The following is a 72089-nucleotide window of genomic DNA, read 5'->3' as shown; positions in this document are numbered from 1 at the left end:
GCAGTCTGAGCTGCTCCACCACCCTCGACCTGATTATATTGGCCGAGCTGCCTAGATCCACAAGCACACGTTTAATTTGAAATTTATTCAAAAGAAAAGAAATTACTAGTGCATCATTATGAGGCGGAGACAAGGTCTCAGTGTCCTCTTCACTGAATGTGAGAGCATCCTCTGGTATGTAACCTTGGGTTCACTTTTCCTTAGAGATGGATATTTTCGTTCGCTTGACAACGGGTCCCTGTGGGGCTTCGACCCCTCCAATGATCATGTGGGATGTGTTGTGGTTCTTCTGGTTCATTCTTCCTGTTCGCCTCTTTTTCCCAAAATTGTTTTTAGCTCGGTGGCTGAGGAACTCTCGAAGGTGCTCTTCGCTGATCAGAAGGGCTACCTTTTCTCGAAGCTATCTGCAATCCTTGATCCTATGATCGTGAGTGCCGTGATATTTGTATACCAAGTTAGGGTTCCTCTGTGAAGGATCTGACAGTATGGGTTTTGGCCACCTGTATCTTTGATTTTACTTATGGCCGATACGATGTCCGAGATATCGATATTGAAGTTGTACTCAAATAACTGCGGTGCCTCTACCGGCCCAGTGTGCCTATCGAACCCGGCTTTACTCATGAGTCTCCGGGAACATTGGCCTCGATCTGTCCTTAGATCACTCGAGGTGTATTATGCCTCGCGGAGTTTCTTCGATCTTCTACATACGGCTGGTGTCTTTTCTTGTTTGGTCTCGACTCCCTTTATGTAAACCTTTGTTCCTTTGTTAAGAGCCTGCTAGGATATACTGAGCCCGAGGGGGCTCCTAATTGGTCGTCTTCGACCCTTATCTTCGATTGATACATGTTGTGCACATCCACCCAGGTCACGGCAGGATATTCAATCAAATTTTGCTTAAGCTGCTTCGAAGCTATCGAGCTTCATTCGTTCAAGCCCTCAGTGAAGTCATGTACTGCTCAGTCATCGGAGACTGGTGGAAATTCAATTCGCTCCATCTGGAAGCGAGATACAAATTCCCTCAGCATCTCGTTCTACAGTTGTTTGATCTTGAAGACGTCGAACTTCCTTGTAGCAACCTTGATGGCACTGGCATGTACCTTCACAAAAGAATCTGCCAACATGGCAAACGAATCTATCGAGTTCGGGGGTAGGTTGTGATACCACATCATAGCCTCCTTCGACAGTGTTTCTCCAAATTTCTTCAGCAAGATGGATTCAATCTCATCATCCTTTAAGTTATTCCCTTTTACAGCACAAGTATAAGCGTTAATATGCTTATTGGGGTCCATGGTCCCGTTATACTTCGGGATATTGGGCATTCTAAATTTTTTCGGGATGATCTTCGGAGCCGCACTTGATGGGAATGGTTTATGCACGAACTTCTTTGAATCTACACCCTTCAGAATTGGGGGTGCGCCCGGGATCTGATCGACCCTCGAGTTATAAGTCTCTACCTTTTTATCGTTGTTACTCGATCTCTCTGGTGCCCACCCGACTTGAGGAGTCATTTCCGATGCTGCTGTGCTTGGAGTTTTTTGTTGACTTTGTAGCCGAACAATGGCCACTTGTTGTGCTTGTAACATCTCAAAAATGACTTGAAGGCTAACTTCTCTTTCCTATCGAGCTGGAGTCCCCTGTGCTTCATGTTGGTTTTCCCCGCGCACACTTTCGTTGGTATGAGAGCTCACATCGACATGCACGGCATTGCGTGAGCCCACGTCGATGGGGATTTGTGCTGGTGTCACCCCAGGGTTTTGAGGTGATACACCGGCATCTGTACCGTTCTCTCCGTGAAGCCCAATAACGTATTTTCGTGTGTATTTGCTGAGTTAGACATTTTTTGACCTGAAATCAAAGCTTCTTGGACAAGAAAAAGTGTGAAGAATAACTTGTGTTTTTAGAAAACTAGCACTAAAACAATCACTATTATTTTTAGCCCCACGGTAGGCGCCAAACTGTTTACCTTGAAAATGATATTAACAATTATATTTGATTTTGTGGTTCTAAAAATATGTGATTTATTTCAATACTAGTTGTTAGGCAGGATGCTAAGCGTAAGTAAAGAGAATAAAATATGCAAACCAATACCGTTGCAAGATTAGGCCCTGAGCTGGCTGGAACAGGGGCCCTCGAGGTCTAGTTAAGGTAGTTAGCAATGAACAATTGACGAAGAAACAATGATATCGAAGGCCTCGAAGGTAGCCTTTTGTGGTTAATAATGAGCAATAAATGAAGAACAATAAATGAACAATAAATGAGCAAGTAACAAATCTGTAGAGTAATTGTTGAGCGCGTTTAGGCAAGAAAAGCAGAGAATGTTGTATTGTATTAAATATTCATGTCTCTTACAAAATAACAAGGGTCCACTTTATATAGGAGGGGGAATCCCAACATAGTACATGTCTAATAATGACGAGGAAATACTATTGGTACAGCTGTATAGTGACTCAGTACGGATTTGTACTATTCTAGCAGACTTGGTCAGCTCTAACCACGTGTCCTTAGGAGTTTTCCCGCCTTTCTATGATAATCATCGATTTGTACAGCTCCGAGATAGACCACAGTGAACCTTCGATATGCTCCCTCGAGGGACGTACCTCGAGGTGACACTTCAAATTTTTCTTCGAGCTCTCTCGAGGTCGGGTGTGGAGTGCCACAATAATCCCAAAATCGAACTCCCAAACTTTGGCCATATACAATTCTAACAAATTAAATTAAGTTATCCAAACTTATTTCATGATAGTAAGAACCGAGTATCTTATTATCAACTCTAACCACTAGATCACTAATGCAAAGGGAATTTTACTGTAAAGTCTTGCTTTATTCTTTCTTTTTGAATTATTTATACAATTTCATTTTACTAGTAATAGGTTTCCTACATGTGAATTTGGTCGAAAGAGTGATGGAATGGAGAAAGGAGTTGTACGAACTCCGCATAATGTCAAACATCAAAGTAATCATCGCTGGTCCCAACCATTAATGAAACGTATAGCCAAGCTTCTCCGATCTTAGAGGCACTTTTTTCAAAAATAATACTTTTTTCCAAAGTTGAAAGTGTTTGGCCAAAATTTTGAAAAACAAAATGCTTTTGAGTAGAAGTAGAAGTAGTTTTGAAGAAGCAGAAAAAAATAACTTTTCTCCAAAAATACTTTTTTGAAAAATATTTATGAGAAAATACACTTAGAAGCAGTTTTTAAAAATTTGATCAAACACTAATTGCTGCTCAAAAGTGTTTTTCAAATTAATTAGCCAAACACAAACTGCTTCTCACCAAAAGTACTTTTGAGAAAAAGTATTTTTCGAAATAAGCTGATTTTTGCAATTTTGCCAAACAGGCTATTAGTACTACTAATCCAAGCTTATTATTGCATTGAGTTTCCATTTTTCATCCAAAAACAAATACTTATTTATATGTCATAACTCATATTTATTCTGTAACTTGACAAAATTCAAATTAAATTACCATGAACACATCCCTAAAATGTCATCAAAACAAAGCGCTCGTAATAAACCATCAGATCCACTGTTCCAACAAACCTGCACTGTCAAATAGAGGCGGAACTGTCACGCCCCAAAACGTGGAACGCGACCGGCGCTCAACCGAGTAAACCCGACTGAGCAAGCCTGTTAGATTTCATTCTACTCAAGCTAGTTCATGAAAAAAGAGGGAATGTTATCCCATCTTATCAATACACTAAGCAATCTTCCATTAGCAACTGTCATTTCATTTCAGTTAATGACTTCATTCATAGTATTCAAAATATTACAAGTTTACAAGTTTAATAAAAAACGTGCTTATCAAATACCCGCATTTCTAGTCTGGACTCCCAACATCAACCATCACCCACAAACAATCTACGGAGCCTCTAAATACAATAGAAAAGTAATAGGGAAATACCGGCAACAAGGCTCCGGCTATACCTCAAAACATGAAGAGAAAATGAACAAGAGATATATGACATAACCCCGGGATGGAGTGGGGCTCACCAAGTTTGCTGGGGAGAGAATACCGCTATCACTGGCCGATGTCGCTCGCTGTAGAACCACCTGTATCATTAAACGATACAGCGCCCCCGCAAAAGGGACATTAGCGCTGTCGAATAGCACTAGTATGTAAGGCTAAAAGTCCTTTTTCAGAATAGAATAACCATACAAGCAAAGAAACATGAAACAGTAAGTCGAGTCAACAACATGCAAGCTTCCAATTTGCAACATGTAAGTCTTCTAGTTTACGAAAATAATATATATAATTTTTGGTTGGGAGATCATTAGCACCGATATGAGTTATACCACCATCTTTGTTAGCACGGAGTCTGATCACGACCCGATCGGCTAGGTCGTCCCTTTGGAGACATTACCACGATCACAATTTCCAGTTTTGAATTTCCAGTTTTTGATTCCTAGCACAATACCACCATATGTGCGGCATGGCATTCGATCACGGCCCGATCGGCTAGGCTGCCTTCCCACATATGCCGTGTGAGTTGGCGTTACCAATTTACAAATGTTACCAAGTTCATCCCAATTAAGGGGAATAACCACGATCCACACCTACACCGGCACGTGTAGTTTCAGGTATGAGCCTTATGACCCACCCTTCCTCGGTTTTGCTAATGATACCCCAAAAAAACATTTTTTTTATTTGATTTAATATTGCACACAATTGTAGTATAAATAAAAGTATACAAATATAGCATAAACACAATCATGCTTAACTCAATACCCTTCACATTTTATAGCTTTTATTAATGTCCTCAATCTCTCTCGATAACAGTATTTCCTTGGCTCGTTGGGCCTTTCACAAGATTCATCTTTTTCATGCCACAAAGGCCGCATTTAGTTTTTCACATTTTCCATCTCCTTTATTTCCAAGGATCACCAACCAATATCAATGTACCGAATATTCCAGAAATCATATATTTTCAAGTCAATAGTAATAAAATTATCAAACACAAAGGATTCTTCCCAAAGGGGCACATGTCGACCAACAATTAAAATACACATTGAAGTTATAAGCAAGCAATCACCTCAATTATCCTTGAATTACCCCTTTTTCCATCATGACAAATGCACAATTTCAACATCGGAATGTGTAAAGACTAGCATTACAATGAATGTACTTATAAGGAAAAGCATTATCTAAAACAGCCACTTATGGGCATAGTCCAGGTACAAGGCCTTTGGCCATTCTATTTTTGAAGTTAGTTTATATGAGTTGTGTCGAGACTTATTTCATAATTTATTTCATATTTTCTCATTCGATTCATTTCCAAACATCTTTATAGTTTATCAACAAATAGGCACATTTAATCAAGGCATTTAGTACACATAAGAGCAACTAGGAGCATTAAACAAATCGAATTCTTCTCAACCGATTAGTATACTAACCTTCATTTAAAATGTGACTCAAGGCTATACCATTTTGGTAGACAAGCCACACTTAAACTTACAAAACAATATGGAATTCACTTCTAAGAGAGAAAGTTTAGCCTACATACCTCAATTGAGCTTTCCTTAAGTCCTACTATACTCTGAGACTCTTAGCAACGTCAATCTCTTTTAGGAACATGACAAATCGAACCACAAATTAGAGAGGTGATCATAGTTCTAGCTCATGTGAGCATATTTCCAAACACTAAGTCGGTGTTATGCTTTTAAAATTATTTGTGAAAGATCCTACCATCCCACATCCCATCCTTAGCTCAAAACCTCACCAAATACTTTAAGAACTCATGCATGCAAGATATCCACTCTCATTCTCATGGATTACCCTTCTAATGGTCTATCCTAGTTATATCTAGTAATGAAGAGCTCGGGTTATAGAACCTTACCTTTTAGGAAGAAAACCTAGGTGTCTTTCCTGACAAATCTTCAAGGTTTAAGCAAGATATTAGGAGAAATGTTGATGAAGAACTTCTTCTCCCTCTAGGACCCTCTCTCTCTCTCTCTCTAAATGCATCAGAAAATAGGCCTAAAATTAAGGGTAGTGTATAATGTATCGACGTGGGGTCGGGTAAGAAAATTAGAAATTTGGAGCCCCGGAACAGATCTGCGATTGCATATGTGATTGCATAATTGATATGCGTCCCGCAAAAGGGACCGTGAAATGGCTCCCCAAACATAAACAAACTGCCCGAGTATGCGACAAGAATGCGTTCTGCATACCTGTTCTGCGGTCGCATAATGCACCGCAGAACTGTCACTCGCAAAATTTCAAGAAGATTATGCGATGACTATGCGACCCGCATATTGATTATGCGATCGCATAATTGGCCGCATAGTTGACCTCAAAATTAACCATCAAACTGCCTCACTCTGCTGTGACTATGCGGTCCGCATAGCTATTATGCGACCGCATAATGGACCGCAGAAACGTGCTCTTCTGAAAAATATTATTCCTTAACTTTTTAATGCACATATCAATCCAAAGGGAAGCTCGCCGCAAAGAATTTTACGAATTTCTAACACATATTTCTAACTTGGCACTATAAGATCTCGGATTTTGATCAAACATTTTTACGGGGCCTTACATGAACTAGGATTTCAAGCATATGAGTTCAAAATTTTAAGTATTTAAGTTATTGGATTCTAAATTATTAAATTATAAATAATCAATGAATTATTCAAGATAAATACAATGTTTGAACTAAAGCTACTGGGTTCGCCGAACACGTAGTCAGAACACTGGCTCCGCCCTTGGTCAATAAGCTCCCATTTAGCCATAAATTTTGGCAATTGTTTTTTGAAATTATTTCAACAACATTGTTTGTTCATGGAATATGATCAGTTTTTGAAGAAAAAAATCAATTTTCCAAAAATTGGTTTAAGGCAGTTTTTGGTGAAATTTTTTCTCGTAGTATTTTCTTACTCCACATTTTTTCATTTTTTATTTCAGTCTAATAAATAGTAACCTAATTAAAATAGGAGAAACATATATCTTTTAGCCGTTCCTAAAAAACAGTCTCTCTCTCTCTCTGCCTATATATATATATATAATTGACCAGTTTGCTGAAACTAACTGCATTTGTCAGCCAAAAAATATATACAATTTGTATATTATATGTATATAATACACACACATGTTTGTGTGCTTATTATATACGTATAGTATACAATATATATATATATATATATATATATATATATATATATATATATATATATATATATATATATATATATATATATATTGGGCCTGTAAATGCAATTAGTTTTGACCGATCGGTTAATTTTATATTTTCCCCTTAAAATAGGAATGACCCAATCAATCTGACCCAATAACCACATATGCAAGTTAAAATAATACGTAAAGTGAATTCTTTTACCATAAAAACTTAGTTCGTTCGAAATGCATGAGATTCACAAAAAAGAAGAAGAAGAAGAAATAAACGACATAATTAGAGAGCACTTGAAACGAAAATACTAAAACTTTTACTGAAAATCTTGAAAAGAAAAATAAAAGATAGAAGTATCGTATTTTGAATGATTCACTTTTAGTATTATTTAATTTTTATATATATGAGATTGGGCCAGGTCGAGTTTGGTCATTCTTATTTTAATTGGATTATTACTTATTAAATTGAAAAATAAAATTTTAAAAATTACGTAACAAGAAAATACTACTGAAAATTTATATTTTCGGTCACTATGATTTTTGTGTGAGTTAGTAAAAGTTTTATGATTTTTGTGTGGAAAAATAAAGTTTTATGACTTTAGTGAAAAACAAAGTCATAGTTATATGGCCATTTGTGAAATTTACCCTACAAAACTTTAACTTTTTTTCAAACACAATTTCTTTCCAAACACAACTTTAATTTTCAAAAATTATTTTTTAACACAAAGAGAAAATCTCACTTTATACCCATCAATTCCAAACTATTTACCCTTTAATGCCCAGGCCCAAACTATTTACTACTCCTACACATGTGCCCCAAACTATTTACTCGGTTATTAATTTTGTATAAACTCTTCCAATAGACATCTATGACCTGCTTGTGATTTGAATGACAACTTTTCTGAAAGCAATCGAGCATAAACTTTTACCATTTCAAAAAAAGAAAAGAAAACACAATCGAGCATATTCTTGTCTCCTTCACCCTTTTGAATTTTTTACGTAACTAAATGAAATGACAATGTTCTCTCCTCATAACTGCTTTTTCGAACTGAGGTTGAATCACTGAAACTACAATTTCGCTTCTGCATTTTTTTCTAATATAGTAATATCTACTGATGGTAATATCATCTATCTGGAATTTCTCACTAAATAGTTCGAAAACTCCCAAATGATAGTATTTGTCTAACTGTGTTTTGTGTGTTCGAGGAACCAAATGGTAGATTATAGGAAGAACAGATCAATTTTTGAAACTCGATATGAATGAGTTCAAAATGCCAAATCTGATTTTTTATATTATTTTTACTATTAAAATTCGTTAGTTATTGTTCTTTGATGTGTAAATTGTACCCTTGATGCTTGTTATTGGAGATTTATTGTACATAAATTTAAATCCACCATTTAAGGACCTTGAAGCTTGAAACTCATAACTTGATTTGTTTGAGTTTTTAATTATTTTGATCTGATCCTGTATGGGTTAGTTTGGAAAGTTGATTGGAGGTTGTAGCTAAAGTTTTAGTCAATTTGGTGGAGATTTTGTAGTAAATTTTAGAAATTTGGGTTGAAATATAGTTGAACCAAAGAAGAAGACGAATTTGTATTGTATACCCAAATAATATACAAATATATCGTTTTAGTATACAATTCATTCTAACTATATACCCTATTAGTATAGCTATATACTATATTGGTATCATATGCTAGTTGAATCATTTTTTGGTTGTATTAGCTGCATTTAATTGGTACAATATTTGATTTTCTTTTAATAATAGTAATATAGTACAATATCTTGAAATACCTTATTATATTAATATGTGGTACACTATTTTTTTATTTTTCTCTTTATGCATGTGTGTTATGTAATAGTAGTATAGTCATATAGTTGTGGGGAATTAACTAGTAAAATTATTGTATACCATGTTGGTATAGGTATATGCCATATTGGTATCATATGGTAGTTTGAACATTGTTTTGGTTGTTTTAGCTGCATTTTAAGTGAATTCTATTATGAAATTATTTATATGAATGTGAGTTGCAATGCTGGAATTTTTGTGTGCCGATGGACATAAATTATGTGTATTATGTAATAGTTTTTATAGTTATAGGCAATTATTGGAACGACCCCATACAACTATATACCCTCTTAGTATACGAAATGAGCAAGTTGTTTTGCGAATATCTAGCTTGCAATACGAGCATGTAATTTTCTCATACTTTTGTTGCGTCCTTTAATGTTTTGGTACAGTAGTATAGTCGCAGATAGTTGTAGCAATATTCTAGAGAAAGCATATGCTCTGTTGGTATACATATATACCATATTGGTATCACATGGTATTAGAAGTCTTTTTTGTTACTTATACTTTTGTTGTATTTTTTAATATTTTATTATCATTTTTATTCTAACTAGTATATATGAAGATTTGGTTGTCGTAGATTATGTTTTCTTGCTCTATAACTGGTTGTGTTACTGCTAATGATAGAGTGTGTATTGATATTTATAGGGAAGGATATCAAGGTTTGCATGGCAATCACGTGTTGATTCTTAGAATCTGATTATGTAATTTATGGTGCTCAACATCAGTCAATGTGATATTCAGTGAATTAGATCAAGTGACAACTGATAATATTTTAGTTTAATAATTGAATTTAAAAATGAGGAAGAAAAAAAAAACAAAAGGTATATTGTACTAGTTATATTAAAAAAGGTGAACAAATATTTACTATATCAATTATTTTTTCTTATTGTATAAAAAAAGAATAATAAAAAATAGTGAAAACGGTAAATGAAATTAGATTATGAAGAGAAAAAGAATATATATAAAAAAGAAGTTAAATAAAATTAGAAAAGGAAGAAAAAAATAAGAAGAAAACGAGAAAAAAGAAAAGGAGAAAAGAAAAAAAAAGGAAAAAGAAGAAGAAAAGAAGCATAGAAATAATAAAGAATTGGAGAATAAAGAAAAAATTCCCCACAAAAACTACTATGGGCAGGAAATGTAATTAGTTTATGAGTAGAAAAATAAATGGATAGATAAAATTAAATAATTTTATTTTTGTGGGTAACTGTGTCAAAACCCCAAAAACTCTAGCAAAGTTTAAGAGTCCGGAACCAAAATGTGATTTTTTTTTTACTCAAACTACACAAATAGGTGGTAAAAAAAAGTTACATTTTTATATATAACAGTAACGAAACCGTTAATGTATAGCGCCAGGTATTGTGGCGCTATACTGTAAAAGCTGACATGGCCAGGTATAGCGCCACAATACCTGACGCTATACATATATCATTAATGTATAGCGCCAGGTATAGTGGCGCTATACATAGATATTTCATATCCCCTCCGTCTTCTTCTCCAATTCATCCACCCCCCATTTTTTTAAAACTCCCCACTTCTTGGTCCCCCCGATTCTGCCCGATTTTAAAAATAAAAAAAAAATTCTGGTCCCCCCGACATATAAAACTCGAAGAAAAAGGGTCCCACATTCGAGTAGAGTTTCGTGCTATTGTTGATTCACAATTTCGGAGTCAAAATTTCAATCTTTTTGCTTTGCCAAAATTCTAAATCGAGGTATTTCGATTTATTTTTAAGTTGAAACATTTATAATAATATATATTATTTGATTTGTATGTGTTCTATTTCGGTTTGTGTTTTTTTCGATACTAGCATGTTAAATTTATCCGAATTTAATATTAGTGTTTTCTAATAAAATATAAATTAGTAAAATAAATTTGTCTGTTAATATCCTGATTTATATATATGTTTTTTTTATCCGTTTTGTATTTTATTTGCAACTAAATTTATTTGTTGTTTATGCTTAGTTTAGATTATTTTTTAGCGAAGTAAAATCCAGACCTTTTTAGCGTAGTAAAACGTAGACCCTTATAACATAGTAAAATTTAGAGTCTTGTAGCGTAGTAATGTGTAGTATTTTAGCTTAGAATTCTTTTTGTTTAAGTATCTTACACTAGTATTTGAAAATGCAAACTTTGTACAATTAAGTTAATAATTGTATCAACACACATAATTAGAAATTTTTACAATTAAGTTATTAAAAAACATGAATTTAAATTAGAATAAAAACACATTATATATATATATATATATATATATATATATATATATATATATATATAATTTGTACAATTAAGTTATTAAAAATAATAATTTAAATTATAATAAAAACACATAATTATATATATATATATATAATTTGTACAATTAAGTTATTAAAAAATAATAATTTAAATTATAATAAACACACATACACACACACACACACACACACATATATATATATATATATAATTTGTACATTAAGTTATTAAAAAATATGAATTTAAATTATAATAAAAAACACATAATTATTAATGATAATTTAATGATTTTACAGTTGACGACAAGGACGCGACTATACATCCCGTCCCTCGGACGTTGGATCTATTAGCCCTACAGCCCCAGCATAGATCCGAGTATATATGAGACGGACAGTTGCTTACGCAGACTTTTCGGGCTAGGAGAGTGGATCTATTGTGGGAGTTTTTGAGTCCTCCCCGCGTTCTACATCCTCGCGTGGTTCATTACCTGGAGGAAATGGGATTACATAGGATTATTAGGATTGGCCGGATACAGCTCGACTATGTTTTGATCACGGCGTTGATTGAGCACTGGCGACCGTAGACACACACTTTCCATTTGCCAATCGGCGAGGCCACCATCACACTGCAGGACGCTGAGATTTTATATGGCTTGTCCGTTGATGGCTTGCCAGTTTTACTGCCTGCGACCATGAGATATTATTTGCGGCAGGCATATTGGGATATGGTGCACATGCTCACGGGTTTCATGCCGGAGGACGAGGAGGTAGCGTCTGGGTCCAGTCGTACACAGTTGGTCCCCATTAGAGACCACCTGGTGCAGATCCACCATACTATCACCGACGAGTCAGCGGAGGTGGATGTACAACGATATATGAGGCTGCTGTTGCTCCTTCTATTTAGGAGGGTCTTGTTCCCGAACACTTCGGGGAACCTAGTGAGCCTCCGTTTTTTGCATCATATTGCCCGGTTCGAGGATACAGCCATCTACAGCTGGGGTGGTGCTGTCATCTCATACCTGTACAGGCAGATGTGTCGGGCTTGCATCGGCACACAGAGAGACGTTTGTGGCTTTCTGCCGCTTCTACAGGTGACAATATATTCAAATAATATGTCCATTAGTTACAATTGTACTTAGTTATAGTTAATCTTATAATTTACGTCAACTTTGTATGTTAGGTTTGGGCCTGGGAGCGATTTCTGCAGTTTCAGCCACCTCTACCACAGCTACCGGCTAATGTAGAAATTCGCAACTCCCTCTAGCCTGTAGGTGGGTTATGCGTCGTACTCTTGCACGAGAGTATGATGCCCATCATAATCTCCCCATCTGCAGGGATGTGTTGGATCTGCTGGATGACGCACAGGTGAATATCTAACTAAACTTACCTGTTATAGATTAACTTAGTGCTGCGCATACTAACTTTTTGTGTTCTTATTTGATAGTTCATCTGGACGCCGTATAGTGATGAGGTGATAGGTACCCTGCCAGCGTATTGCACGTTCGGCCGACATATTTGGAGGGCTTCTGTCCCGCTCATATGCCTCGATATTGTCGAGCATCATGCCTCCGAGCGGGTATTTCGCTAGTTTGGCCTGCCGCAGCCTATACCGACTCCGCCTGCATGGCATGCTTTACATTATGAGAGGGATGATCGGTCCAGGGCGGACGACACATTTATGGCATGGCTTAACGAGCAGCTGGGTACTTGGGACAGGCGAGGGGACTTGACCCCACCTCCGTAGCACTTTCCTATTCAACGTTATATGGAATGGTACCGCACTGTTTCCCGACTTTTTATCGGGAACCCAGTTCATCAGGCACATGGTCGGTACGTCCCATACGCCGGGAGACACGAGGCTCTGGTATATTTTCTATTATTATTAATTATATACCTGTAATTTAGTGTCAAATATGTAGTTTATATTTTTTACTTTGTGCAGGCGATTGGATTGCATACCGTCTATCATATGGGGCAGCAGATGCAGAGTTATGTCCACGATCCTATGGCCATGCAGGAGTATAGTCGTCGATTCATGGATGTGGCTGCCCAGACACTGCAGCGAGCCCGATCGGATCAGCGTTTGGCACACGATGCTGATTATATGGACCCAACGCAGTACCATCAAGGTCGTGGTATCCCACGAGCTAGTGGTGCCCGACGTGCAGGTGGTGCCGAACGACGTGGTCGTGGGCGGAGAGGAGGTGGTCCCCGGCAAGGGGGCGTTGAGGCTCCTGCTGTTGATGTTGCTTCTGATATGGCAGGTGGCATGCATGAGACGAACATGCCGTCTTACAGCCTTGGAATTTATCACACTCCAGTGCCATCGCAGGTGACCCCATCGGGTCAATTATTGATCACGGACTCAGATATTTAAGGAGTGGATTGGGGTAGATACTTCCCAGGCCCGTCCACCACTGTTGAGGATCGATCGACCCGAGATTTTTATAGTGGGCACCGACTGAGTTATGGCTCCACATCACATGCGCAGGTATGAATTTATTAGTATTGAATTTGAATTTGTTTTAACTGTAACTTATTTATTTTCTTTAACTTTATTAATTTCCTTTTTAAGGGTTCATGCGATGCTGCGACAGATGACTATATTCAGGATCCAGACATGATGATGGTAAGACAATATAAATTGTTGTGAATTGTTATGTATTTTCCTATACTAAGTTTCATATTATTATATAGCCTTCTACTGGAGCTGACAACACTACGGATACATGTCATCCTGCGCCGCATCCAGCTATAAGGAGACGACTTGATGATGATGATCCTGATAGCGTACCCGGGCGGGAGGGGATGCGCCTCAGGCCAGCGGCTACATTGAGACACACCGGATGCGGGACACATTGACATTTCCCAGACAATATTTTTGTATAAATTAACAACAATATTTAATCGAATATGCTCATTACTTTTTTTAGTTCTCCATTTGTTTGATAGTTTCATAAAATAAAATGTAAAACAATACAAGCAGTTAAACTTAACTTCTACTTCAATTAAAATAAAATTTAGTACAACAAACAAGGAAAACATTACTACAGCACAAACACAAACATAGCATGCCAACACAATCAAAATACATGAAATATGAAAAATACACTAAACACATACATAGCCTGTTTAGCCCCTGTTGCCATTTATTTTCCGCTCCAACCACTTAAATCGTTCTTGCAGTTGTTCTTTTTCTTCTTCTACATCTTTCAGTTTCGCCTTCACCTCCGCAAGTTCCAATTTATATTTTTTTTACGTTCCTTTTGTGCTTCACAATTCCATTGCGTTTTCCATTTTTCTTCTCCCACATCCTTCAGTTTCACCCTCAAGTCTGCAATGATTGTATTGCTTTCTTTTTCTTTTTCTCGTTGTCTTAAACACGTATTATAAAGAAACTGCAGTTGTTCTCTGTAACATTCCTGATAACATGGTTCATCGACCCATTCCTGAAAATCACAAATAGGTTCGCCGGGAACCTTGCAAAACTGGTTCATACAGTACCAGTAACGGTGTCCAACTTCACCTGTTCATCACCATCCTCACGAAAAAAGGGTGTCTCGTCTCCGGATTCATCGGCATTGTTATCGTAATCACTGTTCTATTCCTCACTCTGTGCATCTGCCAGATCCCGATGTAATACGTCGTTTTCCGTCAATTGAGTGAGTACAGGTGGTTCAACTTGCTCGTTTTCACTGCACAACCAACAAAAATATTAGCTACCGAATTAATAAATGATATCCATATGGTTTTATATCACTTCACTTACAAGTCGTAATGTGATAAAATTCCATGATGTACGTTTTCAATTAGGTGATGACTACCGGATGGGGCACTTGTAAAATTCATATCCGGCCGATACCCCCTATTAAATATATGAGCGTTAATACAAATTCAAGTACGGCAAAAATATACATAATTAACACAAATGAAAATTAAAGCTTACCACTCGTCTAGTGAATTATGGAAAACAGAGTATAAATTATTTTCTCGTTGCTCATTCGCCGCTGGTGATAAGTTTAAATCAATGAAAACTCTTTCATCCGGAACCTGTCCGGCAAAAACTGCTCCAGAATAACCACCCAATGACTGAGGGTTATCTCTGCTACGCACAACCTCGTTTTTGGGAACGTCTTCGACCTTCACGTACATCTCCAACATTGTGATTACAAGAAATTCCCGACATTCGTCCGGAGTCCTCAAAAAATCACTCAAAGTTTCATCATCGCCGATGTTAAACTCCGAGTAAAAAAAACCCCTTGCGGAGTGACGGAATACGGATATCTTCCAGTTACTTTAACTATAACTGAACGTTTCCTCACACTCAGTTTTTGCATAATAACGATATCAATTTATCGTACTCTATTGTAAGTGGCAATTTAACATGACACTGAGCAGGTAAACTGTAGCCCACAGAATTATTCTCCATCACAACCTCACCCCCCCAATATAATGAAACTCTTATTCTACGCTCTTCAGACATAATGAAAAACTGTTGGAGAATTTAAGAACAATAAACGTTTCAACAAGAGTTAACAAATTTTTTTGGATGAATTTCTATACAATCCTAACCTCTTTATATAGGAAATGGCTAGCCGGATTTTTTTTATATGTATAGCGCCAAAAACGTTGGCACTATACGCTTTTGAATTATTGAAGTCCGAAATTATTGGTGGGGCCAGGAAAATCTATTATAGCGCCACAATACCTGGCGCTATACAGTAACGGTTCCGTTACTGTATAGCGCCAGGTATTGTGGCGCTATACCTGTAAATGTCACCTTTTGCAGTATAGCGCCACAATACCTGGCGCTATACATTAACGGTTCTGTTACTGTTAATGTATAGCACCAGGTATTGTGGCGCTATATATAAAAATGTAATTTTCTATTTTACCATCTAGTTGTATAGTTTGAGTAAAAAAAAACACATTTTGGTTTCGGACTCCAAAGTTTAATGTGAATACTTCGAATATAATATTAGGGCCTTAAAATAAAAACTAGGGCCAATGAAGAAGTACAACATATTTAGTATAGCAGCAGTCAAAGGACGCACAAAAGTAGAAGCAGACTCGCCAAACGAAGTGAGCCACGTGACAATCTTTGTTACCATTGGCCATCTCTCTGCCAACGTTTTTAAGATACTCTTCGAGTTTATATAAACCTATTTCCTCTTTGATATGTTCCAAAAAGAATGATTCCTTTCTAAATTTAAAAATAATTTAGCTTACACTTACAATTCTACCCTCAATAAGAAGATTTTATAACCACACAAATACTTTGGGCCCCTTTTTAACTTGTTTAGGACCACAAATTTCAAAAGTCTTCATTTCTTCTTAAATTCCGTCAAACAAGTTCACATAAATTGAAATGGACGAGTAATATAGATTGACATCGACCTGCACATATCACTTCCTAATCCTGTCACTAATTAAGATTTTGATGCTCTTTGCTGCGCTAATTATACAGGAATCTTTCTATTAAAAAACTAAAGATAAGTACCACAAGATAATAGAAATATGTTTTTGAAGTGTCTAACAACTCTTTGAGCAATAAAATAAAGTGTAATCCCATTTCTGGCCCTGAATTAGTGGTCTCTTTATCTTTGCTGTTGCTTTCTGATATGTGATTACTAAAACAAGATAAAAATGAGTTTTGCCCGGTCTTTCACTTTATTTTATTTACTGTTTTTGTGCTTTTCCTTTCTTTTTTTGTTTGGGTAATATAAGACTGATGGAAAGAGACATATGGAATAATTAGAGAACAATGATCAATATGGAAACTTTGGGTTCTGTGGTCAGAAAATGAAGGTTGATGCATCAACCCAAAAATAAAGATCCTTCATATATCTTGGTTCTTCTATTTATGTATTTCTAGGAATCCAATTGCTTACTTTTTATTCTTAAGATTGTTCTATCTTCATCCTCTTTCCTTTTTCATCCTTGGGTTCTGGTCTTGTTCTTTTGTTTTTAGCAAATTTTTAATGCCTTCATTAATTCTTTCATAGCTGAATGTTTTTTCTAAGATTTTCAAATCTCATCGGTGCATCCTAGTAAGTGTAGATTTTCACAGCTAGGGTTTTCCACAGTCTTTTGCAACTGTTTTTTTCTTTTTGTGTGTGTGTGTGTGTGCTGAAAACTTCAGTTTCTGAAATAGAACTCTTTTAGGGTTTTGAAGTTGTTAGTATTTATTTCTCAGATTTAGTTTTTTCTTCCAACAATCTTTTGGCTTGTGAATTTCTTGGATATTCAGCTTTGCCTTAATTTCTCTTTAAACATTTGGATATCAACTTCTTCTTGCACGGGTTTTCAGCTACCTTAATTTATTGGTAAATTTTCGTTCTTAATATTCGATGAGTTTCATCCTGATTAAGAGCATTTGTCATTGACAAAATTAATTGTGCAGAAAATAAAAATGGTGAGAGGAAAGGTACAAATGAAACGAATAGAGAATTTAACAAGCAGGCAAGTAACCTTCTCAAAGCGCCGGAATGGACTTGTGAAGAAAGCTAACGAGCTATCAGTTCTTTGTGATGCTGAAGTTGCTTTGATCATTTTCTCACAGAAAGGAAGACTCTACAATTTTGCTAGCTCCAAGTACTTACTCCGATCCTTTTTTCCCCTTCTGTTATTGAAATATCTTTACAATAATTAATGAACTTGCATACCCTCCGATCCTTTAATTTCATTAAAACAGTGTTTCCCTTATCCAATAATATAATATCAATCAATTGGTTTAACGGGTCCATCTTCGTCTCGTACTCGATCTGTTCGCTATTCACTTGATGCTCTCACTTCTTCTTCTTTTTTTTCCATTGAAAAAGAAAGTTCTCACTGTGTTCAATGTGTACGTTTTCTCTTGCTATTCTAATTTCGATCTTTGAAGCTGCTGTAAGGAGGGGCATGGACTTTGTGTTTGTGTACTTAGAAAGTACGATGACACTGTTTTTTTAAGTTCGTCTCGTCATGACCTCGTATGCATCAATTGTGTACCCCCACTCAGTCTGTTTGCTGCGTATCGATTATTGTTTCATTACTTCTGAGACATATACTTGGATGTCTCATTTAAATCTTTACTTCATCATGTTATCACCAGTGTTTGCTTCGTCCGATGGAACAGTCCTGATAAATTTTAAGGTTTTACTACCTTCTTGAGCAATCGAGTAAAACACTCCATTTGAGTTTCAATAATATTATTCTTTCAACTTCTTCTCTACATGATTTTTTTTTTTTTTTTGGCTCCGACCTTAAAATAAGTGTATACATGCATCTACTTTTCGATTTAAAAATCTAAATGAGTTCTGGATAAATAACTAGCACATATGATCGTTTAGTGAAACATGTTATATATAATTTCATTTAGTGGTGCTCAATGGAGTCTTGAACAAATATATATATATATATATATATATATATATATATATATATATATCACGAAGGAGCTAGCTATATGGAACATGAAGTAAGCCTAGCTAGCTATGGTGAACTTAGATTGGCTAGAAGGTTCTGATGCTGTAGATATCTCATGGTCTTTTTCATCATTTTATGCCACTCAAAGGCCTGTCCTACACACCATGTATGATAGAGGTCTCTCTTAATTTATTACCTTATGATATGCACATTTCTTTTACATCTTGAGGAAAGTTTCTTTGATGAGTGGAGTTATTAGGTAAATGGGAGGGTTTTTTCCCTATGGAATTTGGTGGGGGAGGGGTCGAGGTACGGCTTTTAGTCTATGTTGTTTGGACTCGGAGTGTGAGTATCCGATATGAGTGCGGGATCTAGAGGCCAAATTTATCACCACATAAATTTTAGGATTCGGGTGTATGGATCCGATTACGAATACAAGTACTTGGATAGAACCAATAAATGAATATTACGACACATATAACTATATATCTCGATTAATTAAAGTTATTGATAAAATTAATAATATTTTATTCTTTATAATATCTAATATTTTATTCATAAGATATCTCGTACAACAGCAAAACATACTCATACTGTATATAACCATAGTCCATATATATAGTATATGACATAAACCTACAAAATGAAACCAAATACCTGATCAATCTATACTTCTTGTTCATGGATATTGTAAAAAGCACCCAAGGTCGGTTGACTAAATCCAGTGTGGATCTCATACTAACACCCACACCTATGTTGTATTGACACAGGTCCGACAAGGATTTTGAAGAGCCCTCGCGACATAGCTTTTAATTGTTTTAGTTTTTTTTGAACAATATATATGGTACATGTAATGTTGATTACTACTGCTTGTACTCCTATATATGCATCTTTTTATGTGTTAGGTCGCCCTCTTATCTCTCGAGTACCCTCATTTCTTTGGGACTAAATCCAACTAAAGTCTTGTTGATTGTGTCTGAGTTCATTCTTTTCATATTTTCTCTTTTTCAAGTGAAGTGATGCAACTATAAGAAAAACTAGCTCCTATTGGAGACATTACAAATCAAACTATATGATTTTAAATCTAACATAAATTAAATGAGAAAGCAATAACAAGTTACTCAATGAGAGAACTAATTAAAGACAACTAAAGTTAAACCTATTCAAGGATCTTAATATATATGTTGAGTATATAGTGCCTCCATCTACTATACAAAAGCACCCCATACCTAGGTTTCCAAAGTGCAATATAATTTAGTTTTGGTGAAAGCATTACAATTACTTCATTTTGGGTGATTCAGTATGCAAAAGACAATTGAGAGATATCACGAACGTGCAAGAGAAACGGTGGTGGACAACAGCACTGAACTCCAGCAGTACATGGAGGTCAGTGTTCTTTTGAATTACTTCCATGGTTTTCTTTTATGTGCATCAAGCAATTTAGTATAGCAATTTATGGAATAGGGCCTTAAATTTTATAATTGTGTATAGATGAATATTGGATTTCATTTGTATCAAGCTATTTGTGTTTGATCGACAAAATATATATATATATGTGCAGCTACTTTTGAAGCTATTATTTCAATAGTGTTAGATGAAGAGGAATACTAGAGGAGATAATTAAGAGGGTTATAGGAGAATTAATAGAAGACTTTGTTTTTGGAAGAGAAGTTCTTCAACATTTTTCAGTTCAATTGGCAAGTATAAAGGGGACTAACAGGAGAATTTTAGAACTACGTACTTCTAGATAAAGCTAATCGTCTAGAAAATGCAAGAGTGAATTCAGAGTTTTAAAGATAAGACTATCCTTCTAGAGACGCACAAAAGAAGTTCTAGACAAAACTCAAACTTTATCTAGCAAAGCACTTAGAAAATTTTAATTTATATTTACACCATCACTAATCTCTCAATCTTCAAAAATCTTCAACTTGAAAGACGACTTCGTAAATTCATCCGCAACTTGCTTAGGAGTTTTCAGCTCCACTTCCTTTAATTGGGCAGTGCTTTCTTTGTTTCCACACACATCATTGCTCGCTCCGTTATCCAAATACCGCAAACTATATTCATCCCTTTTGTCTTACTTTTTTTAACCAAGAAGAATTAACATTACGTTCTAGCACTGAAGGAAAACAAAAATAAGGAGGAATGAACAAATTTATGACTATTGTACCACTCAATTTAGATTTGTAATACCTTTTTCATTTCTTCTTGGTGGTAACCACATCCTCTTTTTCCTCCTTATTTGCGACCACCACTTCTAAATGAATCTTGGCCTTTTCTCTTTATTGTCGTAATTGTTGATATTGCTTCTTCCTCAACCATGACCATCACGTCCTCTTCCTTGTCTACATCCTTTATAGCTTTTTTCACCTCCTATCATTCTTAAGTATCCCTTGGTTACAAGAAATAGTTCTAGCTAGTGGATCTTTGTGTGTCATCTTGATCTTCTTCTTCTTCATAGACTTGTAAAGAGCCCTTTAATTGTTCTAACGATAGAATCTAAATCTTTAGACTCCAAAATTATGCACATCACATAATTAAAATTTAGGTGTTAAAAAACACATAATTCTCCTACCCATATGGACAACTTCTACTTTCACTCAGTATCTTTTTAATTGATTCACAACGAGTTTCACTTTTGAACGATAATCCAAAAATGGATTCGGATATTTTCATTTTTAAAGCTTCAAAGTCGGCCTTTAGAGATTGAAGCTTTACCTTTTTCATTTTATTAACTCTTTAGAGAGAATTTTGTACATCGCTCTATTTTCTTTTGACCTTCTCAACTTGGCATCATCCAAGCATTAGTGAATGAGAGTGAAAGCTCGTCAATAAGAGAATGTGGCACTCATGGAAGAAGCAACATTAACAACTCTACTAATAAAGAAAGATCAACAATCATTTAGAGATTATGATTGTGGACAAGGAAGAGGGAAGGACGTGGTTGCCATCAAGAAACAAATGAAAAAGGTATGACAAAATCGAAACTTGAGTGCTAACATTGTCATATCTTTGGCCATTACTTTAGAGTGCCACACAACATTGAAGAGAAAACCAACTTTATTGATGACAAGAAAGAAGGTAATGTCAATATTTTTCTCACTTTTAAGAGACAAAAGACTAGGATGGTTGCAGTTTGTGGTATTTTAGCCAATGGAGCAAGCAATTATAGTGTGGATACAAAAAATGTATTGCCAAGGAGTAAGTGGAGCTCAAATATGTGAAGACTTGTGATCCAGCATTGTAGATATTTTTATGAAGCCTCTAAAGTTTAAAAATTTTGAAAATTGAGATCAAGACTTGGAGTAAATCAAAGAAGAAAATTAAAAAATTAAGGGTGTGGATATTCTAGATGTAAATTGGGATTTTCTTTTTTGCTTCAAGCCTTGATCTCAGTCTAAGTTGCTCGGACTTGGGTACGGGTATCCGATAAGGGAACGGATTGGAGTATCAGATTCGGTAAAATCTAAATTTTAAGGTTCGGGGGGTGCGAATCCAATTATGATACGGGTGCGGAGATTCGGCTAATAAAAAATAGAGCTATAAAAATATTGTAAATTTTGAGAGATATTCTGTAAAAAACTTACATAAATATTGTAGAATTCAATCTTTCATTCTCTAAGATGGACATTATTCTTTCATTGTCCTAACTCCTAAATTTGTTTTATTTTTGATTTTGAGAAATAAAAATCTCATTTTTTCTCCCAAATTTGTCGATGAACTCCGATCAAAGTGTCCGAAGTCAGTTGACCGAACTCGGGATGTATCCTGTCCCCATCCCCATCTTGTATCAGGACGGAGATGTCACCAAAATCGAAGAGTCCGCGCAACTTAGATCTCAGTCTTCAAAAAACTGAAAACTTGAAAGAATACGTAAAAGTGTTTACAACTTGATCATGAGTCTTCACATATTTGAACTCCAAGACTTTCATGAAATACTTTTTTTGTATCGGCAACACATGGTTGGCGCTCCGTTGTCCAAATATTACGAACGACAATCAACCTCGTCCTTCTCTATGATCATGATCTCTAAATGATTGTCTACGTTTCTCTTCATTGTTGGAACTGTTATATTATTGCTTCTTTCTCTTTCACGACCCTACATTCATGCCTTCTATAACTCTTTTCACCTCCATCATCCTTAAGGGATGCCTTGATTTTAAGAAAGTTGCTCTATTAGCTCTTCTTGTGTCCTCTTGATCTTTTCTTCATGGGGTTGTAAAGAACCTTTCAATTGCCCTCTCATCATAACGTTTAAATTTTTAGACCCCTTAATAGCACACATTACATAATTAAATTTAAATGTTAAAAAATGCATGAACTTTTCCACCACATGGATATCCTTTACTTTTTTTTGCTTACCTTTTTAACTTAACATAACAACATTTATTTTTAGAAGAATAATTCGAAACTTTCTTTATTTTTAAATCTTTAATGCTTATGAACTCTTTGGAGAAATCTTTTAATTTCTCCTAAGCTTCTTTTGAGGTGGTTGCATTGGCTACCTCTTCAAATATGGCATCATCCTAGCGTTGGCAATGGGTGTGAGAGTTTATTTATCTTTCCTTCCTATCTTTTCCAAATATGTTTTTATTTTGAAGCAAAGGTCTCTCATTATTGTCACAATTGTAATTTTCTTAAGCACAAGAATCACCTCCATGCGACAGTCAAGCTCAGCACTTGACTTCAGCCTTCCAACACTTAGTTTTATTTTAGGGTCATTTAAATCTAATTTGATTGTAAGGTAGCAGAGTGAACAAAAAGCAAATGTTGAAGGCACACAATATACAGGAAACTTTTTTCACAACTAGTATTACTAAGGTGAATACAAGAAAACAAAGAAGCCACCATTTGACCTAGTACGAAGAATACCCTAGTTTAATGCCTTAGAATATTTTTGCTACCCTTAGGAATTCACTCTTTTTATCGGAAATTAGGTGCGACTAGCATACATTTATAGTGCAATCAGCCTATTACACATGACATACTCTCATGAGTAAGTTTTTCCTAATTCAGTTGACATACCCAACTGATAAGCAATAAAAATAGGCATTCACTTAGCCTACAAAACCGCCTTCATTAGACAGTGGCAGAAATAATCGCCCAACTATTTTTTTTTCTTGTGCTTGATATGCTTGTCAACTGCCTCATGTGCATTTTATACGTGTGTCTTGCACCCAACTGCATGCTTTGAGTCAAGGCCAGCGGCTAGCCTTGTCAACTTTGCCATGTCATTTGCCTCTGTCGAGTCCTATGTACATGCCCTGGCCGATGCACATGACAAGTTCCACACATGACCATGCTAATTCTGCATTGCCCACATCCTGATTGTGCCAAGAACTTGCTTTGACATCGAGTCGTTATGCCATGATGTCATTACCCATGGTAAGTTATTTGCACATATTGTGCCTAGGTGCCTGCCCACTCACCCAAGCTAAGACAACACTAGGTTGTCATTGCCATAACACTAAGTTACATTGCCTTATCGCCTAGGACTCTTTTGTTGTTACATTACTTTTCCACCGCACAATAGCCCATGACAAGGAGCAACATGTCAAACTCTTATCATGTCTGTGGCATAATCCGAGCTACTTGGCTAACAGGCAAATAAACCACCACCACCCCTCCCCTCCCCCTCCCCCCAAAAAAAAAAATTCACCGTCCTTGATGAAGCAGGTTCCGTATTTTTCAGCACCACCATAGGTCCCAAATATACACACTATTATTCTCTACCTTGCTGCTCTGCTTTAATATCATCTTCTGTAAGTGGAGCAGTAATGCATTCAAGCTTTGAGCATTTCTTTAACGAATAAGGTCTTTTGCAAAGAAAGCAACCATCAAATTTGCCACTTTGTTCCCCTTTCTTTGAAGTTCTTGCACTTTGCTTTTCCTTCTTGTTGGCATTGTCCCCAACAACATCACCCTTTTCATTTTCCTTTTTCTTCCATTTTGTTGCCTTGCCCTTGTTCTTATGTTTGAACATAAAAGAAAAGTTAGAATCTTCTTGTCCCAATTGAAAGTCACCCAATGCATCCGCAACTGTAATAGTACTAAGAAGGTCTTTCACATTTTGTCTTCGAAGTTCTATTCGCGCCCGCGAATGCACCCATACAGGAATTTTTGTAACTTGTCTTCCTCAAACATATTGCTCATGTCTAGCATCAAAAAATTGAAATCTTTAACATATTCCCTAGCCGTTCTAGTTTGCTTCAACTTTTTCAAACAGTCTCTAGCAATCCAGTCCGCATTACTAGGAAAGAATTGATCCTTTAATTTTTTATTCAGACCTTTCCAAAAGTCAATTTTAGGCTGGCCAGTGCTTACGTCGGCTGCTATGCGCGTATGCCACCATAGTTTAGCATCGTCTACCAAGTATATTGTTGTAATAGTGACTTTGTCCTCATCTCGCATATAGGAAACATAAAAGTACCGCTCCATATCCCACATGAAGTTTTTGAGTTTCTTGGCACTCCTTACACTATTAAACTTTTGGCTTCGATATTTTCACGTTAGGATGATCTGCACTATGCTATATGTTACATGGTCAATTTCTTTTTCATTTTGACACTACACGGCAGTCACACACAATGACTCAACCCTCTTCCTTTTTCACTCACGCTTTGGTTTGATACTTAGAATATAAAAGAAACATAAATCAAACAAGGCACATAGTTACAGGAATCACTTCCCAACTTTATATTTTAACTCGTGCTACAAAGTACACATGAAATCGGCCATACAAAAGTTAGCCAAAAGACAGCCACACCTTTGGCAAGTCTGTCATGCCCATATATATAGGCACACATTTTGGCACATGCTGATTATTCTAAACTAGCAGTTGACATCCCCAACTGCAATGGATTCAAATATTTGAATTTTACAAGATAAGTTCCCCAAACTCACATTGCCCACTTTGCTGAAAATCAAGTAACTGCCCAACTGCATGTATATGCGCGACATATGGGCGTAGCCTTCGAATTTTGGCACTAACAAGCCAACTTGTGCCATGCTTTCCCACCATTCCAGTGTGCAACATGCCTTGCGCGCATGTCTGCCAATGCTGCATGCCCCACCCACTGATAACACTGCCTTGCTTGTGCCCATCTGCCTTGTCACGCCCCTTGCTATGCGTTTGTTGCCCGTTGCCTTCCCCTTGCCATGTCCACGCCAATTTCATGGTCTTATCATATCTTGGCACCTAAGCCACATGCAGATGTACCACAGTCCATGCCCATCAACACCTACCCAAGTTGGACAGTCTTATCAACATGATGCAACAACCATCATAATGTTGTGCCAAGGTCCATCATGTAAATCCCTCGTCACGCCCATGTATGTTTGATCAATCAAGCCGAGGGACTAACAAACTTCCCCTACCATATGAGCTCATCGCCAAAGCAGAATCCAGGTACACCTTGATTTGATCTTGAAATTGCCATAGAGACGACCCTTTCTCCCAAGTTGCATCACACTCTTGTTTCCCTGTCCATTGAGACAGGAACTCTGTCCCTCTATTATTTTTGTTTTGACCCAGCGTTTGGTGATCTAAAATCTTCTCAATAATGTCCTCATATTTCTTGCGCTCTACTAGAGGAGCACGTTTTGACACCGCCCTTGTTGGATCATCAGCATCTTCATGAAACGTTTTCAGTAAACTCATATGAAAAGTTGGGTGTATTTTGAGACATTCCTGTAGATTCAGCCGATCTGCTACTTCACCCACATTCTTTATAACTTCGAATGGGCCGTCATACTTTAGAATCATTCCACGATGATGCATCTTGCTACTGATTTTCTTCCAAATCTATGGAGTAAGCTTCAGCAACACCTTGTCACCAACATTGAGTTCCAGTGTTCGCATGTTTCTGTCGGTATACTTTTTCATCTTTTTAGTCGCTCTTCTCAAGTTATCTGGTGCCTATGCTAGCAATTCATGCTTGTTTCGAGCATATCTATAAACAATAAGACATTTGCCCCATGATTTCAATTGAGCGACTTCCAGCGGTGTGTCAGGTTGTCTTCCCAACACTATCTCAAAGGACTTATTTCAGTTACCAAAGGCATGTGCAAGTTATAACAAAACTACGCACTATCTAGAAATTCAACCTAGTTTCTCTTATTAGCAGTCACATAATGCCTAAAGTACTCTTCAAGCATATGAGTGATATGTTCGATCCGCCCATCGGTTTGTAGGTGACTTGCATCGAGAATTTCAAATCAGTCCCTAAAAATTTGAACAAAACAGTCCAACATCGGCTTGTAAATCTCGGATCCCGATCACTCACAATATCTTTTATACCCCAAAGTGTTTTACAACATGTTTGTAGAATAAATCGGCAGCTACTTCAAAAGAACAAATGGTTGGAGCAACAACAAAAATCTCATACTTTGAGAATCTGCCTACCACCACCATAATTGATGCTTTGCCATCAACTTTTGGAAGCCCACGGACACTCCGAAACTGGTAGAGGTTGTAGTAAACCAGCTTCTCTCTTCTGTTTAGTCTTGTCAAGTTGGCATACTAGATAAGTTTTCACATAGGCCTCAATATCATCTTCCATTTTCGCTAAAAAATAATTTCGAAACAGCAACGCCAACATCCTTTCAACACCCGGATGGTCAGCATAAGGAGTATCATGTGTCTCTTTTAGAAGAGAACAATGCAACCCAGCACCATGAGGAACCACAATTCCCCCCCTCCCCCCCGAAGTGCAGCAGAATGTCCTCGATCCAATATTGCCTAACTGTCCATCTTTCACTTGATCCATTAATTTCACATATAATGGATCATTTGCGGCACATAACTTGATTGTATCCAAAAAATTGATTCAATTTGAGTGAGCGAATAAGTTGCAGTAAATACTCTTTACGGCTAAGTGCATCGGCAACTTGATTTTGTTTTCCAGGTTTGTGTACCCACACAAAGTCATATACAGCCAAGAACTCTTGCCACCGGGCCTGCTTCGGACTGAATGTTTGTTGAGTTTTGAAGTATGTATAAGGCCTTATTTGTTTTTTTTAAGATTAAGATGCCTGAATCTGAATACACATCTGAATATCAAGATGTGTATTAAGATTAAGACATCTGAATCTAAATACACATCTGAATATATTAAAATGTGTATTAAGATCTGAATAAAAATAATTAAGACTGTTTGATTTTTAACATCTGAATGTATAAACTTTATTTTTATTGAAAATTAATAAACATAAAATTCAAATGAAACAAATAATCTAATATTCTATCAGTAAAATATATAATTTTTTAAAATATAATAGTTGGTGGTAGTGATGGCAAACGGGTGAATGCCGACTAGAGGCGGTGGTTGGTGGTAGTTTTGGTTGATGATGATGGTTCATGCTAGTAGCTAGTAGTGATTGGTAATGATGGCAATTATGATTGAGGATGTTTGTGGTGGTTGTGATAGTTAATAATGGCGGCTGGTGGTAGTAGTTGTGACTAAGGAAGGTGGTGGGTGGGTATTGGTAGGTTATAATGATGGACAGTGCTAGCTGTGGTTGATGGTGATGGGGTGGTCAGTTGTGGTAGTTGAGGTGGATGACTGTTGATTGTGGGTGAGAATGATGGTGGTCGGAGTGGTGGGGATAGTAGTTGGTAATGGTCGATAATGGTGGCGGCTATGATTGAGGATGATGGTGGCAAGGTGGTGGTGGTGGTTCAGTATGGTGGTGCCAGCGACATGGTAGTAGCTGATAATGATAGGCGGTGGCGGCAGTTAATAATGAATATGTGATAGCATCTTAATGAAATTAAGTCTTTGTTATAGATCTTAATCATACAGACATATTCAGACTCATTAAGTGGTTGTGAAGTAAAAAAAATCAAACACACTTAATGATTAAGATCTGAATAATTAAGATTCAGACTTTAAAAATAAACGTACTTAATATCTGAGATCTGAATGATTAAGATTCAGACTTCCATTAAGCGTAAACAAATGAGGCCTAAGCCATGTTATCCATACGTACCACGAACTTTGTTTTGAGCAAATAAATTCTCCAAACTTGAAGACAATGAATTATTACAACCATCTCTTTCTCATGTGCAGAATAACGTTGCTCCGTAGTGTTCAACTTTCTGCTTTCAAGTGCAACTGGATGATCCTCCTGGACCAGTACACCGCCAATAACATAATCTGAAGCATCAGTGTGTACTTCAAATGACAAGTTAAAATCTGGCAGCTTCAATATTGCTTCGGATGTAATGGCCTTCTTCAGTACAATGAAGGCCTTGTCCCAAAAAGAATCGGTCTGCCTCAATCGTTTCAAGCGATCCCTAGCAACCCAAGACGAGTTGATGGGTAAGAACTTGTCCCTCAAAACGTTACAAAGTTTTTCCCAAGTATCAACCTTGGGTCTGCCAGTACTTTCATTGTCTGAATTTGTCGTACGCCACCACAGCGCTGCATCTTCCTAAAATATCGCACTGCTATGGTCAGTTTGTCCTTCTTTGGAACTTGAGCAATAGAGAAGTAATGCTCCAAGTCCAATAAGAAGTTTTTCAGTTCTTTGGCGTCTCTAACGCCATGAAATGCATTTGGCTCGGGAATCTTAATTTTGGTGTGTTCTCCACCTCCTTGGGGCACATTTACAATATCCCGTCGAATGATCCAAATTTCCGTCTTAAGTTCCTCATTTTCCTTTTGTAAATTTTCCAACCGCTCTTCAGCAGTTTCGTGGAAAGTCTGCAATTCCACCAATTGGGTATCAACACTCTCACGAACGTATTGAAGTTCCATGTTAACAGCATGGATCTGCGTCAGAATATCAGATGCAGGGCGTCATCAGTTATTTCGACCAGTGCCTCCAACTTCTCAATTCTTTCACGAAGTCCTGCATTTCCAGCCATGATTATTCCAAGATCTTCCTAACGGAACTCTGATACCAGTTGCTACAGAGTAATTTTTTTTCGTTTTGACATTGCACGATAGTCACATACAATGACTCGGGCCTCTTCCTTTTGCACTCACGCTTTGGTTTGAAACTTAGAATATAAAAGGCATACAGAAATCAGACAAGACACGCAATTACAAGAATCAATTCCTAACTTTGTATTATAATACATGCTATAAAGAATGCATGAAATCAGCCTTACAAAAGTTTGCCAAAAGACAGCCACACTCTGCCTTTGACAAGTTTGCCATGCCCACATATATATAGACACACGTTTTGGCACATGTATGGCACATGCTGCCTTATCCTAACTAGCAGTTGACATCCCCAACTACAAAGGGTTCAATTATTCGAATTTTACAAGATAACTGCCGCAAAATCCACATACCCACTTTGCTAGAAATCAGGTAATTGCCCAACTGCATGCATGTGCTCGGCACATGGCGCGGCCTTCGAATTCTGGCGCCAACAGGCTAACTTGTGACATGTTTTCCCGCATGCCAGTGTGCAGCATGACTTGGGTGCATGCTTGCCAATGCTGCATGCCCAGCTCGCCCATGATGCTACTTTGCACGCGCCCATCTGCCTTGCTATGCCCTGCCTTGGCTTTTCCAACCCTTGCTATGATTTTGCTGCATGTTGCCTTGCCATGGCCACGCCAATGCCATGATCTTGTCACCTAAGCCACAAGCCGACGTGCCACAAGCGATGCCCATCAACACCTGCCCATGTTGAACAGGCTTGTCAACATGATGCAACAACCATCATAGGGTCGTGCCGAGATCCCTTATGTAAATCCCTCGTGACGCCCATGCCATATTGGATCAATCAAGCCGAGGGGCTAACACTAAGCATCATCATTGCCAACAACCTGACATAACAACCTATTTTTCGCCTTCAGGTTTTGCATTCTTGGCTAAGGCCGCATTTTTTTTTAAGATTAAGACGTCTGAATCTGAATATCAAGATGTGTATCAAGATTAAGACATTTGAATATGAATATACATTTGAATATTAAGATGCGTATTAAGCTCTCAATACTAAATGATTAAGACTGTTTGTTTTTTTAACATCTGTATGTATAAAATTTATATTTTTAAAAATTAATAAACATAAAATTAAAATAAAATACTAATTAATCTAATACTTTGTCAATAAAATATATATATATATAAAATATGATGGTTGTGATGATGTGGGTGCTTGTGAATGCCTATTAAAGACGCTGGTTGGTAGTGGTTCTGGATGGTAGCGAGTGGTGATTAGTCGCGACCGCGATTATAGTTGAGGATGGTGGTGGTGGGTGATGATAGTTAATAATGGTGGGTGGTGTTAGTAGTTGTGGTTGAGGATGATAGTGGTGGGGGTGGCGGGTGGTGGTAGTGGTGGCGGCTATGGTTGAGGATGGCGGTGGTAATGGTTGAGTATGATGGTAGTGGTAGTTGATAATGGTAGGCGGTGGCGGCATCTAGTAACAAATATGGATGATAGCATCTTAATGAAACTAAATCTTTGTTATACATCTTAATCATACAGGCCTATTCAGACTCATTAAGTAGTTGTGAATTAAGAAAAACAAACACACTTAATGATTAAAATCTGAATGATTAAGATTAAAATTTTAAAAACAAAGACACTTAATATTTGGGCTCTGAACCATTAAGATTCAGACCTCTACTGCATGAAAATAAATTAGGCCCAAGTCTTTTTCGTCTCTACCTTAAGATATGCAAGAAAAGTTACAACAGACAAGAGTTGCTCATCTAAAAAACAGTTCCCACCAGCGCCTCTAATGCTGCCACTTTTTCTTGCATTTCTGCGTTGCCACCAGCCATGTTCACGAACAACACTGTCTTTGTCATGAAATTCAGCCACTTAACGTCATGATTTTACATACCATTTATCTACAATCTCTCATGCATTTTGAGAACCAAAATTGACCATTCGAAAACACCATTTTTCATGACTTTCTTCGCTGAGACGAGGAAATTGAAAAGAAGTGGTGCATTATTTGTCGTGACTCTAATACTACCATGTTAGAGGAAGAGGAATAGTTGAGGAGATAAGAGGATTGTCGGAGAAGAGAAGATCGAAGAGTATAGAAGAGACAAGTTCTTCAACTTTTCTTATTGCAAATAGCCACTAGGACAAAGAGGGTTATTTATAGGTGTTAAAAGAGAATTCTAGAACAATTTTTAGATAAATTTTATCACCTAGAAAATACAAAGGAGAGTCTAGAGGTTTTTCTAGATAAGATTATTCTAGGCTAAACTCAAACTTAACAGCTAGAAAATTCTTAATTACAATATTACATTTACAACTAATATAACGATGACATTCAGTTGACGATAGATTATTAGTCTTTCTATATCATAAATATTTGTATAATTAGCACTGTGGTAAAGATCTTACAGTGGACAAAATCAAGAAACCTTCCTACCAAAATCTGTAACTGTGACTATTAATAAAATTTAGTTTGTCATTTCCAAACTGAGAAGATCCCTCTTGTATGATCGACAAATATGTGCCACAATTGAGTATGATGAAACTAAGAGGTATGATGAGGGAGATAATTAGCATAAAATCAATCTATAATTTTGCATTTTATGAGATTGTTAATTTTCGACCTAATTTATGACCAAACGATGTACCGGGTAAAACTATAAAGAATATCTCATCGATCATCATAAATATGTTAATAATCCACTTTTTGCATATAACTATTGCAACACTTTCATCTTCTTTTTTATTTATATTTTTTTTAAGTATGGCTTCTTTCGATATTGATTTCATATGCAGCACTTGAAGCATGAGACAGCTAACATGGCAAAGAAGATAGAAATCCTTGAAGTTTCCAAACGGTTATATATTCTCTCCGCTTCTTCTTCAAACTATTTGGAGTATTTACTTAAATTAATGTTGAACTTATTAAATGCCTTAATTAGGAAGCTGATGGGCCAAGGCTTAGGGTCATGTTCAATGGATGAACTACAAGAGATTGACAGCAAGCTCGAGAGGAGCCTGGAAAACATTAGGGCCAGAAAAGTACTATCAATTAATTAATCTTATTCTGCAATATGCACTTTGATTCCTTTTTCTTCCTTATTTCTTGTCTGCAATATCAGACCATTTTATCCAATATTTAGGTGTTTTCGCAATAATCATATATTAACCTGTTCCTTCGTTGGTCATTTTCTAGGCTCAATTATTCAACGACGAAATAGAAAGCCTAAAAGCCAGGGTATGATGAACAGTTGATGCATTTTAGGGTTTTACTTCTTTGGTAAATTAATTGTTTTCTGATATATTTTTTGTCTTGTTCAGGAGAGTCTATTGCTCGAAGAAAATAAAAATTTACGTGAAAAGGTGACCTCTCTGATATTTGCTACTCCTATAATTATTTAATTGACATACCATGTGATATAGGATCCCGTTAAGTTTTATTTTAAGTTTAATTAATACCATTAGATATAGTAATCCGTTGCATATTCCACAATTCGTTTTCCCCCTAGACTATTAGTTGAAGAAATTAAAATGCATAGTCATTGGACACAGATGTCCAAGGGGAGTCGATTCGTCAGCAAAGCCTGTACATAGGTTAATTTTGTATATAACGATATATACCAGATGTTGTTTACTTCTTTATAGTTGAATATTAGCTTTAGTGAAAATCCTGACTTATTGAACAAGCAAACTGAATCTATAAGGATTTCTTCTATATATTCTAATTAGCAAAAAGGGGTAATGGAATTGTCTGAAGTTGTAGTTCAATTGCATGCAATCCCATTTGGAAAGAGTTAACTTTGCTACTATGGCTAATCATACCGGTAATAAAGAAGTGATGTTCCAAAATTTGCTTTGTGTTAGAGGGCATCCTACCTTGATTATTCTTTATTTTGGCAAAACGAAGTTATAGTATCAAATCCCGTTTGACTAAATCATAAGGATTTATTGTACCTTGCTTTTCTGAAATCTAACATTTGTGCAGTTATACAAAGTGTATAAGCATATATAGGTTAATGCAAGTGTTTATGCATGTAAAGCGTTGAGTATTATCATGATTGCATAGTGGTTTTTACTCAATTTCCATTTCTATACATTTTCTCAATATCTACCGGTGCTTCGGTCTTAGTTTTATTTGTAATTAATATTTCCGACTACGCGTAAGTTATGAAATGTAGCCAGCTTATATCATTGTGGCTTCGTTATACTAATTAATCATGTGTTTATTAATTTATACAGTTTGTTAGACTAATATTTGGAATTATGTTCTCAATTGCACATTTGAAAAATCATATATCAACACAGTGCCGCCTAATGCCAACGCCATCAGCACCACCACCACCACCACCAACTCAGCTGAAAGAAAGGGGAAACTGTAGCAAAAATACTCAGAATTTGGAGGTGGAGACTGAATTGTTTATCGGCCTTCCTGCAATGCGCTGCTCATAGCCGCTGGGACAATTAATGGGATATATTTCGATTTGCACAATTGCATACATATTTAGGGCTTTCCTCAGTAACATAACATAGAATAAATGGCTAGCATTGCTCCATTGTTTACACGCATAAGGGCTTGCAAATTCAACAAATAAAACATTCCAATAGAGGCAATCTTTTCCCCTTCTTTTTTTTTTTTTTTTTGGGTTACCTTTTGTTGTTTAGCAAGTGTAACTACATTTCCCTGAACAACAGTCATATAGAGAAGTCTGATTTGAGTTGCATATTTACAATATCGTTTCTTTCTTTTGTTTACGTTTTAAACTCAATTTTCTGATGAAATTGTTTTATGGTCATATTCGACAACTGGGAAAAAAGATAGTAATGTTTACTTGCATGAATAAATATTTGGAAACACTTCTAGGATCCATAGGGGAAGATCCACAATGTAACATGTAGGTTTATACGTGAATCTAATAGTTTTTAACCAAACTTTATATAAATATAAATAATTAGATACATCGAAAAGTCAAGGGGAGTCGACATATTATAAATATACATAAAATAAAAAAATTTATCTAGCAATATATTTTAATTTTCCGGCGAAGGGATATCGCTTAACACCCTTGGTTGAAAGTGGCCGCCACTATATATATATATATATATATATATATATATATATATATATATATATATATATATTGTCTATAAATATCTAACTGTGAACCTATTTATTATTGTATATTGACAGTTTGTTGTAGGAACCCATCTACTTCAAATTCGGAATCCTCCTATAGGATTAAGGGTTGAAGATGTGCACGATCTCTCACACATATGGGTTTGTTTTTGCCCGTTACCTTCCTAACTGGTTAAAATGTGAACATCACAAATATATACTCTTCCGGGTAAATTTCACAAATGGTCATATAATTATAATTTTTTTCCATCAAAGTCATATAACTATATTTTCTCACAAAAATCATAAAACTTTTACTAACTCATACAAAAATCATTGTGACGAAAGACACAACTTTCCGGTAGTATTTTCTTATTTTATTTTTTTCGTTTAATAAATAATAACTCAATAAGAGAAATATATTTTTTTAGCAAATCCCAAAAAATAATAGCTGATAAAATATATTGTATTCTAAACTAAAAAAAAATCTTTTTTTCTTTGTGGGGGTGGGGGGTGGGGGGAGGGGTTTCTTTTTAGTATTATTTTAATTTTATATATATATATATATATACATATATATATATATGAGTATTGGATCGCGTCGGGCTAGGTCATTCTTATTTTTTTTTAAAAATATAAAATTGACTGATGGGTCGAAACTACTTGCATTCGCTAGCCAAAAATTATATAAAATGTGTATATTATATGTATATAATATATATAATTTTAGACATATAATATACATATTTTATATTATTTTCAGCTTAATAAATAATAGTAATCAAATTAAAATATGAATGACTCAATCCGACCTGAACCACCCGACCCAGTACTCATATATATAAATTAAAATAATACTCAAAGTTAATAGTAAATCCTTTAAATTCCAAAGAAAAAAAAGAATAAAAATTTAGTTTAGAATACATGAGACTATGACAAAAAATTATGGATAATTAGAGAGCTCTTGAAATAATAATGATATTAATTTGAATGAAAATCTTGAAAAGAAAAATAAAAGATAGAATCATCATATTTTGAAGGATTCACTTTTAGTATTATTTTAATTTTTATATATGGGTATTGGATCAAGTCAGATAGGGTCGGGTTGGTTCATTACTAATTTAACTTGATTATTATTTATTAGACAAAAAATAAAAAATCTAAAAATAAAATTAGAAAACACTACCGGAAAGTTGTAGTTTTCGGTCACCGTGATTTTTGTGTGAGTTAGTAATAGTTTTACGATTTTTGTGTGAAAAAGCAAAGTTATATAACTTTGGTTAAAAAAGATTATAATTATATGACCATTTGTGAAATATACCCGAGTCTTCAACAGACTATCGCGCAAAAACATTAAATTAATAAATATTTTTCAATTACATCGACTCTTTTCCAGATTACACATTTAACGGGACCTATCCCCTAGTTTTAACGACTTTATCGGCATTTTCTATACTTGAAAATCACAAAGCATTTCCTTACCATTAGTTCGTGTTATAATTACCAGCATGGTCAATTTTTTACTTTCCTTTTATTTTTATTTTCTTTTCTTCTACTGCGTTCGAGATGTTTGTGGCGCAATGTCTAGATACAGTGGTCAATACTCACAACACTTATCATCTTTTTGCATACTGAAGTCGAGTTGTGGTTGTAGTACATGAGCTAGTTGGGCTTCAAGACCCCAAAAAGAACTCTACGGCTGTGTTTTGCGCTCAAAAGTTTGATAAGATTATTGGGAAAATGACATTGTATAACCGATATTAAAATAATAGCCGAAAAATGTAATTTTTTATAATTATATACTTTCTTTATGTTATATACAAAAATTACATATATTTTTTCGTTATCGAATATAAATAATTTCTAACGTGGGCTAAAAGTGAAAAAAGTCCAGGACTATTTATATCGTACAAAGTTCTAGTTTTAATTAGGACAATGTTAATGAGATGAAGAAAAAGTAAAGAGTCTTCAGTCCAGCTGGAACTTGTGTTGAAGGACTCGATGACTTCTTTTGTTCAGTCAAATTTGACAAGAACTATATTACTCTTTGCATTCTTCTTTGAAAATTTAAAATCTTTAAAATTTCAGAGAGGATATTACAAGAAATATAAATTAGTTTAGTTTTTAAGAAAAGATATATTAGAATCAAACCACGATATCACCCTAGTACAGTTCATTGTAGAAATGATACCAGATAGCCACTTTAAAGGGCTGTTATTTAAGAATTAGCCAGTGCATTCTGAATTCTAGTTTTTCAATTTAATTTTTTGGGATAAAAATGTCCCTGAATTGTCCTAAAATTAAGATTTTTAGTTCAAAATTTTAGGATAAATAAGTAATGATTAATCTTTAAATGGCGGTTTGTACACCTAGTTCATTCATGTAACAAGAACCCAATAGATCAGATATGCAGCACGAATAATGATCCTAAAGTAATTGGATCGACTATATACCATAGCCCAAAATGAATTCTTAATATGTTCAAGCCCATTGACTAATCTATCCAGTCTTCACTTTTCAAACAACAAACCGAGACATGCTAACAAAATAATTTGTCATCATAATTCCCAAAAGAAACAATTAATATCATTCTGCTGCATCATTTTAACCTACTGTTCCACTATACAAGTATCTATAATCTCACGATTTTAATTACTAGATGAGAAGCAAGATAATAGTTCTCATCATTAATAAGGAAATAATAATGTGCAATATAACTGTTTCGGTGCTTCCATTGGAATGGTTTTGCAGTTTTCTTTAGTTTACTGAGACGTACATTTGCCATTTGATTTCACGGGTTAAAGTTTGAAAAGAGTGGTCAAGTTTACATGTGGCCACTTCCAGTTTTTGTAATGGAAAAATAACCATTGTCCTAGCGTTTCAATTTTTTATAGAAATATTCAGGATATTGTGGGTGTTTGGCTAAGCTTATAAGTTGGTTGGCTTATAAGTATTTTTAGGCTTATCTACGTCCAAACACCCAAAGTGCTTATAAACCAAATGTCTATAAGCTAAAATCAGTTATAAGACATAAGTTGGTCACCCCTAACTTATAGTTTTTTTTCAGCTTATAAGCATTTGTAGTTTGATCAAGATTTTTACTAGTTTATCCTTAAAAAATTTATAATTCACAATTTCAAAATAAATTTTCTAAGATTCTCTTCATTCCATATTCGTTGTTCATCCTTTTCTTTGCAAAGAAACTTTTTCACTTATAATATTTTAAGGTTATTTTAGTCATTTGAACAAAAAAATAACTTATAAGCACTATTATACCAAACATATCAAACTGCTTAATATCAGTTTCGGTACATCTATCAAAACACGTAAATATTTAATTAAAAAAAATCAAATTTAGCACTTCAAAATGCACTTCAACACTTCAAAGTTTATCAATTATTTACCGTCACCTAATCCAAAGTGGCACATTCTCATAAAATTTGAATAATGGAATTTGAAACTTTAGTACAGTAACTATTTCTCAAAATATGACCAAAAATAGCTAGTGGGCGCTAGTTTTACGAGTAGTCAAATGAGGAGTGATGACTGGCCCAACATGCGATCCATTATGTATAGCTAAGACTAAGAGTTCAAAAAGTGATTCTAATTGGCACTCAACGAGCATCCTCAATCCTCATAAGAAAACACTTCAAATGTAAAGGTTTCCTTTTTCACGAAAAGATGTGGTGAAAGCTGATTAGCTGAAAAGCATGTCCTCGAATATATGATACGTCAATTACAATTGTAATAGTAAACTATATGCAAAATTAACCAGTGTGAATTTGAGAGAATTAGACATAATCTTGGTTAGAGCTTTTTTTTTTTTTTTAATGTTAAAACAAGAAATATGCTATTAAAAAAATTGAGTTTTAGACTTCATTCGTACATGAAACTAGTGTTCTTCTGTAATTTGTACGTTTTTGAACTTCAATCAAACATTTCCAAGCGCCTGCTTAATGAAACAGGGTGCTTAAAAGGGTAAAAATGTATTTGTACCGGCTATTTATATCAAATCGTACAAAGTTATGTTTAAGTGATATATTAATGTGAGAATATGTATCTACTAACCATGATTTTTTGTTAACCACGCTTATATGAAGACATGTGTTACGTACTCCTTCCGTCTCAAATTATTTGTCGTATTTCTCTTTTACAATTTACACGCCACTTAAGGAAATATTAATTAGAAGGGGTTTTGAATTATTTTACCCTTATTTTTGTCTTACAATATAATTTATATTCATTGATATTTATTCTATTTATGTGCTATCTTCATCTTCAAGAACACATACTATTAAGGGTAAAATAAAAAATAAAAAATAATTTTGTCTTGAAGTTCTAATATGACAAATAATTTGAGACGGATAGAGTATTTACTAAATTGATATAAATAGTAGATGCAAATAAATTTTTGTCATACTTAGAGTCTATGGTACATAATTTATTGATGAATTAAAAAAGGGCCTACCTATTAATAGTATGGTGACATTAAGAAAGCAATGATTCAAGTAACGACAATGTTGTTTGCCCCTCCCTATGTTATTTGTAATGTAATGTCCAGACACCCCTTTGTAGCGGACGCTCCTCCTACCCTTTCCTTTCTATATTCCTACCATATATACATTATTGTCCGAGTTTTCTCTGTTTGTTTCTGTTATTATTTCCTTCTCTTAGTTTCTCTCCAATATTCTCTGTTTAATGCTTCAAATTATTTTAAGCCTTCTGCGCAACAGATCTCAAATTTCAAATGCAACTAATAGAAAATATTTTCTTTTTTCTTTTTAATTTTGCTATGTTTTTTTGGGATAAATAGGGGAAGAAAATAACACATTTTTTACTCCGTGTTAGCAAAACATTTTTAAAAAGGTAGACCTCTGAATCTCGTTAACCTAAAATATAGCAATACAGATAGTGTAAAACTTTAAAAATTATTTGTCTAATCACTTAAATCTATCCAATTATAGTATAGTTAAATATAGATTCTATTTTGAAATATACACACGTTTTTAAATAAGTTATATACTGTTTAGCTGTACACTTTCACCGAAAATTTCATATTGAATTGTGATTTCACATTTTCCAATAAAACAAACATCCCACAGTATAAATTTTAATAAGCATAAAACATCCGATTTGAAATATTTTTGATCTTTTAATTAATAATTTCAGGAAATGGAAACGTGAATGTAACGTAAAAAGTTTAACCCTGGGCGATGAATCCATTTGTTTATTAAAAGACTAGTAAAAGTAGCAATTTTGCGATTTGAAGAGGACGAATGGAGACAATGAGTGTGACCTAATTAATTAAAGCTCCGTCGGATTTTGGAATCATCTCAATCTGTACCTATTTTTCATTCATTATTCTGTTTTGGTGGTTGCTTGTATCAGTAACAACCCGCAAAGAAAAAGAAAGCTTATCACTTTTCACTTTTCAAAACTCTAACAAATTAAAATTTGATCAACATCTTAAACTGTACTGTTTTTGCTATTTTCATATAAGTAAATCGCAACAAAGCAATCTTAATTCATGTAGATCTGAATATTATTATTTTTTTACTTTAAAAGAAAAATAATTTAATCTGGCCCAATTCTGGAAATTAATTAAATTGGCCCTTTCAAACAAAAATAGACCGATGGATTAATAATTTTTAGTCACACATTTCTTGATTATAGAGATATCATACTAGCCATGTTAAGGAGAGAAATATACTAGCGCTTCCTATTGAAATTTCAAGCCGTGTATTCTCACTAAACCCTTCACGAATGTTACTACTCCCTCGATTCCCTTTTACTTATCCTACATTTTGTGCTCTCCTTAAAAAATATTAATTAAGTACTTGTTTTACATTCTTATTAATGGTACTTTGAAAATTTAAATTTGACTATTACCTAAGAACTTCAATTAGTTTGAAAAACGATATATTACTTAATGTTAAGGGTAAAATTTTAAATATAGATAATTCTTTTTAAAATTGTTGAAATGGACAAGTAAAAGAAAACAAATGATTATAATTTAAGATTGCAGGTAGAGAAAGACATGTTCAAACACAAGGATATGTATAGAGAGCATACAAGAGGATCAATTGGCAAGAAGTCAAACCCCATCCTAGCGATAGTAATTCGAATCATAAGGCTAAAAATGTAGCCAGATTTGTTTGCACAAATCATGAACAAAATATCCAGGTTCCTATCGTCCAACTTATACTACTCATGTCTTTAATGCAGTTATTTAAAGCTTTGCCAGAAACAACGGATTACAGTATGAAATTTTTTGCACGTCCTTAGTTGTTAACTAAGTACACGTGCGGCACTTGACAACTCGCTCACGATCTTGCACAACTTACTCACGTTCTTGCTATGTCAAGTCAGTCTTACTACACTCAAGATCGCTAAGAGAATGGAAGAAAGAACACAAGAGAATTGTTAAAGGAAGCTTTGTATTAGAGAGAACTTGAATTGTTTGCTTGATGAATTACAAATGAATGACCCCCTTTATATACTAGTCTCCTAGGGGCTAGTGTGTAAATATTAATTATTACACAAGTCCTTGATATTTACAAGATAAGGGTTTTTTCTAGAATTCTCTACAAGTCTAGAAGATTCCAAGGACTTTCCTAGCAAATCCATAAGGATCTAGGTTCTTTCTAAGGAAATGTCCATATCTCTCTAGAATCTTCTCACAAATGCTAGCCTTCTCCTTATGTAAGCTTCCACGTGGCATTAATATATGCCAAATGGAGACTATGTGGCATGATGACATGGCGGGTCATCACACTCTCCCCCACCCAATATTGCGACGATCGCGACGCAATGCTGCTGCATAAACTCTCGGATCTTATCTTTAAATTGCCATAAGTCTTCATATCGTTCCCACGTGGCCTCCTCCTGTGATTGCCCTTTCCAATGGACGAGGAACATAGCAGTGGCTTTTTGCCCTTGTTTTCGCCTGGCCTGGTAATCTATGATAGCCTCAATCTCCCGATCATGCGAGGCGGTGATACTCATTGGCACCCAACTTGATTGGCCCCTGCTCGGATCATCCTTATCTTCATGATATGGCTTAAGCATGCTAGCATGGAAGACATGGTAGATCTTGAGATACGATGGCATGTCAAGCTTGTATGAGATCTTGCCTACTTTGGCGACGATCTTAAATGGCCCCTCATACTTGCGAATCAGATTCTGATGCATGCCTCGTAGTGCCTTGAACTGTCTTGGGTTAAACTTCACCATGACCATGTCCCCAACTCTATAGTATGTGGGATGCCACTTACGATCCGCAAACTTCTTCATCTTCTTAGCTGCCTTATCCAAGTAGGACTTAGCAGTTTCGAGTTGCTCCTCCCATCCTTTGGCCATATGATAAGCCCCCAAACTCTTTCCCTCGAACGCGGCTGGTAATGAATGTGGAGTTTGTGGTTGTTGGCCTCTGGCTAGCTCAAATGGTGTCCGCCCAGTGGACTCATTCCGCTGCAAGTTATAAGAGAATTAGGCGATGTCTAGGAGCTTTGCCCAATCTTTCTGATGCGCGCTTACATAATGCCTCAAGTAGCATTCTAGTAAGGCAGTGACTCGTTCCGTTTGTCCATCCGTTTGTGGGTGGAAACTAGTAGAAAAGTGCAGCTTCGTACCAAGTATGTCAAACAACTCTCTCTAAATGTTTCCAGTAAACGGGGGGTCTCGATCACTGATTATATGCCTTGGTAAGCCCCAATACTTCACCACGTTCTTAAAGAACAGCTTGGCGACTTTCTTGGCTGTGCAACCTGGTGAGGCGGGCATGAAGGTGGCATATTTAGAAAATCTATCCACGACCACCATAATAGTACCATAACCGTCGGACTTCGGTAGGCAAGTAATAAATTCCATAGTTACGCTCTCCCATGGACGCTATGCAACTGGTAGTGGCTCCAAAAGTCCTCCGGGTTGTTGTTGTTCAACCTTGTCCTGTTGATAGACAAGACAAGTCTGCACATATCACTCTATGTCATCACGCATGCATGGCCAATAGTAGACTGACTCAACCAGGGCCCTAGTGCAATGTTGACCTGGATGACCCGCCCATATTGTGTCATGACTCTCCCTTATGATCCGTCGTCTAATGTCTCCAAATTTAGGCACCTAGACCCGCCGACCTGTGGTAAGTAGTAGGTCGTCTTCTATCCAAAACCGTCTCGTCTTGCCTTTGTTGGCTAATTCGATAAGCTGTTTGGCTGCTAGATCATGCTGCATGCCTTTTTTTATAGCCTCCCTAATGTCCCATCTCACTGAAGTAATTGCAGCAAGCTCGGCTTTCCGGCTCAAGGCATCGGCTACAATATTACCTTTTCCCGGCTTATACTCCAGCGCATAATCAAACTCGGCCAAGAAATCCTGCCACCTAGCCTGCTTTGGTGTGAGCTTCTTCTGTGTCTGAAAGTAGCTAGTAGCTACATTATCAGTATTGACCACGAACCTCGACCCGAGCAGATAATGTCTCCATGTACGAAGGCAATGCACAATGGCAGTCATTTCCTTCTCTTGTACCGTGTAACGCCGCTCCGTCTCATTTAACTTGCCGCTCTCAAATGCTATCGGATTGCTTATCCTGCATCAAGACACCCCCAATGGCGAAGTCTGAGGCATTTGTGTGCACCTCAAATGTCTTGGCAAAGTCAGGTAATGCCAAGACTGGCTCCTCTGTTACAGCTGTCTTAAGGCATTCAAATGCCTTTTGACAATGCTCCGTCCAAACCCATGGCTTGTTATTCTTTAACAACTCAGTCAATGGGGCTACCTTTGCTGAGTATCCACTGATGAACCGACGATAGTAGTTAACAAGGCCAAGGAAGGATCTCAACTCAGTTACCTTTATAGGTGCCTCCCACTCCTGGATAGCACGTACCTTAGCCTCGTCCATGCGTAGCTCTCCATTGCTAATAATATGGCCCAAGAAGTGCACTTTTGATTGTGCGAACTCATATTTCTCCCTCTTGATGTATAGCTCGTTCTCTCGCAAGACTTGGAAAACCTTCCTTAAGTGCTTCATGTGCTCCTCCAAGGTGTTGCTGTAGATGACTATGTCGTCTAGGTAGACTACCACGAACTGATCAAGGTAAGGATGGAAGATCTTGTTCATAAGGGTGCAAAATATGGCCAGTGCATTGGTTCCGAAGGGCATCACCAACCACTCAAAGGCTCCATATCTAGTCACACATGCTTTCTTTGGCTCATCCCCTTCTGCAATGTGAACCTGGTAGTAGCCCTTTTGAGGATCCACCTTGGTAAAGTACTTGGCTTGCCCAAGTCTATCGAACAAGTTAGCAATGAGCGGGATCAGGTACTTATTCTTCACAGTGACCTTATTAAGTGATCGGTAGTCTATACACAAACGCAACGATCCATCCTTATTCTTCTAGAACAATACTGGTGCGCCAAAAGGTGCCTTTGATGGGCGAATATGACCAGCATCTAGCAGCTCATTCAATTGTTTCCTGAGCTCCTCTATCTCGGGATGTGCCATACGATATGGGGCAAATGCGGGTGGCTTAGCCCCTGGCTCCAACTCAATCTTGTGATCCACCTCTCGCCTAGGTGGTAGGTGCTTAGGCAACTCCTCGGGAATGACATCTTTGTTTTCCTCAAGCAACTTCTTTATGCAAGGCGGCAGTGTCTCTTGAAAACTCTTGTTTTCCTCTAGACTTGTGATGGTTGCCACGAACGTCGGCTCCCCTTTCTTGATCCCCTTGACAACCTGCATAGCTGAGAGTTGTGCTTGGCTCTGTCCGTGTGCCATAGTCATTGTAGGTACCATGCAAGCTCCTTCTCGCCCCATAACCAAGAGACGTTGGAGGTAGGGGTCGATTAAAGTATGACAATGTCTAAAGAACTCTTGCCCCAGTATGATGTCAAAGATATCCATAGCGGTTACGGTAAAGTTTGTCATACCTTTCCAAGTTCCCAATTTGACACCAACTCCATTAGCTACCCCACGAGCATTCTGTATCTCGGCATTCACAGTCTTGATGCGAGAGTTGGTTTGAGCAAGCTTCAATTCCAGTCTCTTTGCGGCAACCTCAGTCACGAAATTATGAGTTGCTCCAGTATCCACCATTGCACGAGCGGGCTTGTTGTTGATGGTCAGATCCACGTACTGATTGTCATTCTCAGTAGGTTGGATAGCTTGCTTCGTGGTAGCGCCACATAATCCGATCATACCCAATTGTGTAGTTCCCGGACTCTCTCCTTGTGGCTGCTCCTTACGCTCAGGTACTATGGCACTGAGGCTCTTGAGGTCAGGACAATTCCTGAAGCCATGTGGCCCTCCACATATATAGCATCCCTTCTTCTCAACCTGCACCTTTTTCTCGGCGTAGCCCTGACGACCACTCAACTTTTTGAAGTCTTGAGTCTTGGAGTATTGTTGTTGTATCTCCTTGACTTTGCCCCGGTCTCCCCCACCTTTGACATTGTTAACCTTTGACTCATTTCCATTGCCTTTGTCATGTTTGTCATGCCTAAAATCCATCAATGATTCGGCCTCCACTATGTCTTGGTCTATATCAGTGACTTGTCGGCGTTGCAACTCCTGCATAGCCCAATTTTGCAACCCGTCCATGAAGTGGAACAACAAGTCATCATTGGTCAGGTTGGGGATTTGAAACATAAGGGTAGTAAACTCATTGACATAATTACATAAGCTCCCTATTTGCTTCAATTCCCTAAACTTGTGCCTTGCCTCGTACAAGACATTGTTTGGAAAGAACTGTCGCTTGAACTCCGCTTTGAACTAATCCCATGTGCTAATAGTACATAGACCTTTATCCACGTCGGCCATCTTCCTTCTCCACCATAGCATGGCAGTCTCTGAGAGGTACAATACTGCAATGTTGATCTTGGCCTCGTCGTCCCTCACTTTGCCGTGCCTGAAGTAGTTCTCCAAGTGCCAAAGGAAGTTTTCCACTTCTTGTACATCACGAACACCTTTGAACACCGGGGGTTTGGGAGCCTCGATCTTGGCCTCCCTTGTCACCACAACATTGCTGGCTACCTCGGTCATGCCAGCATTGACATGCTCCTCGAGTGACTCTATATTTGCCTTCGTAGCATCAATAATACTCAAAACCTCCATGAGTCTGCACTCTAAGGCAGTGATGGTTTGCCTTAGTTCTATCTCAGTCTGTGTACGTCCCTCCAAGTCATTTCGGATACTCTCAAAATATTTAAGAGTGTGCCCCTCAAAAACGTTAAGGGTGCCTTCCACCTTCCCCAAGCGTTGGCCAAAGATCTCCACGACATCCATCCTCGCATTCATCTTCATCACCCACTCTTTACCAAGCGAAATGTCCTTTGGAAGGACCTCCACTTCATTCTCGCTCGCCTCAGTGGCAGATGGTTCTTGGGGTGTAAGCCCTTAATTTGACACAACCTCAGGTGGCACCTCCTGACTCTTGTTGGTGACATTCCTCTTTTTGCTACAGCCGCTCTTACCAGCAGCATCCTGGATGACGTTGGCTTGGGTGTTGGCAGCGTTAATTTCTTCGTCGTTCGCCATTCCCTTAGTTGAAACCTTCGCTCTGATACCACGTTGTCACGTCCGTAGTTGTTAACTAAGTACACGTGCGGCACTTGACAACTCGCTTACGATCTTGCACAACTTGCTCACGTTCTTGCTATATCAAGCCATCCTTACTACACTCAAGATCGCTAAGAGAATGGAAGAAAGAACACAAGAGAATTGTTAAAGGAAGCTTTGTATTAGAGAGAACTTGAATTGTTTGCTTGATGAATTACAAATGAATGACCCTCTTTATATACTAGTCTCCTAGGGGCTAGTGTGTAAATATTAATTATTACACAAGTCCTTGATATTTACAAGATAAGGGCTTTTTCTAGAATTCTCTACAAGCCTAGAAGATTCTAAGGACTTTCCTAGAAAATCCATAAGGATCTAGGTTCTTTCTAAGAAATGGTCCATATCTCTCTAGAATCTTCTCACAAATGCTAGTTTTCTTCTTATGTAGGCTTCCACATGGCATTAATATATGCCAAATGGAGCCTATATGGCATGATGACATGGCGGGTCATCACATTTGTGTTTGAAATTGGGCCTTTGTCATAGGATTGTCATAGCTGTCTGTCACTATAAGACCAAAATTTTCAATGTTAAGTTGGGAGATATAAGGACTAGATTAGGCTTTTGTTAAAAAGTCTTAGTATGAAGGGAGTACAAAAGAAGCACACATTATTAGAATATGATTTGCCACTTCCTTCTAAAATATTCACATGAAAAGTTTATATTCTATTTCGCTTCATATCACAAAAAAGAATTATTTATAAATTATCCTAATCCTAATTTAGCTAAACCTAAGAATTATGTCTTTTTTTTTGGCAGCAGGTCATTTGATCAAGATTTTAGTCGAAAAAAATAATATTTGTGTTTACGCTAAAATTCGGATAACAATTAAACTTATAATGTGGTTTTAAGTATTTGTGATTTAGTCTAATACCAATTGATAAACGTAATGATAAATGATGTAAATTGACAATAATACAAAGCAAACCAGTGTTTGGTCAATGCCCTCGAGCTTGGTAAAGGAAGAATAGTTAAAGAGCAGTAAGTTAATCAGCAGAAGAAAGAAATATTATATTGCTTTTATATTCATGAATGTAAGGTAAAGAAATAGTGTTATATTGCTTTGATGTCCAGAATGTAAGTGTTCTACAAATGATTGGAACTCCTCTTTATATAGTAGAGGAATCCTAATTATGGTATAACTCTAATTAAGAAAGAAAATCCCATGATTGGCTGAACAACCGGTCTTGACTTGATTCGTGCCGAGATTCTTTCCACGATCCTTGGCCGATCCCGGATATCTCGATTTTCTATTACTCAACTTAGCTTCGATCTCCATCTTATTTGATCTCGATCTTGGTCGTCCCCAAAATTAATCGGTCCCAGGGTCTCAATAACTTAACCCCGCGCCATAGATAAAAATCGAGGTTCAAACTTGATCTACCACGTTCTAGCCTTGGTCAGTCGAACAAAAAGGGGCATCCCGATTTTGACCGTATACAAATAGTCCCCTCGTTTTTTGTAGTGTAATGACAATAAACGAATTGAGTCCAAGTTCCTTTGCTTGTTCTTCTCAAAGCACCAAATATCCCAATCTCTATACTTCCTTGCTCACAAAAACAAAATGGCCAAAACATCTAAAACTTCTACAAAAGAAAACCGCTCAGGTTCGGGCAAAAGAGGTTGCCGAGTGCGCCAAGTGTCAGTCTCGGATGGGGGCCTTTAAAAAAAACCCATGCTCGGGGCTTTGATCTTTCGACCAAGATTGATGGACCCCGAATTACCATTTGAACTAGAGTTTGAGTAGCTTTTAGGCTTAACAGTCGAGTGAGGATTCGCTCGAACTCGAAGTATAGTTAGCCCTTAGGCTTTATAGATAGTCCCCGAGTGAGAGTTTGCTTGAACTCGGGTTAAGATAGCCCTTGGGCTTTTATGATCGAGTGAGGACTTGCTCGAACTCGAAGTGAAATTAGCCCTTAGGCTTTATAGTCGAGTGAGTTTTTGTTCGAACTCGAAGTAAAATTAGCCCTTAAGGTTTATAGATAGTCCCCGAGTGAGAGTTTGCTCGAACTTGGGTTAAGATAACCCTTGGGCTTTTATGATCGAGTAAGGACTTGCTCGAACTCGAAGTGAAGTTATCCCTTAAGCTTTATAGTCGAGTGAGGATTTGCTCGAACTTGAAGTAAAGTTAGCCCTTATGCTTTATAGATAGTCCCCGAGTGAGAGTTTGCTTGAACTCTCGTTAAGATAGCCCTTGGGCTTTTATGATCGAGTGAGGATTTGCTTGAACTCGAAGTGAAGTTATCCCTTAGGCTTTATAGTCGAGTGAGGATTTGCTCGAACTCGAAGTAAAACTAGCCCTTAGGCTTTATAGATAGTCCCCGAGTGAGAGTTTGCTCGAACCCGGGTTAAGCTAGCCCTTGGGCTTTTATAATCGAGTGAATACTTGCTCAAACTCAAAGTAAAATTAGCCCTTAGGCTTTATAGATAGTCCCTGAGTGAGAGTTTGCTCGAACTCGGGTTAAGATAGCCCTTGGGCTTTTATATTTGTTACGGATTTCGGACGTCTCCGATCCGTATTAATTTGGTTGTAGCCCTTTGGGCTTATTTTTCGTTTCACTTCTAGCTTGCCTGAAGTGTCAGTCCCCGAGTGGGGTGGCCGTGGCCTGTAAAATTGAGGGTCTCCTTTAAGGTCTTATGGTCTCGAAATTTTAGTAATTTGATTTAATTTGTTTTTCAGACGACAGTCCTCAAGCGTAGTTGTTCGAACTTCCGTCATGATCGGCCCTTAAGCCTATTTACACAATAGATCAAAAGTATGAAGTAGGAAATTTTTCTAAAGGCACGAGATATCGGCAAGGAAAAATACTTCTCTCAATAGATGATTATACATGCGTGCATGTTTGATGTTAGGTCTCGAGTATCTTATATGGGCACGGTTCATCTGACCGTTTGACCCTTACAACATTTTCCTATCGAGATCCCGCTGTCATGAAGTAATTTCCTTGCAACAAAGTAGACATTCGAGAGTAATGCCCCTCATTACTCGAGGCTTATTGTAAGGAACCTCGGATATTATTGAATTGCTCTAAGTTAGCACGAACAATGATTTTCTCGTTAAAAACCTCGCCGGAAAAACCCATTTGGGACAAAAACCAGTCTAAGAAAAAAAAGAGTGTGACGCGTGCTTTAAAATCCAAGGCTTTGTGCCGATCCTTGTCGATAACCTACAAGTGTTAGTCAAAAAAATAGAAAGAATTTGACTGGGGTCGTACCTTCATTCGGATTTTGGATATTTAACGTGATCTCCCTCAATATCAAGTCCTCGTGAATTTTGACCTCGATCACTTCTCCTCTAATTTCGTGTAAAGCTTCGCCTAGACCCTGCTGCTTCTACGGTCTCCGTTGTATGGTTGATATCGATCTCTATTCAACCTTAGCTCTCGATCGATGTCCCTTTTGTTCCTATCTATGGGCCTGTTAGGATAAACAGGCCCAGAAAAGGTCCTCAATTGATCATCCTCGGCCCTGATCTTCGATTGGTATGGATTATGTATGTCGGCCCAAGTGATAGCGGTACTCGATCAAACTTCGCTTCAACTGTTGTGAAGCTATGGAACTCTGTTCGTTGAGACCTTGAGTGAAGGCTTGTACAGCCCAATCGTCGGTGACCGGTGGCAGATCCATCCGTTCCATTTGAAATCGAGATACGAATTCCCTAAGCATCTCGTTGTCTTTTTGCCTTACCTTGAATATGTCCAACTTTCTAGTTGCAACCTTAATGGCTCTAGCGTGCGCCTTTACAAAGGAATCTGCAAGCATAGCAAATGAGTTAATAGAATTAGGTGGTAAATTATAGTACCATACCATGGCACCCTTTGATAGAGTTTCTCCGAATTTCTTCAGCAACACAGATTCAATCTCGTCATCTTCCAAGTCATTTACCTTAATGGCATACGTATAAGAAGCAACATGCTCATAAGAGTCAATGGTCCCATTCTATTTGGGTATTTCTGGCATGCGGAATTCTTTGGGATGGGCTTCGGAGCCGCACTTGGAGGAAAAGTCTTCTGCATGAACTTCTTTGAATCCAAACCCTTTAGAATCCGTGGTGCCCCCGGTATTTGATCATCGCGGGAGTTGTATGTTTCTACCTTTTTATCATTCAACTCGATTTTTGTTTCTCCTGATTCAATCCGTTTAGTGAGCTCCTCAAGCATTTTCATAATAGCAGGGTCAGACCCCGAGACATTGGCGTTCAATCTCTCTAGCATAGGTTCGGTCCTACGAACAACTTTTGGTTCGGGTTCTGGTTTGATCCCACTTGGTGCTCGATGCTGATTATGTAGTTGCGCAATAGCGGCTTGCTGAGCCTGTAGCATTTCAAATATAAATTGGAGGATGACTCCACCATCTTCTCCGCCCTGCATACCTCGACCACCTGATCAAACTTCCTTGCGTACACTACCTTGGGGATCAATGCTCAGATTTGCATTTAGGGCGACATGTGAACTGACATCGACATGATCTGCAATTGGTACTCCCTCGAGGCCAACCTGAGGCACTTCGATCCTTGGGGTGGCTACATTGTCATTTTCTCCATGGAAACCGAGGCCGTTGTCGGTGTGAGTGGGTACTGCTTGCGAGTTTGACATGTTGATCCTGAAATCAAAAACACTCACAAGAACAAGTGTACAGTAGTGTGTGTTATGAGAATTAATACCAGGCAATCACTATTATCCTTAGTCCCACAATGGATGCCAAACTGTTTACTCTAAAATTCGTATAACAATTAAACTTATAATGTGGTTTTAAGAATATGTGATTTCGCCTAATAAATGATGCAAATTGACAATAATACAAAGCAAACCAGCGTTTGGTCAATGCCCTCGAGCTTGGTAGAGTAAGAATAGTTAAAGAGCAGTAAGTTGATGAGGAGAAGAATAATATTATATTGCTTTTATATTCATGAATGTAAGGTAAAGAAATAGTGGTATATTGCTTTGATATCAAGAATGTAAGTGTTCCACAAATGATTGGAACTCCTCTTTATATAGTAGAGGAATCCTAATTATGGTATAACTCTAATTACGGAAGAAAATCTCTTGATTGGCTGAACAACTGGTCTTGACTTGATTCGTGCCCGGATTCTTGCCACGATCTTTAGCCGATCCCGGATATCTCAGTTTTCTGTTACTCAACATAGCTTCGATCTCCATCTTATTTGATCTCGATCTTGATCGACCTCGAACTTAATCGGTCCCAGGGTCTCGATAACTTAACCCTGCGCCATAGATAAAAATTGAGGTCCAAACTTGATCTACCACGTTCCAGCCTTGGTCAATCAAACAAAAAGGGGGCATCCTGATTTTGATCGTATACAATTTGGAACTCTCTCTCTCCTTTTTTTTTTTTTTTTTTTGAGCTCAAATCCAATTTGAATCTGCTAATCGTTATTTCACTAGATCATACAAAAGTGAGATGTACGTATGATGAAATTAATAATATTCTCGCCTAGAGTCCAGTAGGGGACTAGGTGGTTTTTAGAGAAAAAGACGTTGTTTTCTGATACTCCTAATACTAGTGATTTTTTCTTTTTACAATAGAATCTATATTTTAGGAAAACCTAGTCCACTAGGGGTTGAGCAGGTTAATATTGTATTTGCACCCAAAGGGAGTGTGCAAGTTTGAAGTTCCCCTTCCCTCCTTCTCTTAATAGTAATGACAAACATATTCTTCATTTTAAGAAAACCTAATCCGCTCGACGTAGAGCATAATATTTATAGTAATTGTGTTTGCTCCCAAAGCGAATATAAGCAAGTTTTCTTTTTCTTTTTTGTCTTCTAGAAGTATTTTAAATCGCTAATTTGTCAAACAAAGATTGAAGAAATTAAATATGTGATGGACCTTTTTATTGAACATAAAACTAAATGACACAGTAGGATAACATAATATAATCCTGATTTCAAAATTTTAAACCATATATATAGCTAGAGTTGTTCTTCAAAGATAATAATACAACAAAACTCAAGAGAAATTGTGGATTCCATACTGAATGGACAAGTACTCATATGACATCCGAAGAGTAACAGAGCTTATTCATCAAAGGATAATATCAAAGTTTAACACACACACACACAAAGCCTCTACATTTGTCAAGGAAAATGTGTTCTCCTGCGACGAATTTGGTAAGCATGCGTTGGCAGCGTTGCATTGCTGTCTAAATAAGGGATATATGGAGTATGGAATATTTTTATACTTCTTACGTCCCAAAAAATGGTATTGTTTGCGGTACAAATTTTGTGAAATAAGCTGTTAAATTTTTAAAATAAAATTTACATGTTTACAAACATAAGCAATTACAACTTTCTGTAATTATAAATATTTAAAAATACTTTAAAGGGATAATAAAAGAGAGTATTTGCCTCACCAAATAATAACAGTACTATCTTCTTGGAAAGAGAGTAAATATTTAAACATTTTCAGTAAAAAATGATCAACGGATAGCCAATTATTTTATGCAGAAAAGAAATCCTAAAAAGCGTGGCTGTGGTCCCTCCCTAAACTTTTGTGGGCCTTTCGGAGTCCATGAGGCCCAGGATGAAGATCACAGGTTTTCCGCTCATAAATTACGCAGAATGGATTTTTTTTTAAATTACTGCATTTAGAATTATTTTGGAAAAATTGCATGTGCTAAAATTTCAAAGAAAGTTGGACAAAATTTTCATCGATTGCCAAAATTTTGTGGCGATCATCTGAAAAATTCTGATAATCTATCAAGATTTATAATAAAATTTTAACGATCACCATAATTCTTACGTGCTTTAAAATTCTGTCCAATATACTTTAAAATTTTGATATGAGTTATTTTCTCAAAACTTCAGTCACTGAATTTGTGTCTTTCGCCCAAACGAATGAAAGTAAAAAAAATTTTTAAAAAAAGAGAGTAGATTTTAGGGGTATTATCACTTTTAGCTCGCGCCAGAAACTATTTATATTTGTTAGCCAAAAAAGTGTATAAAATTTGTATAATTTTTGCATATAACATACAATATATATATATATATATATATATATATATATATTTTATATATTTTCGATTATTATTTTTACAGCGACTATACAATGTCATTTTTTCTAAATTGTATTGGGTCGTGGCCCATGATAGTCGCAGGGACACTTTTGTCATTATATAGGTTAGTGATTGTCGGGAATCTTACATGCAAACGTGCCAGGTGCTGAATATATTCATAAAATTCAGTATACGACATTATAACACCCAGTGGGAGTATTAATGTGGTGAAAATAAATAATAATCGTGTCATGTCCATAACAAATCAAACGGTAGCAATTAGATTATCACTTAACTGTGGATAATATTTGTATACATAATTGTTGACGTAATTTCAGAATGTAAATATGGTGAATTCATTCTTTATATTATGTTTTTATTACTTAACTCATTATGAGTTCAATATTATGAGATCAACATATGATGTTTACTGAAATTTTACCACTTATATAAAAGCTCCGTGTGAAAATGTTAAATTTTGTTGAGCCTGTACCTTATTATTTATATCCACCAACGTAAAGATTAATGCCTTGCATTATAAAGAATAAACACCAGATTTAAGTAAATTCCCAAATACAAATTAACATATTATATTGTTGCACGCCGATAATTATGTTTTCTCTTCGTTTGTTGACACAATTATTATGAACATTGTTCTAACATAATTTGTTTAGCAGATTATTCATTGCAAAGTTTACAAGTTGGAGTTAATTTTAGTTGATAAGTAATGATTATATGACAGGTGAAGGGAAAAACAAACAAAGAGGAAAGACAAAGTCGAATCACTAATCTCTCCGTTTCAAAATCTCATTTCCTATAGGAAATCGCTTAACAATATCTCCTCTCTCTCTCAGAGCAAAATAACTTTAACAAGTTAAGTGTTTATTTATGAATGAATTTGAATTTTATTGCCTTCGCTGAACGTCTTATTCAAAAAATTAAATAAGTAGTCCGTATATTCAGATCATATTTATTGTCATGTTCCAGAATTTTTGGACCCGGCCGTTTCTTTGGAATTGACTTTTCGAAAATGTAGAATATAGCATTAAAGGGTAAACACCAAGTGGAGATGAGTGGGCCATTCTCTTTTTTCAGTTTATCTAACTTTTTGGAGGTCATATATTTACTGAAAGTGTATTACTCCATATTTAAGACGATTATTAGTGAAGGATAAAAGGAAAAAGCATATTGTTAGAAACATCACAGAAACCAAAAGGCCATTCTATTGAACAAGTTATATATAAATTTCTTGCACCATGAGATAAAGTTGTCCTTTCATAGCTTCATATGGTAAATTAAAAAAAATGGAAGAGCAACCTGTTATATCCAATTAAATTGGATTAATAGTGTAAAACGAATTTGATCTAAGTTTGGTTGACTAACACTGTAAAATTCTATACCATGAGGTTAAATTACCCGCAATAACATGAACTTATTCATAACAAATATGATAAGATAACTTGCTATAACAGGTAAAATTTCACTAATAATATACTCCAATTAAAAGTTCTGTACACTACCTATTTATATAACAAAGCCAAATTTCTTATATTACAAATATATACTTACAACATAAATCCTTTAATAAAACTAGAGTGGAAGTGGAGGTGTTTAACCATGGTTAGAAAAGAGAAACAAAAAGAGAGGAGGGAATAAACAAACAAACTACACGTCATGATTCAAAAAAACAGGGAAGGAGCTAGGGACTTATTGCAGATCCCCAATATACCACACCTCGTATTTTAAAACCCCACAAAGAGTAAGAATAGTGGACATTGCCTCGTTACTCCTGAAATATAAAATAAAAACATACTCCTATATAGAGCTAGAGCCTTATTCATATTTTCATCTCCTGCATTTCTTCTTCCCATTTTTATTCCCAAGAGAAAAAGTTGGTTTTCTGGTCTTTGCTCTGCTATTTCTTGCTTGGGAGTGAGTGACTGTAAATTAAACCCCTTTATCTCTTAGTTAGATTAAAAAGAGAGTACAAAGAAAAAGAGACAGATAAAGCCATACATCATCAGCACTGTTTCATGAAACTTTTTCTCCAGCAAAATCATAAGGTAACTGAAATCATCTCATTCCATGAATCCGTATTTTGCGCTTCCATTGTACAAAGCAGTGCACTACCCTTACTTTTCAGCTCTCACTTCTTGGTCTGCAGTGACTACTCCTTGAGCTAAAGCAGTACGTAGTACTTCTGTCGTTTTCATTTTTTAACTTTTGAAAAACTTGTTTATATTTCTTATGCAACCAGCTTTAGAGAGAATAATATCAGTCTACTATCAAAATGGGCAAAGAGTGGCTGTACTGGGGCAGCAGTGGCAGTGGTACTAGTAATAGATCTACCCATAGAAGAAGAGGATCAAGAGGAGAAGAAGTAGTACTGAATAATAATGAAGAAGCTCCTCCTCCAGCTGGTTGCATGTGCTTCCAAATCTTTGATTTACCTCATTTTCAGTTGGCTTTGAACCAATCTCGTTCTTTCAAACCTCATTCAACTTCTTCTGATTTCCTTCAACAAGAACAAAAACCTTCTTTCCTCAAAGGTAACTTTTAACAAAATCACCCCAACTTTATATATGGGGTTCTTTCTCTAGCCTTCTTTTTGGTTATATGTGGGAGTTTGACTAAAAAAACTGCAGGACTTGAAGCACCAAGAAACAGCTTGGATTTAGAAGAGCCTGTTGTGGAACGGAAATCTGTGTCAAGTTCATTGTCTTCATCAACCATGAAAATAGACGACCAAAATTTGAATATCCCGGTTAGTATAATTGTAACCGTTACCTTCATTATCTTGACATTAATATTTTAATAAGCATTTCATTTCCCAAAGTCTTAAAGATAGACTTTTTTTTTGTTGGTTTTTTTTTTGGGGGGGTGGGTGGGTTAATGTTTGATGTTCTTTGAAAGTTGAATGTTGTGATAATTATGATGCTGTTTGAACATTTAATTATTTTGTTGTGAATTAATTTTGGTCTACGTAAAATATTTCAGGTGGGAATTCAAATCAGAACAAGCTGTGATTCCAGATCATCAAGAGTGTCAACGTCAACCTCAAGAACAAGGACAGATGATATTTCATCAGAATGTAGCAGCACCTCTCCAGCGGGGACCAAGACTCCAACTCTAGTAGCTAGACTTATGGGTCTTGATCTTCTCCCTGAAAATAACTCCCCTCGTATTTCACTTTCCACTTGCAATAGTAATAATCCTCCACCAAAGTCCAAGAATGTGGTTAATAATCAGAGCCACGGCGGCCAGTCAAACAGTAAAAACAGAAGATTGAGCAACTTTGAAAGTAGTGACAATGGTACTCTGTCACTTCCAGAGACACCAAGAATATCTTCAGCTAGCAGGAGGTCAGATGTGGATCATTATCATCACAGGTTATCACTTCAAATCAACAAAGAGAATAACATGGGTGACGTATTTGAACATTCGGCTTATTCTACTGCTAGCAGAAATATGGCCAGGAATAGGAGGATGAGCAGCTATGAAAATAATGAGAATTACAACAGAAGTCCAGGGTATTATGCTAGGCAAATTGTGAAGCAAGTCAAAGAAAGTGTTAGCAGAAAAGTTGGTCATGACATTACTAACACAAGTTTCAGAAGGAAAGATGACCAATTAGCTACTGCTAAATATGATGATCAAGTTGTTTTGCTTAAACCAAAGAAACAAACATCTAAGGTTTTAGCCAAATTACATGGAGATGATCATGACTTTAGCCCAAGTAAACAAACAACTCCTTCTTGCTCACCTAGGTTCAGATTCTTGGAGCCCAAGAGTAGTAAACCAGTCAACTCATCGACGGCAAAAAGTCAAACTTCTCATTCTCCTAGATTTTCACCATTATCTCCACTTCCAGAGAACCCCACCACATTACCAGCTAAAATAGTCACAAAGCCCAAGACTCAAAGTTCACAACAAGAGCAAGTGAAACAGAAGCGCCATTTAGAGCAGAATGCTATTCAAAAGGGAAAAGGTGACAAATGCCGCAGTAGTGCACATCCTAAGAAGCCACCGCAAGCTTGTGATGCTATTCGTAGCAAGAAAGAGGAGCCATTCGTTCGTTCAGCAGCAGCAACTAATAAAGACAAGAAGTGCAAGAAAACTTCATTGTCAAATCAACTTGTTAACAACAGCGTTCCCACCATTTTGCCATTAAAGAAAGACCCTTCTCCACCACCCACCAAATTACTCATTAAGCAGGTAATACAAATATTTTGTACTATACTTTTACTATTTGAAAGTCAAAGGTATTCTTCCCAATGAACCCAATTTTTTCAAATATTTTTTTTACATATTTTAAGTAAATTATTAATTATGATTAATTGTAACATTTTTGAATTACCTTTTAAATATGTAGATTTTATGTTTAAATTAACATTGAAAAGTACATTGTTTGACTCAAATATTATCATCCCTGCCACAAAAAATAAAACCAGGACGTTTTTTTAGTTTTAATTTCAAACTTAGTAGGATTAATTAAATCTTGTAATTTTCAAAAATGAGTAAATCTTTTTCATGACATTTTGTGCATTATTTTTTTGGTTTGTGATGACAGTCACAGCAGCAAGAATCAGATACTCATCCATCGAAAAGGAACACACAGTTATCTAGTAGTTCGAGCCATAGGTACAAGCATTATAAGCTCACCACGAAATTCCAAGAAATGAACCGCGACACATGTAACGGTGCTACCATTTCCGGTGATGGAGCCGAATTTCAGTACATTCAGAGAATACTAAAACGTACGGGTATCGACAAAAGTACTCCCCTGTCCTTAGCCAAATGGTACTCTCATTCTCACCCTCTTGACCCCTCCATTTTTCACCACTTTGAACTTTTTCACCTCCCTATAACCACTTCCATTTTCACCACCCCGAATTCTACTTTAACCCTGAGATGTAACAGAAAGTTAATTTTCCAACTTGTGGATGAGCTCCTAGTTGATATCTTGAAACCATATTTTAGTTTCAAGTCAAGGCAACGTTGTCGAATGAATGGGAAGGAATTGATTGACACGTTGTGCATGAGAATACGAAGCTTCCCTTCAGCTAATTGTCAAGTTCTTGAAGATATTGATGCATTGATTGGCAAAGATTTGGAAAAAACAGAGCTTGGAATTGCAAGTGATCCATTTCAAGAACAAGTGGAAAGCATAGTAAGTGAAATTGAACGTGACATTATAGAAGAACTAATGCATGAAACGGCGTACAAAGTAACGGTGTGAGGGAAAAAAATGAGAAGGGGTAAGAGAACAAGGTCTGACGAAGGTCACATGGGAGATTCACGTGACGAGATGCCATTCGTTTAAGGATATGGGACCAATTAACTTTCTCAAAGGTTGGACTGCTTGTGCCTTGGAAAGGGCAAACAAAACTTGGGGTTAGAGGGGTACACATGGGGTCGTAAAAGTGATACGTATACTAGTTGCTTTTTCTATTGTATGTAATTAATTACTGCTACTAGTATATCTGAATAAACAATTCATATTAAGTTTGCTTTCTTTTGAGGCAGAATAGTTGTAATTAATAGTCTAAATAACACCTATATTTGTTATTTTGTCGTGTCGGTTCCCAAACTTAACAATGTGCCAATTGAACACTTATACTCCTTCAAATCGTGTATAATAAACGCTTATAATAGGAGGCTATCAGTGCGTGTAATACAATCTCCTCCACGTTAGCTGCCACGTCAAAAAAATAACAATGTGTAGATGTCATGTCACATGGTAGATTAAAAATAATCAAAATCAAAAATAAAAATAAAATTCAAACATAAAAATCCTGTATTTCGATCATGCTTTTCCCGTTTCCTTATCTTTACCCCATTGTCTTTGTATTTTATGTTTCTACTATCATATGGGTTTTAGATCCGAAACTTTGACCGGAATTTTCGCCGATAATGACTCTTATATTGTATTGTATCTCGTCGATTGAGAGGTTGGGAGGTCGGTCACTTCACGACAGGTGGTGGAGAGGCCAACATCGGCGAGAGTTAGGGTTTTGTAACGGGAGGCGGAGGAGGAGGCCTTGAGGTTTTTTAAGGTTTGGAGAATGACGGAATAGGGTTTAGCTTGTATTTGATAGGGAGGGTGCCAAAATCGGAGTCGGAGTCGTGAGCTGCTCGCCTTGAGTTTCAGATATAAAATTCTGATTTTGGGTTGGATCGCTGTAACTCTTTTTTTCATTTAAAATTTTCGAATATTTATTAGGCTTCCCTCTATTGAAGACTGTTCTTCCCTAGTTGAGCACAAATTTTGATTTTTCCACTATTTCTCTTTCAGGAATAACTTTTGCATTAACTCTAAATTGGGTATGATGCAAGCAGTTGAGGATAGAGAATTTAAGTAGTAGAACCGTGTGTGTATTTTTGTATATAATTTCTAATTTATTTCTTTGTGAATCTGATGGATAGGAACAATAAATGTAGAAAGCTGCTTAGCGGTGGCGGGATGTCCGGAAAAATGGAGGATGTAGAGAAGGGGAAGGGGGTTTACGCGAAGAGAGGAGTGGAAAAGATTGGAGGGGTTGGGAAATTTCTTCCTTTTCTTTTTATCTTATTTTATTTTATTGTCATTACTTTTTTAGTTTAAAATATTTTCTTAATCAAAACATTACCTTCATTTGCTCTTAAGCGTGTGTACCCACGCACTCTGTAAAACTTAGTATATTCAATGCCACATAGGCTTGCAATGGTCAAATATGTTTAAAATATTAGTTTTAAGTATGTATAGGTGCCTATTTGAAACTTTGTGAGGTAGGAGGACCGGTTTGTTAAACTCGAATAAGTAGAGGTGTCTCCCAGGCAATTTTGCCTTTCTTTTAATCTTTTTGGGGTTAGTCCCATGCATGTTCTCAATTTAATTCCTGTTATCAAACGTATATTATTATAGATCTTGAATAATTTTCTTATTCTTTGGCGAGATGCTTATACTACGTCAAATCAAATCCCTTTAAAATTGTTTTAAAAAATTAGCTTTTTCCACTTTCACGCGCCAACAATTATTTATATTTGGTAGCCAAAAAAGTGTATAAAATTTGTATAAGTTTTGTATATAACATACAGAATGTATATATATACAAAAAATATATATTTTTCGGCTATTATTTTAAAAGCGATTAAACAATGTTATCTTACCAAAAAAAAGAAATACCTTAATAGTGCAAATAGTTCAATTCAAAATGTAGTATCAAATGTTGTTGTTCAAATTCCAGTACTGGCTTATAACAACTCTAATCATTTGCATATTATTCGTTATTCCTTTTTGAAGTATACGCAATAAAAAAAAATTGGAAGGATTTGAAGACAAAAATAACAAGACAAGGAACAAAAGGTTATGTCATTACTTTTAGTAAAGCGACTCAGTTATACACCAGAAAGAGGTATCAAATCATAAATCATTACGATATGATTCCTAGGCTTTTTTATGAAAAGATGAGCTTAAAGTTTGTCATAATAACACAACAATTAAGCTAGTAAGAACGAGCTCATTATATAATACAAGCTGTATTAAGATTCCGTTTTAAAAAGAAATAAAGTACTACCCGAACAAAAGGAGGACAAGAAAACAAAAGCACCCTTCCAAAATCTTCCAGTGAAAGTTCAGCTAATTACCCCTCAAATGAAGTAAAAATGAAAAGAAGCAACTATTCACCGTTGACTGTCAAAATCGCCTGTAATTAGAGAGCATATCTATTATCTGAAGTTGGTATTTTGTGCATATATCTGAATCTGATACAAGCTAACACGTTTAAATGTTAACCTTTCTATCGACTTACAAAACTAAATATATTGACAGAATTTAATAGCTCAATTAGTTTCTGAGTTAAAGTTCAAATTGCCTCTGCCTTCCCTAAAAGAAGCACTCCGTTTTTTTTTTTTAGTCCGGAACCAAAATGTGGTTCTTTTGGACTAAGAATCGAAATTTGTAGAAAAAAAACACGGTGACCAATTTATATAAAAAAACGCTATACTTAGCTTTGCCAAACGGCCGTTAAGGTATAGCGTCTTTTATATAAATTGGTCACCATATTTTTTTTCTACACATTTCGGTTCTTTGTGTCATGACCCGCCACACCATCATGCCTCATAGGTGTCACTTGTCATATATTTTTGCCATATGGAATGGTTACATAAGTTAGGAACTAGATCTTGGTGGAATATTCTAGAACTATGGAGAATTTCCTTGGAAATGTTCTAGATATTTATGCACTTGTAGGAAGGTTCTAGAGAAATATAGAGGTTGCTTAGGAAGACCATAGAACCCTATAGAACTGTTAGGAAAGTCCTTAAAAGATTCTACCTATGTAGAATATTCTAAAGAAGGACTTATTTGTAAATACGGAAGGACTTGTAGAACAATTATTATTTACATACTAGCCCCTAGGTGATTAGTATAAATAGGGGGCATTCATTTGTAATTCATCAACTAAGCAAAATAATCAAGTTCTCTCTAATACAAAAGCTACCTTTGACAATTCTCATGTGTTCTTTCTTCCATTCTATTAGCGATCATGAGTGTAGTAGGGCTGACTTGGTATAACAAAAACGTGAGCAAGTTATGCAAGATCGTGAGTGAGTTGTCAAGTGTCGTACGTGCAGTTAGTTTAAGACTAAGGACGTGACATTTGAGTCCAAAAGAACCAAACATTTTGGTTCGGACTCCTTTTTTTTGGTTGTATATATTGTAATATTGAAAATGTACTTTATATTAAATTCTTCAAAAACTTTAACTTCATCTACACTTTGTAAGTCACTTTCATCAAAACACTTCACTTTTTCTTTCGTTGGACAACTTTTTAGAAAGAAAAAAAGATCTAGGTATGGTTTTATGGAAAAGTTTTTACTACATAAAGGAAATGTGTTTGGTTCTTTTTAGCTTTTAAGAGGGATTGTGAGTGTTTCAAAAATATGTATTTCAAAAAAATTGCCAAGATGCTTTTTTCTTTCAAAACTTTTTCTAAAAGAAATAGTAGTAACTTTAGGTTACTTACATAGAGATGCGACCTTGCAAACAATGAAACAAAAAATCTTTCACTAATTAATTATGTCCTGCCCTTTGACCCACCTACATCGTCCTAGCCTACCGAAAGGGAAGAATAAGCAAAGAAAATACTTTTTGTATGTTAGTAAAATCATACGTACTATATACAGTTACAAGCTAAAGCTAGCTGCACGAGGTGAACACTCAACTATCTCTGGCAAAAGTTAAAAAGGAGTTCCTCATCATACTCTACAAGAAAATTTCTTCCTTAAATAGGTCCAATTCACCACTACACTTTCCTTTCTTTCAAAAGAAATTCCTTTCATTAGAAGCCAATTCTATTCGTATCTTATCTTATCTTTCAAATGAAGTTTTGTTTTTCCTTTCTTTTCGGCCATTACTTTAAGGTTTTGCTTTTTCTCTTCCTTTTCAACTTTTTCAAATGTTCTTTCCCTTGCCTCTTTATCAAAAAAATATTTTTTACATTGTCCATTTAATTATTTTAATCCGTTGTAAAAATAATCTACCTTATTTTTCGGGTTGGTAATGTCACTTTTCATAAACGTACCTATAGTTTTCTCTTTTAAGTAATATGATAAGTGTACAAAAGTTAAGCTCATTCAAGAAGTAGAAAGAAATAAATGAAGTCATAAACACAAGGTACGAAAATCATTCGTTTGAACCTGGCAACCTGCTATCACGTATAAGAACAGAACCACCATGTCCATTGGACATTTTCCAGTTTCAATTTTGGTAAAGACTCCAAAGAGGGAGTTAGGCATTAAATTTGAATTATCTGTAAAGGGTACTTGGACAATTTTTCCAGTTTTAATTGAAGACAAACCCGAAAGAGGGAATACGTATATAATTCAAATCACAGATAAAAGAATAACTATAGCCAATATAGCTAGGCTTTTAAAAACTACAATTAATGAGATGAGTAAAATAAGCTCCCACTGCACTTCCAGATGTCAGTATGAATGAAGAACAAGGGAGAGCTGAGCTGATATATATTAAATAATCATGTACTAAAAGTTTAGTCTAGCATTTAAAATTTCTCCTGGGTTTTCGATGTATTTTCCTGGGATGGGTTTTAGACTTTAAAAGTTGATCAATCATTTAGAATTTCTTGATTCCCACCGTGGTTCACTCTCTTTCTATAATAATTTAGCGAAATATTTCATCGAATTTGCACGAACTACCTAAAGAAGAAAGTTTCTTAATAATTCGTTTATCAGATAATAATAAATATTCTCAGGCTACTATTATCGCAGTGGCACGCGCATTGCTTGAAATGTCACTATAACATAATGCATTTATAGCTATAAAACATAATGTAGCTAATTATAAAAATTTTTGTGGCTAAACACTTTAGCCACAATATTTTTTCCCATATTATTCGTAGCAAAATGTAGTATAACTAAAAGTTAGCTACAAGCTTTACATGGTCCGTGGCTAAGGATTAATACTTATTGATGCGAATTTTTTGTGTTGTAGCTATATTTATATCAAATGATTTTATATTTTTGCCACGCAAATATATTTATAGTAAATGATTTTATACTCTTGCCATGACAAATAAATCTGTAGCTATCTTTATATGGTAGCCACAAAGTGTTATAGTGTGACAAAAGATATAAATTTATTTGCCACGGAAATTGAGATATGTAACTGCTTTCATATATTAGTCCGTAGCAAAAATATTTTTGTTAGCTACGGACTAAAAGTATTGTGGCTACAAATCATACAAAAAGTCGTGGTTATATTATTTTATTATATTTTAATTTTTTGACAAAACAATTAATTTATTATAGTGACAAAAGTTTCTCTCACAAATCCTCTGTTACTTAGCTATTTGATTTTTTTTCTAAAATTTTCCAATTATTCTGTTTCCGTGTATATTATATTAAAACTAATAACATATTAAGTTTGAGAAATAACTTATTCTGCACAAATTGACATTTAAAAATAAGTTTCACAAAATAAATTTCAAAATACACATTTTGTACTTATCAATTAATAGCATCTGCGGTACATAAGTCTTGTACAATAACTAAAATTTGAAGAAAAATATTAGCCAATGTGAGGCTTGATTGTAACATAGATCAGAAATAATGTACAAAATTTCACATAAATCAACATAAGTATTTGCTTGATGATTCATCGCACCCCTTGATCTTCATGCATCCAAGAATATTGTGATGACACGAAAGGTCATCTTATGTTTTAGAACCCGATTATGCGCTCTTAAGCCTTAAAAATCTCATTTTTATCTTTCTCGATTTGCGTGCTCAGTACGGACGTGTTTTCAAAAAGTTTTTATGTTGAAAGTTGATAAAAATAAGAAATTTTACCTTAAAATTTGATTTTAGTTGGCTTCGGTCAACATTTTGAGTAAACGGATCCGGACCCGTGTGTTGACGGTACCGGTGAGTCCGTAATGTAATATGGGACCTGGGAGTATGCCCGGAATCAAATTCTGAGGTCCCTAGCTCGAGTTATGAAATTTTGTTAAAAATTAAAAAGTAATGAGAATCTAATAGTTTTAAAGAAGGGATTTTTACCTTCCTATTCCATATATGAAACTTTATTACCCTCAATGTTTAAGGTTTGTGTTTATTACATTTCAGCATACCAAATTACCATTTATATACCATAATTAATTTAGAGGTATAATTAATTGGCAGTTTCTTACTCCTTAATTAAAGGTGTCCATATATCTCACGTTTCTCTCTCCCCTTAATTACTAAGATCTGACTAGCCCGTTATCCCCCTCCCATTTCTTTCTCTTCTCCGTTTCTATTTCTCATTTCTTTCTTATTCCACTCTGTTTTGCTTTTTAATCCATTTTTATAAACTTAAAAAAAAAGTATACTAAATAAGTTGTTGGCTAGGTGATGAATCTCATTTTACCTAGTAATTCATGTAATAATTGCTAAAATTGTAGTAGCTAAATGAAGCTATTTTGCCAGCATAAGTTGACGGAAGATGTGTTGATTTGATAGCTGTACGCAGTACACTTGTGGGTGGTTCTTCAATTACCGGAAAAAAATATCGAAGAGTACAAGGTCAGCACCACCGTCGCTGCTCCTTTTTACCATCGCTATTGGAGATTTCAGAAGGTGTGTTGCTTGTGGTAGACTTGTAGGTAGTTGTCCGATTGCCAGAAAAGTTGCCAGAGTCAGAAAAGTTCAATGTACCAATCCAATAAACGGTGACGATTTTTGTAGATGAAGAGCAAATTTTGTTGTCAATATTTTTTTTCACATAAGATTGAAGTTTAATTGTAGTATAAATGTAGTAATTTTGTAGAAATTGTAGATAAATTATAGAAAAATTAGAAAAATTGTAGATAAATTGTAGACTATTTTTTGCAGAAGATTTTGTAGAAGCTTTAGTCGTTTTGGATTTGTGAAAACAGAAAACAATGCATCTACAATCAGAATACAAATAATCTACAATTTATCTACAAGATATCTACAAACTGGATACATTGAATTTTAATATCCCAATTCCCATTTCAATTGTAGCATAATTGGCATTTTCGACATAATTGTAGAAGATTTGTAGAAGTTTTAATCTTCCCAATCTATAATTTATCTACAATTTATCTACAATTTCTGGAAATATGTCTTCTTCTTCTTCTTCTTCTTCTTCTTCTTCTTCTTCTTCTTCTTCTTCTTCTTCTTCTTCTTCTTCTTCTTCTTCTTCTTCTTCTTCTTCTTCTTCAAGTTTCAATCTGAAATTCAGTCAAAACCAAGTCTAACCTTCACCAAAACCCCTCAAAATTGAGATATAAACTCCTAAACATATTCCGAATTATTTACAAAAACACCCAATCCAAACAAATAATGATTTTTGAAAACCCAAATTTGAATTTAAAGCTTTCAAGCTTTTTAATGACTATCAATGGTGGAAAATATATGGAAGAACAGATTTTTTCAACTTTGAGTTGTTGAAACTCGAAAATTTGAATTGTTCGTTTTTTTTTTCGAGAATTTGAATTGTAGTTCAGGAGAAAAATACGCAGATGAGAAATCTCCTTTCCCTTTTTAAAAATTGAATTTAATGTAAAATCAATTAACACCAAGATTCTTTCCTTAATTTTAGCGCGTTTTTAGGGAATATTTTGCCCTTTTAATGCCTAATAGTCGAATGGTATATAAATTGTAGTTAATGTGTGGACTGGACGGGTAATTAACAAACTATGCACATTTAGGGTAATAAGGTTTCATATATGGTATAGTTAGGAAAAAATCCCTTTAAAGAATTGATTGATGTTTGGCCTTGTTGATACCGGGTCCGTATTTTGGTTCCGGAGTCCGGTACAGGTCCAATATAATATTTATAACTTATTTGTAAAATTTGATGAGAAACAGAGTTGGTTTGATTTGATTCGGACGTCTAGTTGAGAAAATAGAAATTTTAAAGTGTTTTTGAGAATTTCATTTTATTTGGTGCTAAATTCGAAGTTCTACGAATTATTTTGGTGATTTGATCACGCGAGAAAGTTCGTATGATGTTTTTGACTTGTGTGCATGTTTGCTCCGAGGGCTCAGGTGAGTTTCGGATAGACTACAAAGTGATTGAACTTAGAAAAAAATTGTTGGTGTGCTTCAGTTCATGTTGCACACCTCTGATTTCGCAATTGCGAGATCAAGATTCGCATTTACGACTACTGTTGTGTTCGCATTTGCAACCTACTCATCGCATATGCGAAGAGTAGCTGTGGGGGCCAATGTTCGCAATTGCGATCAATTTCTCGCAATTGCGATCAATTTCTCGCAATTGCGATGTGAACTGGGGAGGGGTGCTTTTCGCATTTGCGATCACATGGTCGCATTTGAGGTCTTGCCCATGTTCGCATTTGCGAACTAAACACCGCATTTGCGAACAAATGCAGAAATGAGAAGGGATTCGCATTTGCGATGCCTCATTCACATTTGCGGGCATTTGCGACATCTGCAGTTGGGTAAATGAAACTTAGACGGAATTTTCTTCCATACTCCAAACTTTCAAATCCTAGAACCCTAGAGGCAATTCTTCCAAGACCAACTCTTTTCCAAAACTTTGTAAGTGATCCTAACCCACTTTCTTTTAATTTCCATCACATTTCATGAATTTTCAACCTAAAATCTAGAGTGTTCATGGTAGAATTTGGGATTTTTGGGTAGAGCATAGGGATTTGAAAAATTGGGGATTTAAACCTCGAATTGAGATCTGATTCCAAAATCAATTATATATCTGGGCTCGTAGATAAATGAGTAAATGGATTTTGGTCCAAACCTCGAGTTTTGACCAAGCGGGCATGAGGTCGATATTTGGCTTTTTGGGGAAAAGTTTGGGAAACCTAAATTTATGCATTGTAGTTGATTCCTTTAGCAATAATTGATGTTATTGAGTTCATTGTGGCTAGATACGAGTGGTTTGGAGGTGGATACTAGAGGAAAAACGGTAATTGAGCATTGAGTAGCTCGTGAAGCGAGGTAAGTGTCGTGTCTAACTTTGACTTGAGGGATTAGGAACCCTTGACTTATTTGCTATATGGAATCCATCTGAGCGGCGTATATGCGAGGTGAAGAGTGCTTATACGCCGCCGGATTATCTGTTTTTCCCTGATTTACCATTTTTCCTTAATTGTTTCCTTCCTATCTTAACTGTAATATGTCCTAAATGCTTTTCATGCTTAACTGCTACCTGTTAGTCAATATCGTGTCCTGCTAATTATGTTAGATCTTTACATAGTTTCACGAATCCCTGCTATTTTGCTTTAATTGACTTGTTTACACCTTATAATTGAAAATTGCTAGATTGATCTCGCTGTGTAGTGTTACTTGTGTGGATTCTATATTGTGCAAGGTTTCCTTTGGTTCGGTTTGGTATTTACTAATTGTAAAGGCTTGTAGTCTGAACTGTTGATTTGACTATGTGCAGTGAGTGTTTGGTACTAATATGGTGGAATGGGGCTGCACGCCGCGACAAGTATAATAAAGGTAGATTGATATGGTGGAATAAGGGTGAATATGTTTATATGGTGGGATCCAGTTGCACACCGCAACATGTGAAATAAGGGTAGATTGATATTAGAGCACTACGTTACATAGGTCTCACGAGTCACGAACAGACTTAGTAGAGTCTGGAGGATCGGTACAGAGACGTCTGTACTTATCTTCCAGAGGCTGTGGAGTTAGGAACAGTTTCCCTTCTATTCTTCTCTGTCGTGCGATTTTATTCTATCATTGCTGATTGAAATCTTCTATTCTATTCTCTCGTAGATGGAGAGAACGCATACTGTATCTTCAGCTGAGTAGCAGCTAGAGCCCCCAGCAGCAACTCCTACAAGGGAAAGAGGCCGAGGCCAAGGCAGGGGCAGGGCTCAGCCCAAAGCTCGAGCAGCAGCACCAGCGGTGGAGCCTCAGGTAGAGCTTGATGAGTATGCTCCAGCCTAGACCGTCCCAACGGGACTAGCTCTGGTCCTAGATGGGTTCATCGCCACCCCGGTACTTCAGGATGCTTTGGTCCGTCTAGTGGGCCTCATGGAGAGTGTGGCACAGGTCGGCACATTTCCTGTAGCACCAACTATCTCTCAGGCTGTGGGAGGAGCATAGACCCCCGCTACTCACACTCCGAAGCAGGTGGCTCCCCAGTTTCAGACTCTAGCAGCTCATCCGGTTGGGGTAGTTCAGTCGGGTGTTGCGGCACAGATCGGTAATGGATCGGCTATGTCTTCTAAGGCCTTGTGGAGATTGGATAGGTTTATTAAGCTTTTTCCGGTTCACTTCAGCGACGCATTTTCAGAGGATCCCCAGGACTATCTGGATAGTTGTCATGAGGTGTTACGGAATATAAGGATAGTAGAGACCAATGGAGTCGACTTTGCTACTTTTCATTTGTCGGGTTCTGCCAAAAAATGTTGGAGGGATTATATGTTGGCCAGACTAGCTGGGTCGCCGACTCTGAGTTGGGACCAGTTCTCTCAGCTATTTCTTGAGAAGTTCTTTCCTATCACTCAGAGAGAGGACTATCGGAGGCAGTTTGAGCGTTTGCAGTAGGGTTCTATGACTGTCACTCTGTATGAGACTCGATTTGTAGATCTGGTTTGTCATGCTATTCTTCTGCTTCCTACCGAGAGAGAGAGAGAGAGAGAGAGAGAGAGAGAGAGAGAGAGAGGAGGGGGGTGAGGAGGTTTATTGAGGGACTTGCTCAGTTTATCAGATTTCAGATGGCTAAGGAGACTTGGAGCAAAATTTTTTTTCAGGCGGCAGCCAATGTTGCCAGGCGAGTCGAGATGTTACTAGCTCAGGGGAGTGGTCAGGGATCTGATAAGAGACCTCGTCATTCTAGTAGATTAAGTGGTGCCTCGTCTGGAGGTAGGGGTACTTTTGATAGAGGCCATCCTCCAGGGCTGTTTCATTCAGCACTCCAGGCATCCCATGGTGCTTCAGGTGGTCGTGGTCCTCATATGCATTATTCGGTTCAGCTAGCCTACCGTGCACTACCATCTCCTATCAGTGCACCTCCCATTTGTCATACCCCCTTTTCACCTCACTAACCCTCTTAAAATAATAAGAAGATTTTGTAAAGCTCAAAAGGGCTTTCAATTAGAAAGTGACAAAAATATTGCATTTCAAAGAATTTTTCAGAGTTGCCACCTGACATTTGGTATCGGTGTGCCAGGTCACCATTTTTAAAATAATAATTTTCCTTCAAAATACGTTTGACTCTTAAACCAGTATGCATCAGAGTTCTAGATAAGGGGGTTCATTTGACTCGGGTAGAAGGTGTTAGGCACTACCATAATCCCGTAACTAATACGATTGCGTACATGATCTAGTTGACTTTTAAAATATTTAAATTGAGGTAAAAAAACACATAAAGAAAAAATAAACACGAAAGAGGCTCGAGGTTGTCACCACCTAATAAAAAAATATAAAAAATAAGAATAAAAATACTACAACTTCTACTTTCGGCCTTTAATTACAGAATACCACGGGGCATTTGCCGGAATAAAGGTATACCCCCGACAAATTTAACTAAAGGGGGCAACCTTTTGCCTCGAAAGCCAAAACAAGAAATGTCCTAAATTTCCTTCCCAAGTGTGATCTGCCTAAAACATGCTCCTAACGATCGGGGTAACAAAATAAATAAAGACAGCCGAGTAAAAAAAACTTATGACATGCTCATTTTCTTTTTAATCTTTATTTCATGCATTTGGCCAAATCCTATTCCTAAAAGACATGGAAAATATTAATTATTTAGTAGGCTGGCCACCCCAACTCCCACGATCTAATAATCATTCGAAAAAAATGACAATTCTATATCCAACCAACTAATCAGCCAAAGAAATGTCTAGCAGGCAAAGATCCAAACTATTTAAGGAGAAAGAGGTAAGAGAACTAGAATAACAACAAAGTAAGAAATGTGAATCCAATCATCGAACAGAGCTATTCAAACATCTTCTACTACTCCAATTCCCTTGTAAAATTTTCAATTAAAACAGTAATAAACATCTAGACATATTTAACAATCCAACACACAGTGGGGAGAGAAAGAGACATAATGGATTAAACGTCCATGAGCCATTTAAGGTGTGGAGGTCTTAAAAAGATCACTATGCTATTTTCCTAGAGATTGTTACTGTATGAGACTTGCAAAAGATGAGATTAGGACACAAAGAAAATTTAGACCTAAATGCTTCAAAATAGACCTAATTAGCCGACCAAATAAGCTAAAAAATTGCTAAAACTGGGTCCAAATGGGTAGGAGGACTCACAAGAAATTCATGAACTTACTCTAGTTAAGAGACTATGGCAAAACTCATGAAAAGAACTAGATCCACTAACTCAGATTAAAGGACAACTTAAAAGTATGCCGATTATTTTTGATGTAGACCAATGGATCAAATAGTGACAAATCAATTTTTACGCCCGTTCGATGATTCCATCTTAGTTCAAAAACCTGGGACACCAATAAAAACTTCCGCCCATTTTAGAGTTCAAACCGAAGAACGAAGTTTTTAAACCAATATACTATTACTTCCTCAGAGAATTAACCAAACAGGTTAACACAAATTAAGCGCAATAATTATACAAAAATGAAGTAGAATCATATTCCAAATTTGCTATGACTAAACAACATAATAGAGTCATGAAAGGAAAATAATCCAATTGATGCAATTCGAACCAAATTATTTAAACAAACCATAACTATCACTAAATTAATCTATATTAACAGATTCTAAGGCTCCATTCACAATAAGAAAGTTAAGAGAGATACGATAGTAAGAAAATGGACATGTTGTGGCAAAATCCTTTTGATAATAATAGAAGCAACCATCAATGACTAAATTTTGACTCCAAACTCCAAATGAAAAAATCGCAGTAGGAACCGGACAGAAATCGATACCTTGAACAACAACGAACTCAACAACTTCTCAATCGAACTCCATTTTTCAACCAACATCCGAATCGAAAAGAAGAGACCGAATATCTAGCTTTTTCTCTAATATAAACTCTTGATCAATGATTGACAAAATAATCGGAATTCAGTAGTTGCTTCAATGTTCCTTTCCCTTATTTCTTTATGCTTGACGTTCCTTTTCCATCTGTTTTGGTTTTGATGTCTTCCCTTTTCTCTTTTGTTCTCACTCCCATTTTTGTTTGTAGGTTGCGACTGGAATTAGCGTGGAGGAGAGGTGAGGGTGGTAGATGAATTTTTGAGAGGTTAGAGAGAGTCGCTGATCTTCTTCTCTAGGGTAAAAGAGGTGTGTCTTCAAGCTTAGGGGTCCAAGAAGAAGGGTCTTTCTAGGATTTTAAAATTGGAGTTTTA

At 36.3% G+C, this 72089-nt stretch overlaps 3 protein-coding genes across 7 annotated transcripts; 2 read left to right on the top strand and 1 right to left on the bottom strand.

Moving 5' to 3' along the window:
* The first annotated feature begins 16889 nt into the window (after positions 1 to 16889).
* LOC104218072 (MADS-box protein AGL42) lies at positions 16890 to 34248 on the top strand. 3 transcript variants are annotated; one of them, XM_070171000.1, is made up of 9 exons: positions 16893 to 17035; positions 17504 to 17529; positions 17607 to 17797; positions 19912 to 19996; positions 32324 to 32385; positions 32470 to 32569; positions 32724 to 32765; positions 32849 to 32890; positions 33833 to 34248. In XM_070171000.1, exons 3-9 carry the CDS (start codon positions 17616 to 17618, stop codon positions 33974 to 33976), a joined length of 657 nt encoding a protein of 218 aa, XP_070027101.1. In that variant the 5' UTR covers positions 16893 to 17035; positions 17504 to 17529; positions 17607 to 17615; the 3' UTR covers positions 33977 to 34248. The 3 variants fall into 3 exon arrangements, with proteins under 3 accessions (XP_009766770.1, XP_070027101.1, XP_009766771.1); XM_009768468.2 differs by lacking the exon at positions 17504 to 17529 and having other exon boundaries at positions 16890 to 17011; XM_009768469.2 differs by having other exon boundaries at positions 16896 to 17529.
* A 7133-nt stretch (positions 34249 to 41381) lies between these two features.
* Positions 41382 to 41999, bottom strand: LOC138888003 (uncharacterized). Its single transcript, XM_070169798.1, has one exon. It carries the CDS (start codon positions 41997 to 41999, stop codon positions 41382 to 41384), a length of 618 nt encoding a protein of 205 aa, XP_070025899.1.
* A 13025-nt stretch (positions 42000 to 55024) lies between these two features.
* On the top strand, positions 55025 to 58781 carry LOC104218073 (uncharacterized). 3 transcript variants are annotated; one of them, XM_009768471.2, is made up of 5 exons: positions 55025 to 55329; positions 55524 to 55815; positions 55921 to 56030; positions 56264 to 57481; positions 57837 to 58781. In XM_009768471.2, exons 2-5 carry the CDS (start codon positions 55557 to 55559, stop codon positions 58503 to 58505), a joined length of 2256 nt encoding a protein of 751 aa, XP_009766773.1. In that variant the 5' UTR covers positions 55025 to 55329; positions 55524 to 55556; the 3' UTR covers positions 58506 to 58781. The 3 variants fall into 3 exon arrangements, with proteins under 3 accessions (XP_009766773.1, XP_009766772.1, XP_070027100.1); XM_009768470.2 differs by having other exon boundaries at positions 55026 to 55329; positions 55912 to 56030; XM_070170999.1 differs by having other exon boundaries at positions 55026 to 55815; positions 55912 to 56030.
* The last annotated feature ends 13308 nt before the right edge of the window (positions 58782 to 72089 follow it).

This window comes from Nicotiana sylvestris, chromosome 3, assembly GCF_000393655.2.
Source record: "Nicotiana sylvestris chromosome 3, ASM39365v2, whole genome shotgun sequence".
Lineage (NCBI taxonomy): Eukaryota > Viridiplantae > Streptophyta > Magnoliopsida > Solanales > Solanaceae > Nicotiana > Nicotiana sylvestris.
Note: the sequence above shows the minus strand (reverse complement) of the source record. Positions and strands in the feature narration are given on the sequence as shown.

What these genes read in the sequence shown, in the direction of transcription:
- LOC104218073 (XM_009768470.2), top strand. Translation starts at nt 55,557, where the DNA reads ATGGGCAAAGAGTGGCTGTACTGGGGCAGCAGTGGCAGTGGTACTAGT. An exon ending in AAAACCTTCTTTCCTCAAAG is followed by an intron (nt 55,816 to 55,911) that starts GTAACTTTTAAC and finishes AAAAAACTGCAG; the next exon opens with GACTTGAAGCACCAAGAAAC. An exon ending in ACCAAAATTTGAATATCCCG is followed by an intron (nt 56,031 to 56,263) that starts GTTAGTATAATT and finishes AAAATATTTCAG; the next exon opens with GTGGGAATTCAAATCAGAAC.
- LOC104218072 (XM_009768468.2), top strand. An exon ending in AACTCCAGCAGTACATGGAG is followed by an intron (nt 19,997 to 32,323) that starts GTCAGTGTTCTT and finishes TTTCATATGCAG; the next exon opens with CACTTGAAGCATGAGACAGC. An exon ending in AAAACATTAGGGCCAGAAAA is followed by an intron (nt 32,570 to 32,723) that starts GTACTATCAATT and finishes GTCATTTTCTAG; the next exon opens with GCTCAATTATTCAACGACGA.
- LOC138888003 (XM_070169798.1), bottom strand. Translation starts at nt 41,999, where the DNA reads ATGGCCAAAGGATGGGAGGAGCAACTCGAAACTGCTAAGTCCTACTTG.